This window comes from Thalia democratica, chromosome 5 (genome assembly GCF_965202585.1).
Source record: "Thalia democratica chromosome 5, ktThaDemo2.hap1.1, whole genome shotgun sequence".
In the NCBI taxonomy this organism is placed as follows: domain Eukaryota; kingdom Metazoa; phylum Chordata; class Thaliacea; order Salpida; family Salpidae; genus Thalia; species Thalia democratica.
The window spans coordinates 45,541,320-45,613,408 of NC_139169.1; the positions used below are offsets into that span (position 1 = coordinate 45,541,320).

A 72,089-nucleotide genomic window follows, 5' to 3' on the forward strand; every position below is an offset into this window, starting at 1 on the left:
ATACTATGAAATTAATTAATAAAATAAGAAATACTATGCAGAACTTAAACAAAACCGAAAAACAACTATTTTAAATATAACTACTTTTAACAACTACTTTTAAATTTACTTAGTACAAAAAGATTTTATAAAATTTAAAGTAATCTAAAGAAAATGAACTATTTTTTACGACAATAATTTCAAACCAAACAATTTTTAAATTTGTTTTCTTTTGATTTCTTAAAAATTATGATTGTATGTGTTCACTTAAGCAAATAAAATTTCAAAAAAAGTAATAGAATATTTTAATGAAAAACTTAAACCATTTTTTGTTAGTGTAAGTACATAAAAACAACTTTTTAATTTTTGTATTTGCTTCTCTGAGTTTAAAAACATTAAATTACTTAGATTTTGATAAGAGCAATTTTTAAAGCGACATGTTTTAATGTTGCTTTTACTTTAGTTTAAGTTAATTTATTTTTTCTTACGGCTACGATTTAACGATAAGCTCATAGTTATACATATCACGCACGCGTGTTTGAAAACAAACAACTTTCAGTATTAATTCAAATCGGAATTTTCTTGACATTATCGTCAATCATATCTAGCCAAAAGATCGAAACGAAACTTGTTATCACTTTTCAAAATCTTCTGTAGTACGGCTTGATTAGATATTTTCTTGTGCTCGCATAATCCAGCTGTTTTGCGGTTTTAACCGCCTTAATTCCTGCAAAACTCTCTTTTCCTGCCAGCACGGACCGCAAAGCTTCAATGTCACTTTTCACAGTCTTCACTCGCGCCTTATAGCTGTTTATGTATTTTACCCAGGGTGTAAAATCACACAGCTTCGTTTGTTGTATTACAACACTTGTTGCTTTTTTTACCTCGTCAAAACTTACTTTACTTGATCGATAGCTCGTTTGAAGCCCAAGTGGATCTTCCGAAGTAGCTCTTCTAATACTAAATTTTGTTTTTTCAAAACTTTTTATAAATGAGCTTTTTGGCTGTGAGATCTCAGAGTGTTCTTCAATGAGGGACTTTTCCATTTCTATGACTTCTGTCATCAGCTCGTCGAAGAAACCTGTGAAATCTGACATAAGCTGCATATCATTTTTAGTGATTCCAGTTATATTGTTCTCATTTTCCAGAATAACTTGGAGATGGTTTAGTTTTTGGTATTTTTGTGACAGTTTCTGTAGTAACGACTCTCGTTGCAAAACTACTGTTTCTATTTTTCGTTGATCAGTTAAAATCGGTTGTTCATGATTGTTAGCACTTCTTTTCTGTTATGTAGAAAATAATAAAAGAGATAATAAAAAAATTAATCATTCTCATAAATCTAAAAAACGTAGTTTATCTTTAAAAAACAGTAAACAAAATTAATTATAAAAAAAGTCATACTTAAAAGTTTAGAAACTAAGAACAAAAATTCAAATTAAGTTTTTTTTGAAACAAAAAAATTTCAACAACATTTGTATTTATTTTTAGTTACCTAAACAATTTAAAAGTTACTAAACTTAAACAATAAAAACTTATTTTTGATGAAATATATATCAACTATATACAATACTTTATTAAATACAACTTAATGTGTTCTTACTTAAGAATTTTCAACAGTAACAATTAGTATTGAATTCATATACAAGTATTTTTTAGTTGTTTTAAATAATCTAATTTGCGTAACCTTTTTTAAGTAACACTCTTCTACTTGGCACTTTTACTTCAATTGTAAAAAATGATAATCAACCAGTTAGCTACAAACTAAAAAAGCTAGATTTTTTAAAAATTTATTTCTTACCTTCCGATTAAAATATTCCCTATCAAAAACACCAGCCTCCTCTATTTCGTCTAGAATACTTTCTTCATTTTCGTCTAAATGTTGAAATTTTATCTAGAAAATTTTCAATAATTATGGTTGTATAACATTCGTTTTAAGCTTTATACATAGCTTGTAAACACGTTTGTATACTAAGTCTAATAAAGAATATTTAAATTATGGTTACAAAAAACATGTTTTTTGCTTGTTTTGCTTGTTTTGATTGAATATATTTATAAGGTGTTATTGTAAATTTCAACTTTAGATAATATTTTGTTACTGCTGTTATAATTTTAAGAATAAAATTTAAAATATCCATGTAATTTATAAGTATTAAAAGATTTTTTTATTTTAAAGCAGTTTTAGTTACTTTTTAACCTTTTTTAAGTACTTATTTTAATACTTCATAATACAAAGTAAACTTTTAGGTGCTCTTTAACTTAAAGACGAATAAAAACTTTAAGTTCAAAAAAATTTGTAAAATGTAAAAAAAAATCAGACTAAATTTGTATGACACTATACTTTTAAGATAAAGTTTTGTAATCTTATAAGGTTGGTGTTAAAAACTTTAGAAATTTCTTTTTGTTTTAGAAAACAGTTTTGGTTTTAATACTTGTAAAATTTTGAATTTGAAAAACAAATTTATATTGATAAAATACATAATTTAAATTAGCCATGGGCTCCTCATTAGGGCAAACTTTGTCAAATATATTTGTGGGCTTTATAGAAAGAAAGGTGATCTCTAAGTACAAGGTAACTTATTATAGATATGTCGACGATTGTTTTGTGCTAGGAAAAGATGAGGAAGAGATTGATGAAGTCTTTAGTGTGTTGAAAAAAACACATTCTTCAATAAAATTTACTTCAGTAAAGGAAAATAACGATCAATTGGCTTTTCTGGACGTTTTAGTTAAACGACACAAGAACCAATTTTTGACATCCGTTTATAGAAAGAAAACTTTCACTGGGAACTATTTAAACTTTCATTCTGTAGCATGAAGAGAAAGACAAATTTAGTAAGAACGCTCTGCCATCGAGCACATAAGATCTGTTCAAGAGAATTATTTAATGACGAAATAAAATAGATAAAATTGATACTAAATAAAAATGGCTATCCACAAGAATTTGTTAATAAAATTATAAATTTATATCTTAGTAGTTTAAACAAAATAAAACCAGCAGGGCCGGAGAAATGCTTGATTCCTTTAGTACTGCCTTATGTCAATAAGAACTAAGGAGTTTTAGAAAGAGATATTTGTCAATTAGTAAGCAGGACTTATCATTTGGCAAAGCCGATCGTTATTTTATATCTAAACCGATATTCAGACCTGGGGGAAAAGATCCGATAGCAGAATTTTAACAAAGTATGGTAGTTTACCAGTTTAACTGCTTCTGTGAAGCTAGTTATGTCGGGATGACCTCAAGACAACTTGGCAAAAGAATAAAGAAACATATTCCAAAAAGTATCGATGCATTTTGTAAGAGTAATAAGAAAACTAAATCTATTAGATTAATAAATGCTTCAAAAAGATCTGCTATTGCTGAACACTTAGTAAATAACCTTGAATGTGCTAGTGATCATAATTTAATAAGATTTGAAATTGTTAAAAATTGTTTTCACATTTCGGATTTAATTAAACTTTAAGCTATTTGTATTTTGTCAAGAAAACCTAAATTGTGTAAACATAAAGATTTTGATTATACTGTTTCGTTGTTTTCTTAATTTTTTTTGTAAGTTGTTGCTCTGTTTTATTATTTGTTTTAGTTGCATTATAATTAGAAGTTTTTTTGTATTGTTAATTACTCTTTGCTTTATTATTAATTACGTTGATTGCATTTTCACTTTATAAGCTAGATTTGAAACTTTATTTTTATTGCTTAGTATACAACTGACGAAAGAAGCATGAAATATATTTTGTTCTGAAATATTGAGTCTTATTTATATTGTTTAAATTAATTTAAATTAAACTCAAATACTATAATTTAAAAAGATAAATACTAGACCGTAAATTATTTTACCTAAATAAAAGTTTTCAATTTTTTACTTAAAAAACAAAAATCTAAAAAAAAAGCTTGCTATAACTTCAAGTTAATGTTTTTTTTATCATAAAAGTAATTAAATTTAAAATATCAAATATTTTTTCTATACGTAATCATATATGAACACATATAAATGTGACGTCATCTTATTGGTATAAATTAGTCGACATAGTAACATATATAACGACAAAATTTTCTTGAACATACACGTGAGATTTACTGATTTTGTTCTTATAAAACCACAAAAAGAGTGTTAAGTCATTAAAATACTTTCTGTGCAGTTTACACGATACCACAAAGTAGAAAAATATTTTACAATGAAAATTTTAAGTAGACACTATGCAATAACACTTTAAAAAATTAAAATTATAAATTAAAGCAGTTTATTTTCTATACTAGGAAATTTGAATTATTTTAACAGTGCTACCAACCATTTTTATAATGTGATCAGCTTCATTTGAATCTTCTTTTTCAAGTTGCATTTTATTTAAAAATAAGTTGTATAAATTTTCTGCATTTTTATCCATTTCCTTTATTTGCAGTTCAACCTCTTGCTTTTTTCTAGAGGTGTTATTTATACACTATTTTAGTTTATTAATGTTTTCAAATTATCCTTATTAGTAACATAAATTTCATAAGTAAAAGTTCTTTTTTAATTAAGGCATTAGAAAAACTAACAGGATACATAACCATTTAATATTGGATTAAACCTAAAAGTATAAGTTTAAAAAATCTTTTTCATTTGGGTACGTTAAGCTGGTTGAATTACCACAATTTTAAACAGTTTCAAGGGTTACATGACAATTCAAATTCCAACAATTCAAATTGTAAAAAAAGTATTTAAGAGACTATATCTCAGAAAGTAATGTATAACTTAAAAAAAAATATGTATGTTGTGTTGTTAATATCTACAAGCAATTTTTTTCTTTTTGTAAAGTTTTAAATATGTTTTAAGATTTCAAAAAGTAATAACAATTAGTATACTTTAAAACTTATTTTAGCCATATATCATAAAATATTTGATATTTGACAAAAAGGAAAAAATAGCTCGTAGATATCAATAAAACCAACATACGTATTTCTTCATTTAGAAAAGTATAAGTTACTTTCTGAGTTATAGTATCTTAAATATATTTTTAAAATTTGAATTGTCAGAATTTTAATTTTCCGAATTTGAATTGTCGTGTACCCGTTTCAAGAAAGCCTGAGACCAAAATCTAAAAACCAGATTTTTTTTTTAACTCTCAAAATTATTTGTGTTTCAGCTCCTTAAAATAATTAAATTGTACTTGCAAGTAATTTTAAGTGTTAAACTATGTTTGAAAAATAAAAACGTAGCAATTGAAAATAAAAATGATGGAAAGTTGTGAATTATTATTAATTTACGTATCCTTAAAAAAGAACGCCTATTAAATGCTAGCTGCTTCCAAGTAGTTTCAAACCAAAATCTGTTTACTAAAAATAAAAAGCTACATTTTAAAACAGCCTGAAACTAACATTTTTGTGTGCTTAACAAGGGTGCTTAATTGTTCGATTAAGTGAATGTGTTCTTTCTGCAATCTGTCCATTTTAATTATCTGTTTTTTAATCCAATCTGAGGGTGGATGACATCGACTGATCGAAAAACTTTGATTAATTTAATGTAGTCATTTTCTAATTTTACAGCGTTAAACATTTTTTAGCTTATTTATTTATTTATTAATTTTATGAATTAAATTTTTGCAGCCGCATTGTAAAAAGTTGTGAACATCACGCTACCTTAATTAAGATCGATTTTTGTTAGTGTTTTTTTCTTCGGGCTATGGAATTTGTACTAAATAATGACATACTTTGTTTTGAACTAAAAATCATTATTGGAACTATCTTAAATATATTTTTAAATTATTCTTTAATTTTATTAACGATAAATGGTAAAATTTAATTTTGGAATAGTTTAAATGTAACCATTTTCTTAAACAAATCTTTTAACCGGATCGATGAATTTTATAATAATATAAACAAATAAAAACCGTTAGAAAATATTCTAAACATGAGCAGTTACATTGAAATCTTTATTTAAAAAAAATACAAACCAAACAGATTGTTTTGGCAAAAAAGAACCATCAGCACAACACCTCATGGTGCTCTTTGATATTACTTTTCCAAAGCAGCACATGAAACTGTTTGAATCAAAAGGCTTTCTACCACAGCATTTTATTTTTGATTGAAGTGAAAGAAAATCAATTCTGTTATGATGCGAACCTTAGTAACATGTAATAACGTTTTGTTTATAAAAAGAAAACCAAATGCTTAATTTATACTGCAGAACATTTTATTGATCTACTTCGACTAAAATAGTTCTTTTTAGTTAAAACAAAATATAATTTGTATGTACTTTAAAAGCAAAGACACCATACGAAAATTTTTTTTTAATTTACTTTTGAAAAGAAAAAGTATATAGGACTAGACTTTATTATTGATAACTAAAATTTAACACAATATTCTTAGATACTTTTACTTCTATTAGTTGGGCCTATAGTTTTTGAAATTTAATAGGTCTGCTTTACTAATTAATGTTTTATGATAAAAAAATGTATACTAATTAAGTTCTATCAGTATTATATTATATATTATATAGTTTATATTATACTAGTACAACGGAAAAAAAAAAATTAGACGTAAAAAAAATTCCTAATAATAATTGATTGAACTGCTAACCTGTTTTTGTGGACGAATAAGGAGCTTTGTTTTGACAAAACAACTTTTTTACATTTTTTATACTGTCAGTACCTACAATACTGCAAACCAATACGAACACAATAAAGTTTACCATGTTGTTAACACACCATAATATGATTTACTTGAAACTTAAGCTATTTAAAGTTAGGGTAAGTCAAGTTACTTTTTTTGCATTTAAAAGTTTTATAGTAAATTGATATAAACGACTAGCATATTTATTTAGATTTCAATAAGAGGTTGTCAAAAAAAATCTTATGTAAATACAATCGTAGATAGAAAGTTAAAATGTTTATTAATTGTAACTATAAAGTAATTAAAAAAAAAAGTATATTAAATAAACAGCATTACAGAAATACATTTTTTTGTAATACAAATGTTTTAAGATTTAAAATAATCAACCAGTTTATCAGAATTTTTGTTTAATAAAACATTTTTTTATATTTTTTAAACAATAATAAAAGCTTAAGTACAACTAGATTATGATACTATAAACTAAAGTATAATAACTCTCTAAATAAACTATTAATCAAATAAAGAATAAAAATAAGTTATAGTTTTATGCTATATTAACAAATACTACTTAAGAGTAAACGATATAAGATTGCTGTAGTAAATAAAAAACTTTGACTTTTATTTTTTCTTTTTCTCTTGATTTAACTTCTATTGTCTTTTGTCTACTTATTTTTTTTTTCTTATTGAATTTTCATACTTATTATGTAATATGAAACTATTTTTAATAGCGTTTTGATGAAATCAGTTTAATGTTTTTTTAATGTTCGTAAACGATTAACGCCTTCAAATTTTATTAAAACCATAAGCAAGCCACACTATATCTTTTGAACAAAACTATCAGCTAAAGTTTAAAGATATTATTTTAAACTTTATATCAGTTTTGGATATAAACATGCTCTAAAATATTGTCAACTATATATAAAACAGTTTTAAATTAAACAACTTTGTTTGTAAAACTTATTGCTCAAAATATAGCTAAGTATAACTTTTTTTTGTAAATCAACTGTTTTAAACAAAAATATTTAATTGAAACAGTTTTCAAGCTATTGAATTTAAAACTTAAATAAATAAAAAAGAAACATATAAATTAATTGTACTTTTTTTTTTAATTAATCAAAAAAATCATATAGAATAGCACACTTCATAATGCGGTTTTTAAAGATTAGTCTCACCACAGTTTATTTTAAAATAAGCTCTCTTTTCTAAGTAACAAAGTTGTTGGGAATTTTTTTTAAATTGATTGGTTGAAATTAACACAAATTTTATTATTTTAAAAGTTGACAAAAATAAGTTTTACGACTTAAACATAGATGTTTAACTTTATAATATCACTAATTAAATTAAACAAACTCTGAATATTTTTTAGTTAAACTTGTTAATTATTAAACTTGTTTTTCACTAGTTGAAAAATATTAACTTCAACTTTAAATAAAAACAGATTTTGGGTATTCGATATTAACTGTATATGTAAGCATTTTTGTTATTCACTACTATGACCTGGCCAAGACATTAAACTGTATCGACATTGTATGACTCGATGACTGAAAGGTTTTTTTTGTACACCAAACTTTTTAAGCGCTTTTTTTTGTCGTTCAATAAACAATAATTTATAATAAAGTTTCTTTAAAACATCAAATAAAACAAATTTTCAACAAAAAATTTACACAAATTAGGAATAATAATGGCCTAAGTTTAAAAATGTTATACTTTGAATGAAAAGTGTATCAAAAAATAAAATCAAGTTAAAGTTATTGTTTTATTTCGAATCTTTAACACTTTTTTCAATGTTTATATCTATCAGTTAAGCAAACTTCAGAAGAGTGAACATTATTTTAGTGAGAATTTTTTTAGTGCATGTTGGAATAATTTATGAATAATTGATTAAACAAAGAATAAAAACTATTAAAAGCTTATTGTTTTTATACAGCAATAGTTTGGTAAGAGCTAAAAACGTTCCTTAAAATTTAAGCTTATTAATACCTATTTTGAGTTAATGGTTTAATTAAAGATCTGTTTTGTTACACAAAACAAATAACGATTTAAATGTTATCGTATTTACATACACAGTGTTAAGTTGTTTTTTCTGAAAACTTTTTCTTAAAAGTTTTTTTTACTATCATGAAATGTAAGGTCAATCTTTTAAAACTTTAAATAACTTTTGATTTTAATACTACCTTATTAAATTCTTAACTACAATAAAAACTTAACAGTAAGTAAAACAAGTGAAGCAGAATTGTATTAAACAGATTAAATTAATAATAAGTAGGAGGGTTAGCAGAAATCATTAAAGTGAAAAGTTTATTCCTAATTTTCAACATATAATTAGATAGAAATCTGCAAAGTTTTATTTTATTAACTTTTTAAAACTATAAATAAAAAATATAAAGTAAAACTACATACTTTTAGGCTGTGTGTTTGTAAAAAGAAAAGAAATTGCTGAAGGAAATAAGAGTTTTAATTTTGTTATAGTTTTCAACAGATACTGACCTCTTTTTCAAATAAATCGGTATGTACTTTGGCTTATTTATATCATATTAACAGTTCTAAAAAAGATTTACATGTATAAATACAAACTGTTATCAATTATACGTTAGATAGACTAACGTAAACTGTTCGAGTATAGTTTTATATTTGAAATTAATGATTTAAATAGTTTTATTTTTTTAATTTATTCTGGTACCAAATTTAGTTTGGAAATTTTTTTTTTTGCTAAAACATTAGCTTTGCTATTTTCAGGTATTTCAAACAAGGTCTATACTAAGTAAACTACAATTTATAAGTATTCACTAAAAATTTTTAAACGAATTAAATTACTTTGAATACATTTTACTACTAATAAAAAAATAAGCACTTGAAGGTACGGTATCTATCATAATATAAATTGAAAACAATTAAACCTAACTTTTTCATGTTTTTAGAAACAAAACAATATAATTTCATATAAGAAAAAGTTATGTTTTGTTTTGTTTAAGTAGCTTTATTTGAAGTTTGTTACGTCATTCTAATTAATGTTTAATCGTCAACAAATACTGTTATAAAAATATGATTTTACACAGGTTAATAATAGTTCTTTTTTTGTTGTTGTTCTATAATAAGTAAACCGATCAAAGAAAACATTGGCGAAAGTCTACAGAGCCTAAGCCTGACAATCGTTTACCGTGAGACAAGCTCAAGTTGAAAAGATTTGGTTATACTAGTTTGATCATCACACCACAGGCCTTCGGTAGACTGAGACCGTTTGTAGATTAACGACTGCAAGTTTTTCGGTTACGACTGACTGATAGATTTTCAATAACCACGAAATCCGAGTCTCAGTATACCGAAGACTTGTTGTCTGATGACTGAATTGGTATTATTAAACATTTTAAACTTGAGCTTAAATAAATTAAAACATACTTTAAATCTAATATATATATATTTTTTATCTAAAACTTCATGCATTTTATGCATTTTAGTTATAAGTTTTATATCTGCATAGTTTAAATGTAAGTCTACTAATATATTTTTTTTTTTTAGACTTTAAAGGAAAGCAAAATTAAGTATAAAATAAAGCTTTTTAAATTTAAATAAAACGAAGTACATAAGTATAAAATTATGTTTTTACATAAGATGCTTAACATTTAATTTTTTAATTGTATATGTCGAAATAAAACCACCATAAAATAGCTTAAAAATGTATGATTACTATGGTCCCTTTATTAAACGTAGCTGTAACATGCTTAACTGAGCCTTTTGTTACTTTCGAAGTTGTGGTTTATTTCAAAGCAAGCATGAGGTAAAATTGTGGAAAATATGTTGGGCTTGTTTTATTTGTTTGGTTTCCAAATCAAAGTCTTATCGGCTGCCAAAACATTAATAATACTAGAAACTATTTTATAAACTCAAATTTAATTTTACAGCTTAATTAAGATTATAAACAATTTATAGAAGTTGTTATCCACATTGTATCTTTTTTTTTATTGTTTTCTCATTTAATTAAAATTTGTAAAACTGGATACAATTTATATCTGGGTTTTTAATGGAAAGAAAATCTTTCCATTATTTCTTTCCATTAAAAACTCAGTTGAAGTGTGTTGATTCGTTAACACACAGAAACATATGTTGGTACAATAAAGGATAATTACTGTATAATTTGTTTTTATTTATTTATATTCCAGTGAACTTGTTTCACTAGGATCTTTTGTTAGCAAACCATTAAATCTATACTTTTAACAGTTATACAATTTATATCATTATTTTAAGCTTAAAGTTTACTCTAAAACTTGTTAAAGTTAAACCTACTTTTTATTAATACTATAATTTATATAAAACAATAACCACAACTAGGCGTAAATAAAATTCAAAATAATTCCTTCTGTTTAGTGTTTTAAACATAAGTTTAATCAAAGGTTTTTTTTTGTAGTACTTTACGTAAAAAAATAAGTATTTTAATGTTATAAAGTAATTTTAAATTTATAAAGTTTCAATAGTTTCAACATAGTTCTTGACAAAATAAGAATAGAGAACATAAAACTTAACTAAAATTTTTCTTCTGCGTTTGTTCTTATTTAATATAAACAATTTAATGTTTATTTTGAGTCGTTTCTTTGTGTTTATAAAGTATTTTTTAAAAGCTTAGGCTGTTTTTCAAAATAACTCAGCATACTCTTACGCTGAAAGTTTACACAAATATTTTTAATTAATAAAAAAAATGGTGTTGATATGATAATAATGTAAGTTGTTTTTAACGTATTACGATTTTTAAAAGGGTTAAAAGTGTTGGTTTGAATTAAGAAAAAGAAAAAAATATTTAGTTTTGTGAACTTAACTCAATTCTGTTTAGTAAATGTCATAAAGACTGTTATCACTTGTTTACAATACTATACAAAAAGTTTTTAAAGTTTTAACAAAATAATATAAGTGTTAATTATAACATTAACGAAAACCTTATGTCAAAGTTTGATGAGTATTTTACTTCTACATTAAAAATGTTCTTGTTATGGAAAAATTTTTCTGAAGCATTTTCTACTTTTAAGGTTTACTTGTTGGTTATAACTTATAATACAATTACAAAAGTCATTTTTAATTTTTTTATTTGATAAAAAACTGTAGTTTATAGAAACTTTATTTTAAATACTATGATTGATTATTTTGTCATTTTTTAGCATAAAATATAACTTAAATAAAATTAACTTTTTAAACTTTTTCGATTAAATAAACTTCTTTGTTAAATGAAGATTTGTGTTCATTTAATTCTTTAGTTTTTCAAAATAGTAACTTACACATTTGATAAGTTTGACATTTTTAATTAGTCTGGCAGCTATATTTACACGCAAATTTCGTTGAACTTTTTAATGGTTAAAAATAGTGTAAAACCACTTGATTAAAGTTTTTAAATTTCATAATCGTTTTTGATAGTGTGTATATTTTATCTTTTTTCATTATTTAATATTGTCTGTAAAATAGCCAACAAAAATACGTTTAACCTAGTAAACATTTTTATTTATTTATATTAGTAACTAAATTTAATTTTGTTGCAACTATTTGTTTAAAAAATATAAAACTAGTTGTTTGAAAAAGTTGTTTTTTTTTTGTTTTTTTTATTTCCATGAATCAAGTAGTCAAATTTTTAACGTTTAAATTTCTAAAGTTTTTAATTATAACCAAAAAAACAATAATTGTAATTATTTAGATTTTATTTACAGTTCTTTACATATTTAGTTTCTTTAACTTAAGCTGCTTAAGTTATTTTACTTTTTCAACATAATTTAGAGCCGTATAACATTGGTCATTTAAATTTTACGAAACCAAAAAAAGAAATCAGAAACTAACAAACTCGTGTTTAGTATTTTTAACGAAAATCTACATTTGTTGAAAAAAACAATACTTGATAGTCTTTAAACTTCTAATTAAATCATTATAATTAGTCGTGCAGATTTTATTAAGTAATACTTATTTAAAGATTGTTTTTTAAGATAAACAATGCTTGAAAAAGTGAATAGACTAAAACAAACTGTACATTGGAAATGTAAATATAAATAATTTAGTATGTAAATTAACGTAATCATCTAAATAACTAATTCAAGAGTTTATATTAAATTATATTTATGTCTTTGTTTATTTGTAAATGCATATTTTTTTATAGTTTCTAATTAACAAAATGTTCATAGGTTGAATCAAATAAAGTTTCATACTTTTCAAAAATTACGTAGCAGTTTAAATTTCTAAAAGTATTATTTTAAAATAATGTTTAGTTTTATTCAAAGTTTGGTTTAATCGAGCTCTTAAAAAAAAATATATATTAAAATTAAAAGAACAAGATAACCAAATATTTATTCCCATTTCAATAAATTGATATGATAAAAAAATCTATTTTTAAATTCAACATTTAAATGATACTTGTAACACATTTCTCAAGAACTGTAAGCTTAAAACTAATGTTACTGATTAACATGATTAGCATGATGTTTTCACTACTACTACATGTTTACTAAACATATTTAGCATAAAAAGTATGACTCATTTAATGAGAAAAACATTTTACTTACTTTGACAGTTATTCATTTTCCCTTTAAAACTTTATTTTAAGAATAAATTACAATCTTCATAATAATTGTACATTTTGTGTTAATTTTTAGCGGATTGATTCTTTAGTTTTTAAAATATCAAAAAACAATAGTTATGATGCTTTAATTCGTCATTTACCAAATTCTTTTTTATAGTTGCTCCCTTTGCAGAAACTTATAACAGCTCCCTTTTATTGCTCATTTATTTTATTCGAGCCTTTTTATTTGCTACCCTTGATCGCGAAAATTGCCCAAAAGGACGATCTCGCCAACTTTAGGATACCCTACCCTAAGTATTTTGGTCAAATACTGTGTAGCAAGCTAAGTCTAGTAAAGTAGAAAAGAAAAAAGTTGAAATTGCATTACTGCCAATAATTCAAAATCTCTTTGCCTTCTTCTCCCCGACTAAAATCGCCCAAAAGAAGTGATATCGGCCATTTTTGGAATACTCAATTTAAATAAAAATAAAACATTTAGAAATTTACTTAAACTGTTTTTCTTCTCTAACTGATAAAGTATTATTCATTATCAGTTTTGTTTATTAAAAGTCAAACTTTTTTAGTGTGCCGTTTTAATCAAAAAACATTTTAGACTTTTCAAGTTATTAATTTTATATCTTGTCGACAAAAGTTTGAATATAACTGTTAACTAAGTATGTTATTAAGTCTAAACGGTTAGTAATAATTTTTTTTTTTTTTTTAATTTGAAGTTTAATTACATTACACTGTTCTACAAAAGACGTTAAACTGTATCAGGTTGTTTGCGACTCGATAACCAAATTTTTTTTTGTTCATTAAGCCCTACGACCAACCGTTTTAAACGCTTTATTTTTTCGTGTAATAAACTTATTTAGTTACAAACAAACTAGATACTTTTAAATTATTACTTAATAAAGTAGGAGACGAAATGTTTTACAATAATTATGAAAACTTTGTTTGTGTGTTTGTTTTATACATTAAATTAAGGAAAAAAAGTGTTTATGAATAGAACTCAAATAACTAACATCATCAAAATGCTAATAACTAAGTTAACTCAAAACAAGACAATACTTCAAAATTTAACCAAACACATTGTCATGAAGATTCCAAGTATGTATAAAAATTAATTTACGTCAAAGCTCTAGTTTAAACATTATATTTTGCTTTTATTACTATCTAAGTAGAACTATAAGCTAAATCTACTAGTTAAAACCAGGGGCGTGTCTAGACATTTTTCAAAGGGGGTTCACATTTTTTTGTGTGCTTAATTTGCCGCTTAAGTACGCATTTATGAGGTATGCACTGCCAGTTAAGTACGCAATATCTAGCCGAAAAATTCTGTGTTTAAAATGCTCTTTACTGCTAAAAAAAAACATATAAGTAGTATTAGAAAAATATTATTTTCTTAAATTATTATACTGTATTAAATTTTGAATAATTAAAACTAAAAGAACCAGAAAAAAAAATATGAACTTACAAATTGTATATAAAAATTCAAATCCGTTATTTAAAACAAATATATAACATACAGTTTATTTTATGAACGAAAATAACGAACATTGTATTATGACTAATAAAGGTAATTAAAGACCAAAACTTGCAGGTAGTATTAGTACATTATAATTATTGGTTTAAAATTTCAAAAAAAAATCTGTTGTATAATACAAAACTCAATAAAAAACCTTTAGAAGTTGTCGAAAATAAAATTGCAAGTCAGTTAAATAAAACAATTGAGAACATAATTTTTACGAGTTTTATCATTGATTTTCATATTATGTTGGGATTGGAACATAATTAATAAAAAGCACAGCTGGAATAAAATTTTCTAAGGTAAATAAAAACTTTTGAACTTTAAACAATCTGAAATACCAGTAAAACAGAATGTAAAATCTTGATAATAAATCATTCAGAAATGTTTCCCAGAAAAAATATGCTACTTTAAAACTTTTACCTATTGTCACGTCACTATTAAAACTTTAATTGAAATCAATTTCAGCTGGGTAAAAACGAGCAATTTTTATTACGGAAACTTATTATCTTTCAGTGTTATAAATTCAACATTCATTATTCGAAGTTTATCAAATAACCAAAAGGAAGTCAATAAACAACATTTTTAGTGATATTTTAAGAATCTTTTTTTTTTTTCTTTTTTTTTTTCAGGGGGAAACAGGAAACTAGTCAAAACACGCCCTTGGTTAAAACAAAATAGAATAAAAAACATTAAATTATACCAATAAAAATAAAATATCTTGATTTTTTTTATTAACTATTCGTTGTTAACAAGTTTTTTGATCTAAAGCTTTTTTGACAAAGGTTAAAATATTTTTTTCGATTTTGAAATCAAAAGTCAGTATAATTTTCTTGCTATGAAAATATTTTAGTTGTCAAAACAAAGAAATACCTAGAAAAAGGACAGCATCATTTTCACACTAATAGTGTTTTTATCACAAGGACAATTTTGCACGAGCTGTCGCATATAAAAAGGTTCAAGCTCTTTAAACATCTATATTTTAACGTTTATAGGACTTCAAGTATAATTTCAAGTAAAAAACTGCTAAGTAAGGTTTTTAAGTAATGTTGCGTTCATATAGTTATTTATAAGATTTAGAAAGAAAGGATACTTTTGATTTAAGAAATAAAACTAAGAATATTGTGTATTACTTGAAATTACTCAAAAAAAAGTTTACATTTATCATTTAAGATAGCTTATATTAAAACATGAAGGAGGAAAAAAAAAGATATGACTTTTATAATATTATACATTTTTTTATATTAACAAATGACATTTTTTGTATGAAAATAAATACATAATAAATTACATTTATTATTAGTCTTACGTTTTATAAAAGGTATAGACTTATTAAAGTATTGTTACCCAGACTAGGAGCCTCACTGATTTCCTTCGAAATTGCCTCGGTCTCAGGCTCGACAATCTAATCAGATTCCAGGTTAGCAGTAGTCTCGGAACAACTCATTTCGGTGCACGAATGTATGCGTGGCACTTTCAAGACTAATGCCTTTTTTAGGGGTTTTAAGGACATAACTATATAATTTATATAACTAAATATAATAAAACCAAGTAATGTTGTTTTATTATGTACAAATAAACGCAATGACAGCTCACAATAAGTCTAAACACTTAAAGTTAACAATTAGAAGGAAAACGTGCTCTGGATTCCCTCCTTGTCGTGTCACTGGTCTCCGGCACTCAGTTTCTGGCACTCGACGTTGGTCCGTCTCGTTTACAGAATCTTGATGAACGTGGCTTGATCTTCTTTCGTTTCCTTTCCGTAATCGGAGCGTGGCGATAAAATACAATATAAATAGGCACGATGATATAAATATGTATAAATATTACAATACAAGTACAATAGTAAGTAGATACGATAATATAAACATGTATAAATTTTACGACAGAATTATTTAAAAGTACGAAAACAACTTGTTCGTAGAAGTGTAGCTAAGGTTGACGCCACAGTCTGTGTGGGCTTGCTCGATAAGATGAATGTTCAAGTTTGTTTCCTTGAACGCTGAGGACTCAATCGTGGAATTCAGTGTTCAAATTGATCCAAAGAAGTTGTCTGCTACAGTATGCGTAGGCTTATGAATATGGCACGTTAACAACTCAAATCGAGTTGTTCGCCCCGTCGACGTTGTTGAATAAGAAGGTTTTCTCGGGTGTCATCTAGCTTTTCCAAGATGGCGACTTATGTTCAGAGCACCAAGAAAAGGTTTTCCAAAGATTAGCTAGCTTTTCCAAGATGGCGGCTAACGCTCAAATTTGCGAGCAGCAGAGTGTCGCTTCGTGCCTGTTTCGAGGTAAATGACCTGCTTCACGCTCTGATTGGGCGTATTTATAGTTTTTCGATTCTTTTTCTAGAATTTCCGATGGACTTTGGACTGTAGATCACGCGCTCTCTCATTTGATTCTCTCATTTTCCCTTAGCCAACAAGTTATTTCCAGTTTAATCAAGAAGTCAGAAACACACTCATTATAAACTAACACTTATTTTGTTTGTGAAAAATAGTTTTTTGGGAATTAGTTTTACTATATTTATTTGTTGTTTTTTAAAGGAAAAAAATAATATCAAGTGAAAAACATTAATTTCTTTAAATTATCAAAATTTGGACACCTAAGGGAAAATAAAATTTTACATAAGTGTCCTACAAAAGTAAAACAAAAACAATTGCTTTTCTCATTAGGTATAATCCTAATTTTTATTCAATGTATGTTTAGTAAGCATGTAGTAGTTAAAACATTGGCTAATTGTGTTAATGATTAATATTATTATGAAGATTACATCCCTTTAAGAAGTGTTTTACAAGTATCAATAACTGCTGAACTTTAAAACAGTTTTTTCTCATAGTTTTTATTTTATCATTTATCATAAAAGTTTAGATTTAATCATCAATTTTTTGAATTAATAGAACTAACAAATTTGTTTAAAGGATCCATTATTAATTTATATACCAAATGAAATTTAACACTATTTTAAAACGATGCTTTTAGACAATTTTTTTAATATAAAGGTTTTTTTTCAAAATCGGTATAGGACGCATTCAAACAGTTTTGTGATAATTAAATTTTCTTCTTAATAAAATATTAATCAAAAAATTTTTGTTATAAAAGTTTCACAAAGTTTTATTTGCGAATAAAAAGTTTGTAAGTACTTTAAAGTTTTTTTATTGTTTCAATAAGCTCAAACAATTTAAAACAAAAAAGTATTTTTAACTACACTAAAACTAATAGAATAACTGCTATGATATTGATAATTTAACTCTGGTTTAATTAAGTTCTGTAAACAAAGAGATTTTTTTTAAATAACGGTTCTTTCGTAATTAAACACTGAAACTTAATTATATCACAGATAATATAAAATATTTTCGAAAACAGAGTTCAAAATCAAAGTTGTCGAATTAAAAAACTACTTTATGTAATTTATTGGTTTTGAAATTATACTATTATTAATAAAAAGGTAGCACTGACCACAAGCTCTCGCAACATTACTTTAAAGACCTTAGCACTACTACCTTTTTATCGGTAATACTTTAAAACCAATAATCTACAACTGATAGTTTCTTAATAAGATAACTATCTGTATTGTGAGTAGCATTTTTTAGTGAAGTCATACTTTTAATGTACAACTCGTAGTTTGTAATTTTTTAGTATATAGTTATGATTTATCTGGAGAAAAATAGGTTACTTGTTAAAATATTGAAAAACCCTTCATGATTGATTATAATTATTTAAGCTAACTTTAAAACTAAAGAGTAAATTATTTTTTGTCTAACTAAAATTGTTATTTTCACTGTAAAAACTTAAAACAAGTTTGTTATTATCTTCTTCTTTTTTTTCAAGTTTTGCAAAGTTTTGAATACTGTCTTTAAATAACTCTAATGTCTAAATATTTCTTAGTATTAATATTTCTCTTGGTATTTTTAATTTTAATTAAATTATCTCAACTTATAACTTAAATCACATAAGTTTTATATTATTTGTCATTTTCCCATTTTCATTTTATTACAGATCTACAATATAAAAATCCACTTTGCGGTGAAACAATGTAATTTTAACTCTTAAACAATAAAATTTTAAATTTAATGTCTATTAAAAAAGTTTTATAGTATGTACGGTAAAAACTCATACAAAATTAGTTGGAAAAGTTTAAAGCGTGGATAAATAAAATTTAAAATAAACAAATCAAAATAATATAAATTAGCTATTTTTACAAACTTAAGAACCTTATAAGGTTTGAATAGTATCAATTGGTTTTTAGAAATAAAAACACAGCTAAAATACAAAAAAAAGTTTTTTAGTTGACTTTTGTTATTTTTTATCTGACAACCAATATGAAAAAACATTATGTAAGTAATATTAAAAATTTGAATGGGTCAAATGGAACATAAATGCTTTGCACGAAGGGTTAAATAATGTTGTTTATTGAACAAAAAAAAAATGTTAAACGGTTTGGTCCAAGAACCTGGTGTACAAAAAACCTTTCGGTTGTCGAGTCATAAACCAGAACAGTTTAACGTCATGCACAGGACACTAATCACTAATAGTAACTTCTGTACAAAGACATTTTTGCACGAAGAAACTTATGTACAAAGGGTCACTTTTGCACAAAGGGTCATTTTTTCACGATAACTTTTTTTTTTAAAGGGTCAAACTTGCAATAGTGAACAATTTGCAGAGAGTAAAAAAACATCTTTATAAAATAATAATACTACTACTAGTTTCAAAAAAAAATTAAAAAAATAAATCTGACCAAGGGTTAGATTAGGGGTAACAGTGAAAGTAAAAAATAAGATAAAATAAATAAATTGATTTCAAAATTAATAATAATTACAAAATAGTGAAAAAAATCAAATAATAATAATAATAATAATAATAATAATAATAATAATAATAATAATAATAATAATAATAATAATAATAATAATAATAATAATAATAATAATAATAATAATAATAATAATAATAATAATAATAATAATAATAGTAATAATAATAATAATAATAATAATAATAATAATAATAATAATAATAATAATAATAATAATAATAATAATAATAATAATAATAATAATAATAATAATAATAATAATAATAATAATAATAATAATAATAATAATAATAATAATAATAATAATAATAATAATAATAACAATAATAATAATAATAATAATAATAATAATAATAATAATAATGTTAATAATAATAATAATAATAATAATAATAATAATAATAATAATAATAATAATAATAATAATAATAATAATAATAATAATAATAATAATAATAATAATAATAATAATAATAATAATAATAATAATAATAATAATAATAATAATAATAATAATAATAATAATAATAATAATAATAATAATAATAATAATAATAATAATAATAATAATAATAATAATAATAATAATAATAATAATAATAATAATAATAATAATAATAATAATAATAATAATAATAATAATAATAATAATAATAATAATAATAATAATAATAATAATAATAATAATAATAATAATAATAATAATAATAATAACAATAATAATAATAATAATAATAATAATAATAATAATAATAATGTTAATAATAATAATAATAATAATAATAATAATAATAATAATAATAATAATAATAATAATAACAATAACAATAATAACAATAATAATTAACGATCAAGGGTTAAGGTAAAGGTTAGAGGTAGCTGTGATAGTAAAAAATAATTAAATACAAATTAAATTTAAAAAAAACCGTGCAACAGTGTCTTCGTGCAAAAGTGACCCATAGTGCATTTTATACCTACCCATTAAAAATATACTATTTTCGCCAAGGTTTTAACTTATTCAAGAAGAATTAATCTTCTCTCTTATATGTGTACATGTTCGGAAAAGAACTTAAAATATCTTAGTTTCCACTTTCCTGACTCATTTGTTTGAATTTACAAGTTTTAATTTCGTATGTATAAGTATTTTAATTTGAATAAGAATTTCATCTTACTGTATAGAAATCAAAATCAATCTTCATTAAATTTTCAGTAGTATTAAGGTTAACAAATGATAACTTTAAACATAATAAGTTTAACATCCAGTCATGAATACTAGAAAGCAAAATTTACTTACCAATCTGCAAATTTCTACATTATTGCTCACTGAAGCATTTTAAACAGTATTACTTTTTGCATTATGTTTGGTAACTAAATCATGCTGGGAAGACCTTTTTTTACTGCCGTTAACTTATTTTGTAAAATTTCATAGAAGCGTTCAAGTATTATTATAAAAACATCACATCTAAAATAGCTCTCTGGCTCCCACGTGTTATATTCACTAATAAAAAATATAACAAAGTTATTCACCACTATTGTTAGTTAAATAGATTTACTGATGCTGTATATTAGTTATGTATTAAAAGTTATTTTGCGCTTTAAAATGAACTGTGCACTGTCAATCTATAGAAAGGTTGGACATTCTTACCATTTTGCAACCAATATGATACTGTATTTAAAATATTTTAACTGTTAAACGTTGGTTTTAACAAATATCAAGTCCTATTTATGTAATTCCGATTAGATTTTTAGTTTAGATCTAAAGGTGTTATAGCAAAGAGATCAAAGGTGTGGGGGGTGATTGGTAGAGTGATTGGTAAATATCACAATGATGAAGAGCAAAAAAGGCTCTTAGACGTATTTAAGAGTAGTTTTTTGAGAAATCGTATTTGAGTAAGCCATTGTTTTTTTTTAAATCTCTTCAAAGAGTGCCTTATGAAAAAATATTTAGGGATCACTGATATGTGGTGATATCTATACAAAACTTTACTCTAATATATTCTGCCTTGAAGTAAGTTTTTTGTACAATTTAATGCTACTTATATGTTTGTATTAATTTGATTAATAAACAGCAATTAGTAAATGATATACAGTTTTTCACTAGACATAAAAGTAATAAAATATGTTTAGATTTATTAATGTTTACATTACAAATCTGATATTTATTTTTTTCCTTTTGCACCTAAGAAAAATTTCAAAAATTCTTTTTTGTTAACAAGCAATACTCTTTTTATAAAAACAACAAAAACTGCGGATAAAAATAATTAAAACCCACTGGTCATAATCTTTCCACTTGACGAGGCAAAAAACCTTTCCTTGGCCGTCATACCTAAACCCAATATTTTTTTCTACTTCATATTCTAGTACCACTGGCTCAATTTCTACAATATTTATAGTCAAATGATAGCTTTAGACTACTGACCCAAGTTACGTGGCTTAAAAACACATGAAAAATTAAAACCTGTATCAGGTACCCTATCAGGCCGGGAAGATCTTCTATTTTTACTGCCTTAATCTTATGTTCTAAATTTTTATAGAAGTATTAAAGTATAATAAGCAAAAAATCAAAACTAAAATGTTCTTCTGGCTCCCACGTATTGTGTTCACTAGTAAAAAATATAAACAATTTATCAACAATTATTGTTAATTAAGTTAATAAGTATACACACTCTTAAGTATTAAATGTTATTTTGTACTTTAAAATGTATTGTGCGCTATTTATCTATAAAGGGTTGTAACCTTTTGCATTTCGCAAAAAAATAATCCAATAGTTTTTAGCTAATATAGACCTTTTTAAATGTTAGTCATAATAGATACATAATCCTGTTATAATTATTCCGAATATTTGTATATATATACACTTTGTTTATTATATATAGTGATATATATACTTCATTCTAGAATAATATGATTTGCTTATAAGTAAATTTTAGTTCAACTTAATCCTAATAATGTTCTAATTTTAGTTTGATAAAAATACTCAGTTAGTAAATGTTATACTATTTATCCTTAATATATAAAAGTAATGAATATATTCCTTAAGATTTTCATTTTAAATCTGATAGTTGTTATTTTAATTTTTGAAAGATTAATTTAAAAATACTTTTATTATAAAAAAAAAATTTAGTTTGTCAGCAAAAAACTATAACTTGTAACATGAATTAGTTTATTAGGACATTTAAAAGTATGAACAACTCCATTTAAACACAAGCAATTTTCTAATTTTATACTTTTATTAGATAAAAAAATGAAATCATTAAAACCATCTGGCCATAATCTTTCCACTTTACCAGGTAAAAGGCCTTTCCTTGTTAGTCATACCGAAACCCAATATTTTTTTTTCTACTTCATATTCTACAACTTCTTGTACCGCTGGTTTATTTGCTACAATAAATCAAATGATAGCTTTAGATTACTATTAAAAATTTTAAATTAAACGTAAGTTAAAAAAACATATGAAATATATTTAAACCTAAAGGGCTCAAGTTGGACTTTGTTTTGCTAGATAAGGTTTACTAAAGGTTAGAATTTAAAAGTTTCAAACTACTCTCTCTACTATATTTATATCACTTAAAATATAGTTTTCGATTAAAATTTTGAAAAAAAAAAACGAAATACATTATCGATATTGTATATAATATAATGAACATTAAGTCAACATTTCAATTGTAAATCATTACTCACTATTTATTAATTCATTCTTCACGATAACAAAATTACCTATAGCAGTGCTTCTGAAATGGGGTTCCGCGGAACCCTAGGGTTCCGCGACGCCTCTCAGGGGTTCCGCGAAGCCTTTCGAAATTTAAAAAAGAACATTTATTTAATTAAACATTTTATGTAAGATTAAAATTAGGGGTTCCGCGGAAAAGTTGAACTTTGGAAAAGGGTTCCGCTACTAGAAAAAGGTTCAGAAGCACTGACCTATAGACTTTGTATTAGAGCTATCCATGATTAATAATTTTAAGAGAAACCTGTAAGAATTTAAAAATATTTGAATTATTTAACTTACATTTTATAAAAAGTTTAAAATAGGTTAATAATTTCGTCATTAATTTAATAATTAAAATTATAGAGCTACTTATATTTTTACGTTTGTTGATTTATTATAGTTTGTATTTTCCTGTCTTACTAAAAAAAATCCTATTTTTAATTTTTTTACATTTATGTTTAAAAATGTATTGGTATATAAACAGCAGGGTTAAGCCATTAGTAACAATTACTAAATTTAAAAGACTACTAATATGCACTTAATTGCATTTGAAAATATTTGTAAAAAATTTGTTTAGTGGAAAATTATGTATAAAACATTAACTATACTCCTTGTTTGACAAAACAGCTTATATTTTTTGTTAAGGTCCTGTCGAATCAAAACTTAAAATAGTAAACAATTTTAAAGTTTACTACACTTTTTTATGAGATATGTTCATCTGTCTGGACACTTATAACTAAATAACTATTTTAAGATTTTCAAAATTTTAAATTTAATTATTAGCTCGCTGTAAATTTTCACTAGCTTCTAAAAAACTAAAAAGTTTTTTATTTGAGTTTTACAGAAATTAACTTTAGGTTAAAAGGTAAATAGAAATTTAGTCGTCGAAATAACTTATTTCGCTTAAATTTAGTCTTGATCTATACACTTGTTGAATACAGACTACACTACTGTTTGTAACGTATACTATTTAAAATCTGTCTCACACTTACTTATAAAATCTAATCTTTTAATGTTCTTAGATATAAGTTTCAACAATATTACTGATTTATAACAGGATATTCATCTAATGAACAGTAAAAAATCATCTAATTGTTATGGAATGTCAAAACTCATTTTACAATTAGAGAAGTAATATCAAAGTAATTAGTTTATTGTTGAACATATTTTTTGCAGCTTAGAAACGATCAGTGTGAACTTTTGGAAATTTATAAATATTTTTAATAAGACGCATTAATATTAAATCCAAACAAAAATTAGTTTACTCCATATTAATTATAAAAAGTATATAAAGCATGTTAACTAGTTTATTTTTTTACTAATCGTTAACACTGCATATGGTCCTTTTTCATTAATGATCATTTAAAAATTTAATAACTATATGTATTTGTTTAATACTGGCTGACTTGTGCTAAAATAGCTAGCTACTCTACACCCTATTACACAGTATCTTATCTAAATATTATCAAATATAAAAACTTTTTTTTTTGTTCTTAACTCATTTATGTGATTTTTATTTTATACTTACTTCATAAAAGGGGTGCTAAAAAATCTAAACTGGTACATATTTAGTTTATTCTTTATAACTTTAAAGTATAAAATCGAACTAAAGCAACTAGTAATCTACCAAATTCACCAAAATCTTATACGTCCGGATCCGAATCCAGTTAGTTTAAAGAATTTAAACTTTAAAAGTTTTTAACTAAACTTTGATCTTATTTTTTTGTAATTTAAAATGTTTTCGTTATTAAAAGGTTTATATTTTTTTCTAGTCGATTCGCAAAATTTACAAGAACAGTATTTTTAGGAAAATTTTGTGGTGATGTTTTTAAGTTTTTAATGGCTAAATTGTATTGACATAATAATTTTTAAGTACTACGGTTAATAAAAAATGAAATTTGTAGCAAGTTTAAAAACCATATTTATTATTAAAAATTTAATGCTAGTAATTTTAAACAAAAAAAATCGAGCTTAAAAGTAATTTATAGGCCTGAGGTATAATTAGCGAGTCAGATCAAGCCTACAGACCACACTATGTCCACCCCTTACCTATGATAAGCTAAACATCAAATTGAGTTGGATACACAATATATTTTTTTCCTTCAGTTTACCACTTGCTTAAGTAAGAAGGAAGCTATTATCTAAACTGAGAAAAAATACTGCTAGAATGATAATCCGTCTTTTTCACATTTCTAGGCCTAAGCAGTAAAATTAATTGCTGGTTTTAAAATGTTATACCGAGACCTAAAACGAAATTAATTAAATAAATCAAATTCCCGAAAAAAACAACTTCGGATATAGTTTTGTTTAGCTGGCCACATTTACATGCTCTCAAGCCGTATTCACTTCAAAAAAAAAACGTGCTTGTTGGCCGCAATTCGCCGACTCCTGATCTAAAACATACTTTTATTTTTAATTCAAATAGTAGCTGTTTTATCTTTAATTAAATAAATAGTTACTGCAAAACGCAGAAAACGATTAAGGTTAAGGCGTCTATTTAATGAACGAAACCTCCCTTCATATAACGATCCGACCAATTCAACATCGTCTGCGGGCTGCAATATTATATACTTTACTATCAAATAGACACTTTATGACGCTTAGTCTTAAAACTAATTGTAAGTTTAATAAAGCATTGAAGATCTGCGAGATATTACAAAAATATAGATATTGTACTGCATTAGGCGAAACTTATGATGGACAGCTGTATAATAGAGCACTAGCTTGCCTATATCATAAATTATAAGTAGTTAACTTTATAAATTATATTGTAGAAACATAGAGCTAGCTTATAATTTTCTTTCGACTTAATGAAAACTAGAAAGCTTGCTCTCGATGTTTCCTGAGAGTCCTTTATTTTCAAATTTTTTCTACAACTTAAATACAAACAATAAAATTTTGGTTTAGAAACCAATAAAAATGGCTGTCTAAATTCTTAAAACAAAGTACTTAGAAAGATATGTTTTTTTCATCAAAATATTTTAAATTCTTTTTTAAAAACACTTATAAAAAACATATAATGTTATTTTGTTTTAAACATGTTTAACAATGAATTCACATTTAAATTTGATTCAAGTAAAAATATTATTCTAAAATGTTAATAAATATCATAACATACTTTAATTCAAAACTTTTTCTTATAGAGAAAGGAAAAAATAGCATAATCACTTTATTAATAGTTTTTGAATATAAAATTTATTGTTTAAATTTTCCTAAGCTAGCGGATCCTTTTCTAAAAAGGGGCAGACTACCATTTTACTTTTAACCCTAATTATATAAAAAGCCACATGAAATCCCAATTATAGTTTTGTCTTGAATTTAAGACCTCGTAGAACTATTTAATTTAAATGAACAAATAAATGTCCTTAGTCAAATAAATTATTTTAAACTGAAAATAGTTAATCAGTTTTTAGTAAAACGTTTAAACGTTTCTGAGTAGTTTGATATTAACTTTTTTATCTAGGTTTTTAAGAAGAACCAAAACACTTTTAGTTCAATACTAAGTGTTTTAACAAGCGATTGGTTTTTTTCGGCTAATTGGTTCTAAGTAGTTGACGAGTTAAACGATAAAACGACCAACAGAATAGACAAAACTTTTTTCTTTTAACGAAATCATAGATGAAGTCGTAAGTGTAAATCAGATATTAAAAATAAGTAGAAATAGAATATAATAACTATTAGTAGAAATAATATTTTCAAAAGTGGAAGAGAAACAAAAAAGTAGTTTTTTAGTTTTTCTTTAACAAGTTTCCAATAACTCTTAATCATAATTATATCATTTTAATTAAAATTGAGTTTAGATTAGTAAAACAAGTAGAACTGGTCAATAGGACTTTGCTTTTTAAGCTCGATTAAATAACTTTATAACCTATCTATATCACACAACCAAAGGAACTCAGTATACTATTAAGTAGTTTAATATGTAAACATGTTTAAACAACCAACTTAAAATTTTTATAGCAAGTTTTGCAAAATTAATTTAAATAATTATTGGTCATTTTAAAAAGCTAAGTTTGAAAATTTTTAAGAATAAACATAGAAGGCACTACTTACACGCTAATAAGTACAATAATTATAAAATGATAACTAAAGATATTTAATCAGTTTTTGTCTTGTCCAATGTGTTCTTTAAAAGTGCACAGAAACTTTAATGAGTTGTGAAGTTATTTTTTTAAACATTTTTCTTTTAAGGTTTATTTTTGAAAGAAACTTGATTTTCTATAGTTTTAAAAAGTTTTTGCACTTTTAGTGAAGACAAATAAAATTCCTAAATTTAAAACACATTACTATTTTTATGAACATTAATTGTCACTCTTTTTTTTGTGAGTTTTTCTTAAATTTGGAAATTTTATGTTTTTTTTTTGTTCAAGTTAGATTTTTGTGTTAAGATTTTCTGTTTGTATTTTTATATGATAAACTGTATAAGCGCTAATAAACCTAAATTGTAGTACTATCTTTCCAGCCGGGAATTTATTCTTCTTTAAAGTGAATTTTGTTTCTGTCTATCGAAACTACACTATAACTTATGAAATATTTGTGTTAAAACGTATTCACATATAAATTACATTTCTGGTTTGAACAGGTTTTGTGTTGGATTTATAACCTACTGGCTTAAGAATATATAATGCTTACAGAACAATTAAAAAAAAAACATTTTTAAAATAACTGTTTAAATTTTGTAACTACTTAAAACTTAACCGAATAAATTTAAATATTTACAGATAACTTAAAGATATTAGATTTTATTTTAATATTATTTTGGTTATAACTAAGGAGTCCTACAGAGCAAAATTTGTTTTGTAAAAGAATTCTTTGAAACATTAAATTTGTATTTTTTTCTTTAAATCATAATCAGCTTTCTTATTGTTGATTCTAAAAACAATCCAAAAGAATTCAGTTTCTATTGTTTTAATATTGCAAACTTAAATAAGTTTTTGGTGTATAACAGTATCTTTTTATTAATTACTACAGTAGTAATCTTCAACTGCGCTCCGCGAAAGACTTTTTCCTACATAGTTTAACCTGCGAGCAACTTTTTGTAGGAAAATTGGCATGTCACTTATTAAAGGCTGCCAACCTCTGAACGAGAAAAATTTATATTTGCAATCGTTTAAAAGTTTGTGCAAATTACACGTAAAAATTATTTCTACAAAAAACTCCGATAAAATTTTCATTATAATTACAACATTACTTTTCTAAGAAACAAAACATCGTATTTTGTGCTTTGGAGCAATTACTTTATCATTTGATAAGGTTCCGGCCGTAACAAAGAGCAAAACTTGCCTAAAGCACCACTAGCACTAAGTAATGGAGGATTTTACAATTTGAAAATGAAAAGATCAAAATTTTTTGAAACACCATGCTGGGATAACGAACCCGAACTTTCACCGTGAGATGAGCTGGGTGGAACTTATTTAAGAAGTTAACCCGTAAAAGCCATTAAAGAAGATAAACATCTGCAACGATCTGATCTCATGCTTGATAGCAGAAGTTTAAAAACTTAAAAAATGTTTCGTTTAATTTGTAGTAAAGATTTAGCTGCAGGTCTCGGTAATAAGTTAAAAGAATACAAGTTAGCTGGTCTAATCGTTTGCAGTGTTTTGATGAATTATTTGAATACGGGATTTTTTTTTACAATTTTTTACTTTTTTAGAGTTTATTGTCATGTGGAATTAGTTATTTTGTTGGTAAAAATATTACTACTTTGAAAACTTTGTTTATCAATCAAAATTTTATTATTTTTTAGATTTATTAAAACTAAATTTATTTATTTATAGTTTTTTGTAAACAGTTATTTGCTGAATGAGCTTATAAGTAAATATAAATCTGAAATAGAAACTTAACAATATATTATTAACAGACTTCAATTATAGGTTTAGAAAAAAAAAACTAATCAGCTTGCATACTTATGGTTCAAGCGTTTTAGTAAAATTGGTTAGCTTTGAAAAAAAAAACAAGTTTTAGACATTTATTTTAAACAACATGCAGTTACTTGAATTTTTACTTACATTTTATCAATAACTTATATAAAAACTTTAATTTTGTTTTACTACACCATTAAAAAATAAGTAAAACTATATATACAAACAGCAAAAGACAAAACAAAATAATAATAAATCTTTATGCTGCCTAATTTATCTTTTTGTTAATCTTAGCTGCTATAACGTGTTATTTTTGTTTTTTAATTTTACTTTAAATTTTTCAAAAGTAAAGAACCAAAAGAAAATACTTTATAAAGAACTTGCTTCCAAACTAATACATGTTTCATCGACAGTGTTTAGATTGTTATTGTAAAAAAATTAAGATGTAAATTTTAGAGTTGATCAAAACAAAACTGTTTTATTTTTCTACGAATTACTTAATGTGCTGTTTTAAAACATACAATTTTTATGAATTTAATTGTTATGCTGGCAATTGTTTAAAAATACGGAATACATAAGTACAATCCGTTTTAAGATGTTTAAGTTTTGCATATAAACCAAGTCAGATGTTCTTTTTATTAGTTTATCGATTTTAGAGTAAGGTAAGTTGCTTTTATAATACTACTAAAAGCAAAAGAAAAGTCTGAAAAAAATAGATAATTGCTCTTTAGTGATACAATAAACGTTTGTATAACATTATAGTTTTTATTAAGTTTATTTAAGCAGAAAGTATGTCCTCAAGTAGTATTATAACGGTTATTTGCTAACGGGAACAAAACAAATATCTCAAAGATTTACTTTATAAATACCGTGGAGATAAAAAAAACTGAAGTTATACTAAAAAGTTGTTTAATGAATTTCTTTAACTTTCTGAAAAAGTCTCAAATATTTATATATTTTTAAAGAATGAAGTTATAAAAACTTTTATTAAAGTCACAAAATAAAAATAGAACAATTTTAAATAAACATTAAAATTATAAAAATACATTTCTTTCAGAAGCTGGAGTAAAATATTTAATGCAGAAAATAAGTTTTATACAAAACTAATAAAAATACTTGTTAATTCTATAAACACTAAATAGTCAAAAGTTTAAAAAACTTTGTTTGATTTTAAAAACTTACTTTTTTATTTTACGAAAATGCTTCTAACTTAGTTATAAATATACTAGTTTCATGTTGTACTATAAATGTTTTAAGGTTTAAAACCTTTAAATGGCATTTGTATGTTATAACCTTCAAAATTCTTACAAAAATACTATTTTATTAGTTTTTTGAATGTTGCTATCAATTTTAAGACTAAAGAAAGCAACATATTTTTAAATATATATTTAAAACTATACTTTAATAAAAACTTATATAAAATGTTGTTCTTGATAGTAATAAAGTGGTCATAGATTCCAAAAAAAAAAACTTCTTAATAAGTTAAAATTTTCTGTTTAGTTCTGAAAAAAGTAGTTTTTTTACAGAATAACAATACTTTTTAAAACCTCTAACAACATCTACTTAATTTCATGTAGTGTTGACATTATAGATTTAGTTTAGTTGAATAATCATCTTCTAGTTCCGTAGTTTACAATACCTCAAAACGATTTTTGGAAGCACCAATAAACTAGTAATAAGCTCAAAACTGTTGTTGGCTGTACGTTATAAAAGTAAACTTTTGATTATTTATTTGAAGAGTAAAATAAAATAACATTTTTATCACTAGAAAATTTTAAGGAAGTGGTAATAAATATTAATTACATCATGCGACAAACTAACACTTTATTACTACACTTCATTATAACTTTTCAGAATTATCTGTTGAAATCAAAACAGTTTTGAGATTTTATACAACATTTATAGTAAAACCAATTCATCAAAATTGGTAACTTAAGAAACTTATACAACCATTAAAACTTGATAGTATGTTAACTTAGAGTTTTATAAGCTTTAAATTAGTTTTTAATTTATAATACTGCAATTAGATTAAAACGTAATTTTTAAAAATATGCTAATAACTATTTTTTCATATAAGATGATAATAATTAATTTTATTTTATTTAAAAACTATAAATTTAATATATATTTATATGCAATACATTAGGATATAACTTAGAGACAAATAGAACTTACAGCCGGTTAAATCAATTACAAAAACTAAAAATTGGTTTAATAACAGGGTTGCCACTCTTTGAGTCAAAAAACCTTCCCTGAGTAACCTTAAACTTGCCTGAGTTTCCTTAAGTTATTTTCAAATCCTTAACATTTTTATTATTTACAAAAAAATTACAATGTTAATTCTAAGAATATTAAAGAACTTGCCGCAAGGCTAGACAATTTCTAAATAAGCACTTAAAAATAAATAAAAAATAACTTTTTTAAATAAAATATTGAAACTGGATTAACTAAATCTCATTCTAAACCTCGATAAAAATTTCCCTGAGATTTTTTTAAAAATCTTAAAATTTCCCTAAAATTTTAGAAAAAACCAAAACTGCACTGAGTTTCCCTGAGTTAAAAAAAAGAATCAAAATTCCATAAGTTTCCCTGAGATTTTCTTTAACTTGAAAATTCCCTGAGTTTCCCTGAATTCCCTGAGTGTGTGGCAATCATGTTAATAAAATGTTTATGAAATGCTTTTAATTAATTATAAAAACATTTTTGTTAAATTCAAACAAACGGTTTTTAAAATAAATTAATCCACAATGCATATAAAATAACCATCAAAATTACAAACATTTAAAAAATTTAGATTAAATGACCAATAATTAAGAAAAAATTACGTTCAAACTTTTAATCTATCAATCAAACTTAGCATAAGAAAATTTATATGATCATCAGAAAAGTAAAAACAAAGTTTATTTAAAAAACTAAATTTTTAATTCAAAACATAATAGATTAAAAATTGACAACAAAAAAATTAAGTAAAAAATTGAAAATTAGAACTATACTCATTTCTTTACAATAAAAAACTTATAACAGAAATAATACTGTACACTGCAACATAATTACAACAAAACTAGATTTAAATGCTACTGGGACAAAAAATAGTTTTAAAAACGGTTTAAGATTACATGACACTACTGCTTGCAAATCTCAAAGCTTAATTGCCACAAAAAAATCTACAACACATATAAGTAACTTAAAAAAGTAAGCAGGTATAAAACAAGAACAGCAAGTTTTAAAATGAAATTTTAGTTTATAAAAAACAAGTAGTACATACTGAAAAATTAATAAAGTATTATTTTTGATAAAAAACGATTTCTAAACTAATAGAATAATAGAACACAATTTAAAACTACTAAAAAAGCTCATTTTTATATTTAATAACGTTTGTTTTAATAATATTTGGTTATTATATAATACAATAATATGAATATTTTTTTTTTCTAGAAAACTTATTTAAAAACTTTTATTTTTAAAATAAACTTTTAATTAATGCTACTACTTATCGGCTTATTGCTTAAAAATTTTTACATCTAAAAGTACAATTTAAGTAGGCAGTTTGACGCCTAATTATCAGTTATGGCGTCACAAAAACAATAAGAGCGTACCAAGCTATACAAAATTAAAGATTTTGAAGAATTTATAGGTTTTTTTCTTTTCTTTTATTCAGTTGATTACACCCTGTATAAAGCAATAAACAACGTTTTTACAAGTCAAATTGTAAATAAACTTATAAACTTATTATAATGTATATAAATGTTCAAAAAATGTCCTTTTTAAAAAATGTTTTGCTTATACTAATACATTAGCTGTAAAAAAAGTGAAGTCATATTTTATGAATAATTTTGACTACTAAAACAACGTTACAATCTTATTTGGTTAAAATGTAAGCTGTAATAAAATAAATAAACTTTACAAACAAACTAGAACAACCTTGTCGAGCAGATAATTTTTAAGTTCTTCAAAAAGTAAAGATTGTTCTTCTAATGGCATAGAAACAATGCTGTGATATATTTGTGCTCTTGAAGGTGACCTGCATTTGGTACAAAGTTAATTTTACAAAACTAAAGTGTACTTTTCATGAAACGGACTTGAAAACTTTATCATTAAGTGATTACAAATCAGTGTATCAGGAAAGTAACACGTTAAACAAGACAAAGCTGAGTTTATGTTTGCATTAACTGTATTTTTATGAAAGACTTTATTGAATTATCCTACTTTGAAGCTGTGCTAAAATATTTTCAACAAAAAAGTTGTAGTTTGTTTTACATACAAAATTATTTTTTATTTAGTAAACATTAACTTTAAATTAATTAAAGTTTTTAATTCTCTAAATATTAGCTGAAAAAATTACAAACTACTTTTTATTTATTCACGTTTAATTTTTTTTAAAGAAAATTTTAAAAAGTAAAACGCTTAACTTTGAAAGAAAATAGAATATTTAATACAATTACAATAAAAACTGTTAAAAAGATTTTAAAAACATCTTCTAATCTGTTTTTTTACCATTATACTATTTAACTACAATGTAACAAACGTCTATAAATAGGTATTTTTAATTAACTAAAATATAACGTAAGTAAATTCAATACGGCATAATCTTAAAAAAGACTAAAGCTAATAAATATAAGTGTTTAGGTAAAGAGAATATAACTCACCTTATAAATGTGGAAAGGTACACATTGACAAAGATTGCCATGACACACTGACAGTCAAACCTGTCCACAAAACCACCATGACCTGGAATCAAGTCCCCGAAATCTTTCACTTTAAATGCTCGCTTGAAACCGGAAGCGAAGAAGCCACCGAAAGGTGCCACCAATGAGGCAAAAACGGAAAAGGCAAGCGAATGAAGTTGAAAAGGAATTATTTCAACTTGGTCCACCTGTAGTTTTTATTATATGAGTAAAACACTAGTCATTTACAAACAAGAAACTATTGAATCTAAAACAAAGGGTTTATTTAATATTCTAGCATTTTAATATTTTATAATTAAGTTATAATTTAGTTGAACAATTTGAAACCTTTGTACCAGGTGTTTGAATCAAAGACAATAAAAATTATAACAACAAGTTTAACATTGCAAACTTATCTGTAACTATGTACAGTGCTTTTGAATTTGCTTTAAGATCTTGTTTTGATGAGGTTATTAGTTTTGCTTTTCGTGTTTTGTACATAGCCAACAATAGTAGTCTCATTTTTATGTAGTAATAATCTAACTAGTTTTATATTAATATAGTATATATTAAACAAAATGAGAGCAGCTCCGTTATAACTAACAATCTTTAGTCCAAAAATTTCTGGAACGTCATACATCTTTGGTTTAAATATTTCCATGGGTTCACACTTAAGATTGACATTGAAATTTGAAGACACTTGACTAGGGCAGGTCAAGTAAGAAAACTGGCTCATGTATCCAGAAAACTATTAAAAAAATTAAATTATATATTTTTTTTAAGTTGAAAATAATGTAGCAAAAAAGATTGTTGAACAAGATTAAAACTTAAGTAAGAATATTTTCTTTAGTAACTTAAAATTATTTTTCTTTAAAAACAATTACATTAATTAAAATGAATTGAAATTGGTACTACTTATAACTTTAACCAAAGCTAATATAGAGTTTTAGATAAAAAAGTTTACTTAATGCAATAGCCTAGTCTAGATGAAATAGATTAAGAAAAGAAGTCTAAAGTTATATTTATAGATGATACTTTTTAAAGCTTTATACTTTAGTTTACATTTGACATTGTTAATTTCTATATTTTTTATTATTATAATATCACATTATAAACAAACCAGCCATCCAAATATAATAGTACAAATTCCGCCTCCAATAAATCCTTCCCACGTCTTTTTAGGTGAAAGCTAGTTGTTTTTTATTTTTATTTAGTAAAATGATTAATTAATGAAAAAAGGGAACCTTTTTGAATAGAAGAAAATTATTAAAAAATTTATTATAAATTTATCTACTGTATTATTTGTTATTTTCTTGAAACAAAGTAATTAAACAATTTAAAATTAAATCAAACTCTAAATTTTTCTTAATTTAATTTTAAGAAACACATAAATATAGACCAACTAGTAGTAAAACTACAGTTTATGGAAATATTTGAGTGAAGTGCTTATCTTTAAATCTTTTATTTTCCAAAAACTTAATCCATAATACTATCATGATAAGTAAGAATATTTTCCATACTAACAATTTTATACCATCAACTAAAAATAATCTAACTTTTATCAGGGGAGTTTTTCCGAAAAAGAACCCGCAAATATAGGCGCAACAATCATTAGCAATAACCATCATGCAAGGTATGACGAGCCATATCAAACCCTCCAACAAGTTTTGTATTAATAGTTGAGACTGAGTGACTAAAAGTAACAAGATGACATGAGTCCATCCAAACTATCAAAAATATTAAACTTAACTTAGCATTGACAATAAATTAAACTCTTCGATAACACATGTAAAATATTATACTTCTTTTTTTAAAGTAAAAAATAATTACAAACATATATTTAATTTGAATAAGAATAAAACAATTTGAAAATATATATATACTAATCAAACTAAACATGGTTAGAACTTTCACAGATATAAATGTTTATGTATTCATAAAGATTAACAAAAATTGTGAAAAGCTAAACTATTTTCAGGATTTTTTTTAACTTATATTGTAAGAATAGATTAAACATAATTTTTTTTTTATGCTTCTACTGCATTTATTTTAAAATATTCTTTGTTGTATGTCTAGCAAACTTGAACACTGATGAGAAGTATAATAAACTTGTATTTAAGCTTTAGTTTGAATAACAATTGAAAATGAGTCATACATAGCAGCTTAGGCAATAAAAAAATATTAAAGTTAAAAAAATATATATAAATTTATTAACTAAAAAACTCTTCATTAACATTGCAGCTTATATTTTCTACGTATAATTAATTTCAATTAAGAAAAAGTGTAATTCTTTACTAAGGTTTCTAAGAATAAAACAGTGTTGAAACAATAAGAATTTTATGTAATATAAGTCTGTTTAGCATTTTTCGTCGCAATTTATTAAAATTTTTTCTAAAATAAGTTACGGAAAAGCAAATAAAATAAGACTTAACAACTTTAGACCAACTTTTTTTAACTTTAGAAAAATATTATACATTTTGATAACTTTAACTTTTTGTTTAAAACTACACTGCATTTGGAGTTATTAGACATAAAAAACTAAAAACATTTATAATAACATACTTTTATAAACTATATTTTTAATATGATAATTGAAAAGTAACTAAAAATAACAATTCGAAATATTTAAACAATAAGTTTTTTACTTTTCATTATCAACTTATAGTTTTATCAGAATTGAACTATGCAAACAATAAGTAGGAACAAACAAACATTAAGTAAATAACTAAACAAAAGTTATCATAACTTTTTTTTGAAATTTTAACTAACTATAAAGCAGAATTCAGTTTTATAAACAGTTTATAGATAAACTAAGTTTTTGAAAGTTTAAGAATTTTTTTTAAAGGATGTTGTAAATATCGATTTTTTTTGGAAAAAAATTTCGCATGTAGTTTGTGTTTTCTATAAGAGAAAACAACTCTCTAGTAGAGGTTAGTATGGTGATCTTTGAACTGTTTAATACTTTTAGAAAAATAATAACAACTAAACATAATTTCAAAAACATACTAACTTATTCAAATTTTAATAATTTACGTAAAATTATGCGTCATGCTTAAGTATATTTATAGAAAATTTTAATCATGATTTTAAAAAATGAATCAACAAAATTTTTAATGGAACTAACGTACATAATTAAAAATGTCAAGTGTAATTTAAGTTCTAAATACTGATTTAAATATATTAAGTTAAAAACTTTCTAATCTTTATTTTTAATTCAGTAAGCACTTATAAAAATTATGTTATCAACAAAACATTAAAAAATATACAACTATGTATATAAGTACAGTTAAGAAACTGAATTGTTTAATATTGCAACAGTAAGTTTTTTATAATACGATGTTAAAATATATAAAATTTCAGTTGAACTTTGTAACTAGGAAAACAGCTTATACCTTAAATACATGACTAAAGTTCAAGTTAAAAACTGTTTACTATATATTAATTAAGTTTAGTATTACTATACTTACAAAATAAGTGAAGTACTATTTTAATCCTAATTTTTTAGATACAACAAAAAAAGAAGCAATTAAACATCAATAAATTAAATTTTAAAAAACCATGTAGAACTGTATTCTGTATCTTCCTTTGACAAGACTAAGAACAAACAAAATAAATCCAATTAAGTATCCAATGAGCGAAATGAATCGATGATACTTAGCAAGAATCATGAAGTGTTCCTGTATAAAAATAAAGATACTAGCATCATAAACTAAAACTTATTTGCTATATGTATAAGAGAACAAGTCAAAATAAAAAATGTATTACAAATACTGGCTGGCTAACACTTAAATTGTTTATATATAAACAATTCTATTTAATTTAAAACTAAGGTTTTAGAAAGGATTAGACATTCATTCCATAGATTTTTATGTAAATAGTATAATAGTAGTAGTATTATTTAAGACAAAATTCAATTTTACAAAATACTGCATTTAATATTTATTACTTAATTCATTGAAGTAAACATAATCAGTCTTTAACAGCTTTTCTATTTAAACTTTATGTAACTTAAACTCTCTTTGCGTATACTAACTAGTTTTTTATTATTCTAACAGGTAAAATTGGAGTATATGATTGCATGTTAGTAAAGTTAATAAAAGAATATCAACTTTTAACTTGTGGAAGACAGTTTATTGAACTGTTTTTAATAGTTCTTTCAGAACTTTGTTCTGATTATAATCTATCATTTTTAAAATATTAATTGTAGAGAAACGAGCTAAAATACAATATAAAATTTACAGCTATTTCAAAAACAGATTAGTCAAAAAATACATTATATTCAGTAACAGAAACTCATCAAACTTAGCATACATAATTTTTTTTTAAGTTGAATAAAATACTGCTATGATCTCCACTTTATACTGTTTTTGCACTCTAACTAAGGCCTAATAAAAAAAAACATCAGTCATTTCAAAATTATGAACTATGAATTAGAGATCCTTCAATGATTTCTAGCAATCAAGTCTACAATATTTTCAAAAATTTAAACTCTTTAAGTATATACAAAAATGTTACCTCACTGTGTATGAGCAGTGCAAACCTTTCTGAAACCATTTCACCATACAAAAAGTAGTTTGAACAAACCAGAAAGTACCAAGACAAACTTCTAAACCAAGGGAGATCAAATGATCTGTACACCTATAATTTGATAAAAAGTATATATACATCTAAAATGTTACAAGTAAAATTAATATATTGTCTAATTAGTTTATATGTATAATATAAAAAATTTAGTGTTTATTTTATTCTTTCAATTATTTTATTTTTCTCTTTGGTAAGAAAACCAAAAAAAAGGTTTTTTTTTATTACAAAATTTAAACTTGTAACTTGCTTTTAGTTGAATTAGAAGTAATTTTAGTAAATATACAAAATATTTAATAAAGAATAGTTTTTAGTCAAAATAAGTTTCATTACATTACAAAGTTAAGTACACTAGGCTAATATGTACCTAGAAACAATAAATGTAAAGTTATCTAACTCATCGCATCAGTTTGTTTAATTTTAACAGACTGTTCATTAATAAAAACTAATTAAACTTGATAAATCAAATAGGGAGTCATTCTTAAACAATATAATAAATTTATTTATCTTTAATGAATTACATAAAACAGTTACTAAACAGTAAATAAAACAGTAAAGATGCTGCTTGTAACCTGATGAGCAATCGAAATAATTTCATGGTAACACTTTATTTGAAGAACTATGACCTGTTATTTGATTAATTATTATTATATTGACAATATTTTTTTAATTAGGTTATAAACTTCTAACCGTTATCATGAATGCAAAAGGTCCCATGTAAATAACAATTGCAAATAGAGCCAACATGACAACACTAAATAAAATTCGAACCCACCAATTCTTCCATCTGGGTGGTAAATCCTGTTGTGGTCAAAGCATAGAACAATTTATTTAATTCATAACAATTATATAGTTTGATTTTGTTATACTATTTTACATTTAGTTATTTTTTTAATTGCTTAAAATACATAACAAGTGAATGAAGTATGTATACAATGACATTATAGTTTTCACATCTTAATATGCTTTTAATAAATTTAATGAGTAATTTTTTTGATAAATTATTCAATAGCTTTAAAAAATCATTGATTTAGTCTGCATGTTTGTTTATTTAAATAGAAAAATAAACTAGCTTTATTAAAAAAAAGTATATATAAGTTTATTTTTCTAACTTTAAGTGTTTCTTTCATAAATTCAGGAGTATCATCTTTTGGTTTAGGCAAAGGTTTATTAATTTCCTCTTCTTTGAATGGATCAGCATCCTGTTAGAAGTATGATCAAATATTTTTTACAACATTTTGAACTCTTAACACTACAAATTAATGACAAAAAGTTGATCTCACAATACATTTACAAAATTCATACATTCAAACTGAAGAGTCAATTGCAAAATAAAATATTTTTCTAATAAATATAGTTTGTTAATTTAAAAAACAGTCCAATACCTTAAGATTTAATTTAAACACTTTAACTTATGAGTAGTAAGACAGCCACCCTTAGATTGTTTAATTTCCTAACTTATAAATTTATTTTAAAGTACATTAAAAGTAAAAAAAAAACAGGTAGAGTTATTATAACAATTGTAAATGTAAGCCATAATGTAGGATTAGTTTATATGTACCATGTAGCTGAATATAAATAAGTAGGATAGATATTTTCAAAAAATATTAAATCACTTAAATCTTATTAGATAATTTCAGTATAGAAAGAAAAGTTAGCAAAACAACTCTAACTTCAAATATTTAAGTTCGGAAACTTTAGTTAAAACAGATTTTTTTTTATTCAGGTTAAAAAAAGAGTTTCTTTTTATTCAGAAATTTATAGGCATTTGTGCCTACAATGCTAATATTTTGCAAATATTTCCTTAGATTTACTAAACTTACTTATTACTACAAAAACCAACATTATATTTAGAAGTAAGTTCTCAATTTAACATGAGCTCAAAAAAATTAAATTTTAAATTTCCTAGCTGCAATGTTTTATAAACTATATTGCATTTTTATAAACATTCACATTTCCATAAAACTAAAACTATAATGTCTAAAAAAACTTCAAATTATTATTTATTGAAATAGAGAACCAAAACTTAATGAAAACACAAAAAGTTGTAGAACTTATTCCAATTCTTTAAGTTTACATACTTTATATATATATATTAAGGTGATTATTCAAACTTGATCACCTTCTACAGAGCCCACTTGAAGGGCTTAAAATAATTTATTGGAAAAATACAATTTTAAAAACACTAGTACATATGTTTCATAAAGCTAGGCGCTTTAATCATCAGCTAGTTCAATTTAAAATAAAAAGCACTTTACTAAATATAGATGCAAAAGTTATACTTAAACAAAAACAGTATGACGTAATATTGTCCATTACAAAAATTCTTTACAAAAATTGATCTTCCATCTAACTCAATGGTCGTCAAGCTAATCAAATTATGTGTACACCAAGTTGCAAAAAATAAAATTGATGCACCCCAAGATCTAATTTTAATAAGCGCCGCTAGTGGTGGGACTACGTAAGCACTTTAGTTAGTGCATTTCTCCTTAAAAGTCATAACTCAGTTTGTATTTACATGCAAACCATTTAACAACTGAAGCTGAAACTTTTTATTTGATCCTCTTTTTAATTGACCTCTTTATTTGTTTTACCTTATTTTCACAATGATATTTTAGTTATATGGCTTTGTCTTACATACTTATTAATTGAACACTTCTCTGCAATTACTACAAAATCCCCAGTCCAGTATTCTTTAAATACTTTATTATATATTAACTACATACTTAATCTAACTCTATGTATTTTTTTAATCTCAAAATTTTGTGCACCCCTAAATGAGTTTCATGTACCCTAAAAATTTTGTGCACCCAAAAAAAGTTTTGTGTACACTAGTGTGCATCAGTGTACACCTTGACGACCACTGATCTAACTAATCAAAAAGCTAAAATTCACAAAACCACAGTTAAGTGACTATAAAATACTTATACTTAAGATTTTTGTATTGTAATTTTGTAATGCACAATATTACATCATACTGTTTTTTTTTTTTTGTATAACTTTTGCATCTATGTTTAGTAAAGTGCTTTTTATTGTAAATTGAACTAGCTGATGTTTAAAGCGTTTAGCTTTATTAAACATATGTACTAGTATTTTTAAAATTGTATTTTTCTAATAAATTATATAAATATATATATAGTTACAAAAAACAAGAGCTCAATAATAATTTGTCCTAGGACCTGGTGCATGAAAAATGTTATCAAGTGGCACACCAAGAATACCTTTTAACACCTTTCCCAGGACAAATAGTTACATAATACAACTTTTGAGTAGTTACTTAACAAGTTTGTTTATCTTTTATTGAGTGTGTGAGAAACATTTTTATTGAAAACTTATAATTTAAAAATTCTACAAAAAAAACCCTAACAACTTAACTATAAATTAAGGCCATAGGGGGGGGGGGGGGGTAGAAGCCATTTTTTGACCAAAAATAACATATAAACTTATATTATAGTAAATTTCATAATCTTTCAGATGCTTTTTTTAGATTTTAAAAATATTAAGTAACTTTTTTTTTATGACCGGTTATATAAAGGGTTGTATTTATAAAGGGTATATAAAGGGTAACTTTAAAGCTGTTTTTCTCAAGTTTTTAAAAACGGGCTTTAAAATCTATCTTCTTCTTCATTTTTCAAGCAATCTTCTTCAAATTTTCAGGAAATGTTCCTTACATTATGAGAAAAAAACGTTATTTGTGAATTTTAATAGTTTTAAAAAATAAAAATTTTATGACAAAAAAAAAAAAAGTGATTTTTTATCAAAAAAAAATTTTTTTTTTCAAAAAAAAAGTATTTTTACTTGAAATTTTTTTAAGTCACAAATAACATTTTTTTTTTGTATAAAGAATAGACTGTGAAAGTTTGAAGAAGATTGCTTAAAAAATGAAGGAGGAGATAGATTTTGAATGCATTAGTCTTTTTTTGCTGTTTTAGTTTTTTCCTTCCCCATAAGGAACCTGTTATGCGGTTCGACTTTGACCGGTCATATCTCAAAAACTAATTCGAATTTTTAAAAACGGTAAAAAGCAACTTGAAGCTAAGTAAAAACTCTATAAAATAAGATCAACTTGTAAAAAACATGGCCTACCCCCCCCCCCCCTATGGCCTTAATTTAATTTAAACTTTTTTAATTTTAAGAAACATATAACCTATTTATATTTAAATATTTAATTCCTTACTTCATCTTCAGGAAATCTTTTTCTCAAGATGGTTTCTCCGGAATCCATTTTTCAATTATTAGAATTAAAGTCAACTATGTACACATAAAACTTTAATTCTTACAGAATACTTGTAGTTTTCAAAGTGCCTTTATTTTTATCAAAAAAATATTCTATTCTAAGTAAAAATTATAATAAAACTAATAAAAAATGTTAAACAATAGTGAAACAGCTTAGAATAAAAGAAAACAAAAATCCTAGAGTAACTTTAGACATGATATGATAATGAAGTAAACAGCATAACAACATTGATCAAGCTAATGAGGCAAATTATAAAAAAATAAAATAATCAATCAGATTTGTTGACCAATGGTTTGGATCTTTCAACCTTTATTTAAAGTTTTTAAAGTGTACATTAGGACCCCTAAGCTATCAGGAAACTTATTATAAAAATCTATCATAAAGTATATCATAAAAATGGCCTTATTTCAACTCACAATTATTCTAACACAAAATATGCAAAATTCACTTTAAGTATTTTTCTACTTTATTTTTGTTTTTTGGATATATGTGTAGGCTGAAAAAATCTCACTAAAATGCCAGTTCCCAATTGGTTTTAGAGGACTGCTAGAGTGAAGTCTGAATAAGGACCTTTTTTGGTTAAGTTACTGCACAAGAGTTTTATTTTTTGGTACTATTGGACAAAACTATTTTTTAATTTAAGTCAATTTTTTGAGTAACAATTAAGCCACAACAATAAATTGTGTATAAGAGTAAAAATAAAACTAAAAGCTAGTTTTTGTTGTGAAGTTATAATAACTGTGTGTATCAGTTTAAAATTGTAAAATAGTATTAAAAGGTGATTAGTATTACTTTTATAAATTCAATTATTGTATATGCAGTAATTTGGACAAAAAGTTATTCGGAATTTCACTCTAATTGTCCTCTGAAACAGATGTTAGTATAATTTTAAATTTAAACATTATATTTTCTATGGTACACTTAATTGGGTACAAAAAAATTGTTGTTGGTTAATTTTCGTTTAAAAAGCATATTGAAATTTGAAAGTTTAAGTAATTTCATTTGATTACAAGTTTGTATCTGAAATGTTAGTAATTGAGTTCAAATTGTTCTGTAACTTAATTTTATACAATCAATGTAGATTTTTCAATGGTTCAGTAAACACAGAAACAAATAAACTTTTTCGTTCTAGTAGGTGGTTGAAACAAAAAATGTATCAAAAACTTTACTTTCTTTAAGACTTTAACTACATATTGTATTTTAAAAAATAGCAAAACAATTACTTCCAACAACATCGTATTATAAACTACTAAAAATTGTTATAAAAATTTGAACTTTGTAGTTTTTTTGTCATAATTTATTAATATATTTTGGTTCTTTTTTGGTATGTTATATATATTTTTAATATTTTAGTTCGTAACTCTTAATAAAAAGTCTTCAGCGTCTATAATTCAAATTAAAATATATGATAACTTATACAAAATGTCAGTCAATTTTAAAAGCTTATAAAGTTTATTTACAATACTTTGTTTCGCTTTCTGACAAAGAAAGTTTTATCTTATCATATTAAAAAAAAGTTTTAGTAGATATATTTTTGTTATATAGTTGTTTTATCTTAACATTAATTCTTTTATTTACAAAAAATTGTTTGATGTAAACTGAAAAATTTATATATTTTGTTACTTTTGTGTAATACTATCTATACTTCAATAAGATACTTTTATTGTGAAAAATTATCCTTAAGTAATTAATGAAATGAAATTACTGCAGTTCGCCTTACTTGCTGTTTTTGCACTAGTTTGTTTTGCTAATTCCGTAACAGAATGGTACAAAATTGTTTTTTGTGCTTTTTTATGTAAAAGTTTAATAATACTTTTATCATTAGGAGACGTCGCCGGAATGAATACAAGTCGAAACTTTCCTCGATAGTGATTTGTTTAAAATTCTATTAAAATGAGTTAATAACATTTAGGATAATCCACAAAATAGCAATTTATTAATATTTATAGTTAAAATTTTTATTTTATACTAATAAACATTTTTTTACTTACTAAAATTTAATTATAAAATTAACTAAAATACTATATTATTACTTACAGTAACCTCTCACATCTTTACGCACTCGTGACGTTACGCACTCTCGTTTAGTTACGCATTTTAGAATTCTAAAAAATTCAAAAACCACAATTTTTCGTTTTTTTTTATTGCACAAATTTGGTTTGTTGTATATTTTTAATCTAAAATATGTTTTTAAATGCTAACTCACCTCTCTATATCTTTATATTTTGTAAACTTATGTTCGTTGACTAATTGATAAACATTTAGTTATACCTGAGTATATCAGATTAAAGCACCAAATGCATATTTTTGTAAAAAGCTATAGAAATAAATTTTAATATAACACCACACCATTTCTTAATTGTAAACAAATGCTTAATAATAAATTGAATTTGCTAAATAGAATAGAATATAAATATTAGTACCAAATAAGTCACATACAATTAAAGATAAAGATAAAATCTACTTATTATTAAAATTAGTAAAGTTTTTATATTTATTATTATTTTATACAGATTTAAATATTTTATATTTTAATACATGTATAGTTTTATCTTTTATTTTTATATTCATAAATATATTAAACAAATTGTTAAAAATGAGAAAGTCTCCAGTCTGCTTTTAACTAGAAGCAATATCAAAAAACATCCATTATAGCAAGTATATTTGGTACCTCTCGTATCTTTACGATCTCTCATATCTTTACGCACTTTTTCTGTGGACACAATGTGCGTAAATAAGCGAGAGGTTACTGTATTTGTATTTAAACTTAGTAAAAGTGAAACCTGCAGTAGCTGTTTACCCGGCTTCTACAAGGCCGGTTGGTTACATTAGAAAGAACTTATGCTTAGAAAACGCTTGTTTTTTATTCTCTAGTCTAAACTCATTTTAGTGACATACTCATAATCTTATAGTATAAGGGTACTGGACAACTTAAATAATAGTATAATTAAACAATGAACTTAAATAATACTAACATTAAATACTACGGAAAATAAATTCTTACCTTAGTAGGTTTCAGGCTAGGTAGATCCCTTGTTTATATAACTTTAAAACTGACATCAAATTTCTAAAATTCATATTCAAATTATTTCTATACTAGAGCCTAAAATTAAAAAAAAAACTTACAATAATATAGTTTATCGAACGACAATAGCATTTGGTCCTACGACCTGGTGTAGTATACGAAGAACCTTACGGTTATTGAGTTTTACACCACGGATACCTTTTATGATATATAAGTATCATTATATAACTTTAATTATTATATATTAAAATAATATGTAAAAGAAATATACAACTTTTATTTATCATAGTAATTATTAAATTGCATATTTTTTTATGATCTATTGCAGTTTAATTACTTTAATATAACTAACTAACTACAAGTTTAATTAAATATATTAAAACGTTTTAAGTTTTTAATCTGTGAAATATTAGCATACAACGAAAATGGTGAAGAAAACGCTCAATGCGATTGCGGTTGGTTGAAGTGCAGTGTTGTTGACTGTGCAGGAGGCGCGCAAAAAAGCAAAATTTTTGAAGAGCGATGGAGGTTACGATTGCGATCCCCCGAAACAAATGCCTTGCAATTTACAATCTTGTTAATAAATCTATTTAAAACTTAAGTATGATTTTTGTTGTATAAATGATTTGTATGGAAAAGTAAGCGTTCTCATTAAAATAAAAATCTAAAGAACAATTTACTCAGAATATTGATAAAAACTAAGAGCTATTATACTTAATTTTTAGTTGAATATTTTTTTGGTCTCATTAATTTTCTATGCACAAAATTGTTAATAAAGGTTTTCATTTAACCTTCATTAAAAATAAAATAAAATAAATATACTGTTTGATTTTTTTGCTTTTATTACATTGTTCTTATACTTTTAAAACATTATTTTTACAGTAAAAAATAAAAAAGGCTTCTGTTAGTAAAATTTATAATTGAACTGATAGTTAAATATCTTAAGATTTCTAATAAAATTCTGTCCAATGTTTTTAAATCACAAATAAAACACCTTGTTCACATTAAGGTTTAGTCCTTTAAAAAGTAAGTTATGTTTAAACAAAATAAAAATTTAAAGCATAAATATCTCAAAGGTTAAAAAAGTTCATTTATTTTGGATTTTAGAAGTTTCCCTATTTTTCATTTTAAAAATATTTAAAAACGACAACAACATTTTCCAAAATCATGTTTCACATTTACTTTTCTTTGTCACAAGCAAAACTATAGAACTAAGGTTTAAAGATTATCCATTGAATGTGTATTTAAGTCTGTATACTTTCCAATATATAAGAAATTGTTTGTTAATTACACCTGATATTCTATTCTTAATGTTTTTCGAACATGGTAATAAAAACAGAACAATTTTTTTACAGACAAGTAATATTCTAAGTTTTTAAGATTCGAACTCTAATTAAAACAACAATTTTCATAGTTTTAGTTTTGCTAAACAAAATTGTAAGTATAAATAAATAAAGCTATTCAAAGTATAAATTAAGTGTTTGTTAACAAAAGGTCCTAGCGAAACAATTTCACTGGAATATATAATAATAACAAATTATACAGTGTCCTTCTTTTATTACACTGACATATGTTTCTGTGTGTTAAACGAGTCAACACACTTCAACTGAGCTCTGTAAAAAAAAAATATTGTAAGGGAAGAATAGAAGCTAAAGTAGGTAAATACATGTGTCCATTAAAAATAAAAAGCTAGTTGCTATGCTATAGACTTTTATAGGTTAATGGTTAATAATAGATAAAAAACTTAATGTTAAATCAAACTGTTATTAAACTATATTATATTTGTAATTATTAAAACTAGATTAAATGAATTAAAATAAAAATACAAAATATTATAAAAAATCATAACATAAACTACTTACATGATAATGAAGGAAGTTACAATTCTAAATACTTACTGGTTACTAATCATCGAAAAAAATATATCCAATAATTACGTCACGATACATATGAACATTAGGGCTAGCTAGTTAATTTATACTACAAAATTAGATAATTTATTTTTTATGTTTAGAAAAAGTATAGAGCGCTCTAATAAAAAAAGTAATATGTAATCTATTTTGAATACAAAGTATAACAACAAACATTAGTTATAAATCAAACAATAGTAAAGGCAATAAAAGCCACAGAAACTTGGTATAATAAGTATTTTATTTATTGAATGTTTATAATGGTTAAATCTAAATTCTAACAAAAATAAAGTTAGATACAATTAGAAAGCAGATTGAATTTAAGTTTAAAATTAAAAGAATTCAAAAGAAAGCACAAAAAATCAAACTTGTTACTAAACTTTCAAAGTCCTGACGAATAATTAAATTACAGCACCATATATAAAACCACAAAGACTTAAACTACATATATAATAATAAATATAAATGATTATTTTATTATTTTTCTAGAAAGAAGCAGTCGGGTATTTAAATTAAAGATCTTATACAGATATTTTAAATATTTGATAATTAAGCTATGTCATAAATTACGGGTTTGTGTTTAATATATTTTTTTAATTAAAGCGCTCTATACTTTTTTCAAACATAAAGAATAAATAATCTAATTTTGTAGTATAAATTAACTAGCTAGCCCTAATGTTCATATATATCACGTAACTATTGGATATATTTTTTTCGATGATTAGTAACCAGTAAGTATTTAAAATTAATACTTCCTTCATTTTCATGTAAGTAGTTTATAATATGATTTGTTATAATATTTTGTATTTTTACTATAAATTATTTAATTCATTTAATTTAGACTTAATAATTACAAATATAATATAGTTTTATAACAGTTTGATTTAACATTAAGTTTTTTATCTATTATTAACCATTAACCTATAAAAGTCAACTATTTTTTAATTTTTAATGGACACATGTATTTACCTACTTTAGCTTCTATTCTTCCCTTACAATATTTATTTTTTACAGAGCTCAGTTGAAGTGTGTTGACTCGTACTTAAAACATATGTTAGTGTAATAAAAGAAGGATACTGTATAATTTGTTATTATTATATAAATAAAGACAATCATTTACTCTAAGTATATTTAGAAAATGTTTTGTAGTAATTTAAATGTTGTCTCATGATTTTGTTCGTCGTAAAACAAGCCTTGTAAAAACTAAAACAACTTGGAAATTAAAATAAATAAAATAAACGCTCTACTTTTTTTTAATTGATCAAAAACAATGTTAGTTGACTAGTATAGTATTTTTGTGCAGTATAAAAATAAAAATCTACAATTTTTTATACTAAAGTACAACATATTTATAATTAAAATTCAATTAGTTTTTTTTAATTAATGAAAACAATTTTAGCATCTTAGCAGATAGTTTAGTTGAGAATTTAATAAAAAAGTCATTTACAAGATTACAAAATAAAAGACTTATATAAAAAAAGATTTGTTAATAAGTTGAGTTTGGTCTGAGACTTAATTTTTGTTAATAAGATTGATAATGATTTATACTTAAAGAAGTCTGTACTATAAAAAAAACAATGCTATTCTTAAACCATACTCTAGATTTATATTCTTAGTAGTTTAAAATTATTTCTTACTTCAGGCAAGTTATTTAAGATACTTTTTCTATACTTTTTGTAATTCTAAACGTGTATTGTTATATAGATACATGTTAACACAGACTGTTGCATACTTTTGTATTTAATGTACGCTAATCTTTACAGACTTCGTAAAGCTTTTCATGTTTAATGGGCAGAGAAATACCGTTATTTAAATAAATTTTACTTGCTTTCTTGATATATTTATATATTTTTATTGATAAACTGTTACATGTCGAGTCAAAGTATTTTCAAATATATATTATTTTTTTTTTATAAATGAAATACACATCGCATTACTAACTGCATAACTCAAAGGTGTTTGCGCCAAAGTAAACCGCTACAGCACACCTACAGCTTATAACAAAACTGTTTTCTCAAAGTTTGGATGAATTTTCCCAACATTTTTTTTTTGAAATTAATTAAATCATAAATTCTATTTGAATTGTTGCGTCATTTCATAAACATATTTTTGAACTTAATTTTTTATTTTTGATAGAAATCAAAGTCATGAAACTACAGAAAAAGAGCGAAATTTTTATTTACACAAACAAAACGAGCAACGTCGGAGCTCAAAGAGTTTGCGACTCAGAAAAAAGAAGCAAGCTTTTGATGGTGAACTCCTCAAGTTCTCTTGAAAGAATAAGTGCGGAAATAAAAGAGAAGTTTCAAAACATTGTAAACGAAACTTTGTTCAGAGTTCAGACTTTGCACCCGCACAACGACGACCTATACTGGAATAAAGAAAACTTGTACCTCCAATCAGAACACGGGAAACTGTTCGAGCCAGAGTTTCATCCGCTAGCTGGCAGATGCAACGACCTCGTTTTTAACAGCGCGACCAACCTGCTGAAAGCTTTTGACTGCTCCGAAAACAGAAAGCACTATTTTGCGTGTGGCGCTGGAGATGTGATTGCAAGTGGAAGAGCGGGATTCTTCGACATTTTCACGGAGAAGCCGGTGCACGAGGGCCACACGCACCTGTGGCACGGCATGTACTGGCTGTACTTCGTGTTCGGATTGTTCACCGTGGTCACGTGCATGTCGGCCGTCATGCTCGGCTGCGTCATTCATCAGGGGAGGAGAGCGCAGATCGTGCTGACGGAGCACAATGTGGAGGATACCACCACCGACGAAGATTGATTGTTTGCGAAAATAAAATCTTTATTTTTCGTACCTCGCTGAAGTTAAAACTTGATGTTGTTTTTACATTTTACAGTCAAAACACAGTTTTGTGATATTTCCAGTGTAAAAACCAAATAAACCCAATTATATCAAACGCTAAAGATGTTTAACTTATATTTTCTAAATCAAAGTGGTACCAAAATTATTATAGTTGAAGTTGTATAAAAATTCTGTTATTAAAGGGTTGGCAAACTGCAGTACGCGGGTAATTCATTTTTCATAAATAAGCTATCAAAACTTATCTAAAATGTTTGACCAAAACAGTTAAAACATTGTTCTTAAAGCAAAAAAGCGTTGCAGTTGTGAAAATAATACCAAACAATAGTTTTATTAAAAAACAATGTCGTTTTTAATTACTTTAGTTAAATTGAGCTAAAATGTTTTAACTTTTCTTAAACTTCATCGTATGATGAAAATTATCTTACATAAAATTGAAATAGTTTAACAAAGTTTAAACACAACAAAGTTTCAGTTCAAACTAACAAATTGACACTTGTAAAAAAAAAACGTTTTACTATTTATACAATAATTGAAGATAGACTTTTTTTTAAGTTTTATTAAAACTTTTTTTAGTTTTTTACTAATTTTTATGTATATTAGAAAATTATATGATTTGTTTATTGGAACGAGTTCAAAAGAATTTTTATAAGTATACTGACAAAAAATATTTGTTTTCTGTTAATAAAAATAAGCATCTCAAGGTTAATGATTCACACCTTACGTCTTTTGATATTCTAAGCTTATTGATAGTGTTTATTTAAATAAGGTTATTTAGTCTTGTATTGAAAAACTATAAAACTTAGAAACCCCAGCTCTAAATAAGGATACTTTTATTTAAGTAATGAAATTAGCGATCGAAGAGGTTCAATTTAGCTTTCAATGATGTAATGCAGCGTCAAGTTCACGTAATATCAATAAAGTATCCACTAAGAACTAATCTAGCCAATGTTTTCTAGTTCTTTTTGAATATAAGATACTTTCAGATTTTAAATCAAGTTGCAAATACTTCGGGTATGTGAGTGATTGCTTAAATGTCACAAATATAGAACAATACAGCTCTTTATTATTTAAGTAATTAATTAAGTTTATAATGCAGTAAAATGTACCAAAAACTAAGTTAAACAATCGAATTCTTTTATTGGATGTAATGATCAAAACAAAAAATAATAAATTTATCACTTCAGTCTTCTGAGTGCCAAATTTTAAAAGCATTATTAAATTTTTAATCTTTATAGATGCAAACGAAGAGAGGTCCGCCATATAAGTAAAATATATTAACACTAAAATAGAATTAACAAGATAAAGCTCTTCTGAAGAATTTCGTTTAATGTAGTAGATATTTTCGAAAATTAATATCCCAATTTTACAATATTAAACATTTATAAGACAATAATAAAAAAACATTGAAAAATAAGATATGTTTCGCTTCGCAAAAGTGCCCACTGGGTACTGTCCAGTTTTTTTTTATATTACCAGTAAATCAACATCAATTAAATTAAATGTTTTAGCAGATGATAAAAAAAGTTTATTGTGCTGCTAAATTAAATTATTTTTTATCTGAATCAGATCTTACTTCAAAAAGTAGCTACCAAATAATTGTAAAGTATAATGTTAGCGGTGTATACTTTTTTAGATGCTCTATCGCAAACCAATGTATACCTCAATGCATCTTTGAACTAAAAAAGGACTTATTCTGAAATTTAAAAAGATCATTTATCAATAATCCATCAAAAACTGTAGGAATTTTAACAATCAATTTAATTAAAAGGGCTTCTATTGTTAATCAATAGCCAGTCAACAATACGAGATGTACAAAAGATTGTAATATTTCTAAATTTAGTATCCTAAGAAAGTGTAGATACGTTTTTGAATTTATTAAGGCTAAAGCAACTTGTATTAAAAGTTATAATCATAAGCTTTGTAAAAAAAACTGTTATTAAATATATTCGTTTTTTATAAGGTCATTTTGTAGTAGTTTTTATTTAGTTTCACAGATAAGAATTGCATAAACATTTCTGTCGAAAAAATAAATTTGTTGAGGTTTGTAGCAATAAAGTTTTAAAAGTAGACTAAATGTTCAATTACTTTTCATATCATACTTGTGTTAAGTTAAAGAAGCTGATCAGAACTATGTGAAGTTTCAATAACATCACTCACTTAATTCAAAGTAACAAATTAATTTTCTAAGTTGATAAACTTAATTAGTATCTGTAATTGATCCATAGTCAAAGTCACTCTTAAATAGATTTATTTGATTCGTTTGAAACGCATTTATAAGTAAAGTTTATAGTTTAAACAAGTATGTTTTTAAAACCTTAATACTTTTTAGACAAAAAATTAAGTTTTAAAATAAGTCTTTTACATGTTTTGTAAGATATTTTAACGTCCAGCTCTGCTTACACTTATTATTAACACAACATTTAAAAAGCTATAAATAAAGTTTAAAATTAACACATGACTTTCAATAGAAACTTTTATAATATCACGATGTACGTATGAGAGCTATGATGCAATGTAAATTGTTTGACATAATATTTGATCATAATAAATCTAGTTTTATTAGTAGTACTAAAATTTTAAAATTAAGTGTAAAAAATATTTCTAAATTTTATAGAAATAGAATATATCATTTTAACAAACTGATAAATATGTGTAAGCAACTTTTGTATAGTCATAATAAAATAGCTAAAATTAGTACGTTTCATGATAAGTATATTTATATACTTTCAATATTGTGTACGCAACTATTTAAGTTGTTTTTTTAATAGTAAAGCTTAGAATAAAAGTAACACTAAACTTTTTAAACCAAATTGAAACGTATCCGTTCCGTACTTTTTACAAATACACCACAAAGGCTAAAACTATTAGTAAAGTTAAATTTAAAGCAACATTGCTAATTATTTATAAGTTTACAGTATAACGTTAACGTATAAATAACATTTCAACAAACAATATTGTCATCATAAAACGCATGAGTTGTAGTAACTTTGTTTTATAGAAAACTATAGCTTACTCATTTCTTTTGCTATGACAGCTTAGTGTTTTTTAACTTGAATTCTTTAATTATTTTCCACTAAAATTGTTAAAGAAAATCTAAGTTTTTGGTTTTGTTTTTAAGTTTATTGTTTAAAAAATAGGCTTTTAATTTATCCAAGTTTTGTTACAGGCTATAAATTGTTTTTAATTTTTATAATTACATATCAATTAGTTTTAAAATTTTTAACTCAAGGTTTTTTAGATGATTTTAGATTTAATTTTTCTTATTTTAAATCTAAAATTTACCTAATTAAAAATTAAAATCAATTGTAATTTCTTGAAATGTTATAATCCTTTAAAAATTCGTATAAATCACGTTTATAAATCTAGTTAACTTTTATTTTACAAAACTTATAAAGTCGTATAAATCAGAGATAACAACAAGTTTAAAAATCTCTTTAATTAAATAATTCAGTTGAAAATAGTTAAGTATTAAATGATAGCGAGTTAGAAGTTAATTTCTCCTACCAAACACAAACGTATTTATGTATGAACATCTTTTTATTTAACATCCAAGATCTGTACTTTGTATTGTTATATATTAGTTTATGGTTACACAAAACTAAATAGAACAAAATTTGTGCATAAGTAAAAAAGTTTAATTTTCAAAAAAAATATAACATATAAAGCAATTAAAGTTATAAAATTTTTAAAATGTTTTTAAATATAAAGCAAACTAAATGCCTTAAAACTTAGCATAACTGCCTCTAGGAGAAAATTTTTCACAGTTTTGGTTATTTTGTTTATTATTATTATTAATTATTTTATTAATTTATAGACAATATGTACCAGCTATTTTAAAAATGATAAATAATTTTACTTTTTGGGTATAAGCAAAACGCCTTTTTTATAGTTGGATTTCAAATACAGAATATTTACTAGATATGTTTATTTAACAATACTACCTTTTTAGAGCTTTTTAGATTACTTTACTTCTTTTTAACGTTTAGCGTTGTATTTGATTGGTTGATATTTTAATGCTAGTAGTTAGTTTTGATTTGTAACGTAGCAATAAAATTGTTAAAGCTTAATGTTTAGTTTAATAAGTATAGTTAAAAGTTGGTCAGTTTAAAACACCTACTCGTACGTTTTGAATCTAAAACTAAACTGCTTACTAAAAAATTTTAAAACAAAATCGTGAAACTTTAAGGTTACCTACCGGTCACTACAAAATAAAGTGAAAGTAATCTAAACCAAGTCTTTCTTTTTTAATAAACCATTTTAAACATAAATTGCAAAACAGCATGATCTTAATTTGTTAAATTAAAGAAACCTGACAACTAATGGACTCACCAGTTCGAAGGCTGAAACTGCGCGAGAAGAATGCCTCACCGGGGAAACACCGGTTTACAGCAACAAGCTACTTCAACGCAGACATGCTGGGCAGGATGCGGATTGAAAAAACGCTGAGTTACAAGTTCGAAGAATATCAAGATATTGCTGGTTGCTTGGATTGGTCGCACGATGGAAGGTTTGACTTTTAAAATTTAACTAACATTATTTGATCAGCTTAAATATCGAAGTTTTACTTATGATTTAGTTTTACTAACTTCTACTTTATATGTAATTTTAATTTTTAATTATTGTCTTTTTCTTAATCTGTTTTGCAATGAGTAAAACATAATAACTAAAAACAACTTATCTAATTTGTATTTAAACTTACTATCGTGTATTCTTAATAGAATTTTTGTTTGAAATTCAGCTAGATGAGTGAAATATTAAAAAAAAAGTTTCAAAGTTTTAAAACTAATTTTGTGTTTTAAAACTAACTTTTTTTCAAAGTAAAGTGAAACATAAAAGCTTTAACCTTTAATTAGTTCTAACTCTAAAATGAAAAATAGTTTAATGTATATTACTACATCTAACAAAAAGTCACAATGATAATGCTTTTAAACGGTTATTTTATTTTCCGCAGGCTTGTTTGCAATTACTTCATTATTATAACTTCATGTTAAACTTTTCTAACCTCTATTAGTTTCTTTTTGAAATTTTTATAAGCATTTGTGTAATTAAAATTAATATTTTTATAATAACTCCCTTTATAACTTTAAAGTTTTATCAGTTAAAAAACCCAGTAGAGTAAACAGCTTTCATTTTACATGCGGAAGTATGTTACTTTAAAACTTCTAGTTTTTTCTCATAACTACTGACTATAGAATTTTAGCATGTGGTCGAAAAGGTCGAATTGTCGACATTTTCACTCCGTTTGATGGTGCTAAAAAGAAGAAAATCAAAAAAACGTTGATGTGCGACGAGGGGCAGGAAGTTGTCGCCACGCAATTCTTTCCTCAGAGCAACAACACGCTTGGTGTCGCAACAACACAGGACTTTCCCACAACAGCAACAACGGACGACAGCGAGCACTTGTGTTTGTATGACGTGACGAAAGGAGAAAAGGTGAGAAGCTACAGATCGGCGGGTTCCGCGCGCAGACTTCTCACAAGTCCCAACAACTCTTACAAGATGACGTTCGTATCAGATATTTCGAGGCGCCATCTGGCGGAAATTGATGAAAGATCTCCGAGCTTGCAGGAGTTCTGCTGTAGTGTCGCGGGCGCCGATCAGAGCAGCAGAGACCGTCATTATGACGTCAGCACGATTGACGAACATCTTATAGGGTGCGGCGTGCAGGGAAAAGTGGCTCTGTTTGACAGGAGAATGGTTTCGATGAAGGGAAGTTTACCTTTCAAGGAATTCGAGTGCAAGAAGCTGTCAAACGGGGAGAAGTTGAATGTGAGCGAAGTTAAGTTCGACCCTACAGGAAAGCGCTTCATCGTCCCTATGAACAGGAACAAGTACTCGAATGTCATTTGCATTCACGAAACTGTTGAATATGACGTCATAAACTTCATGTGGACGCACGACTCGAACATGAACCTAGAGAGGCTGGAGAGCGCCCGACTGCGCAACTTTAACTTTCTGGGTGAGGAGGGGAGGTACGCGATGTGTGACGTTGATCCGTCGGTGAACTCGATCGTTTTTGACCTCACAGAAGGGAAATACCTGGGGGTTTTGAGGGCACAGGACCAGATAAACAGACCTTTTTCGAAGCCGCATCCCCGCCACTGCCTAATTGCGAGCACTGAGCTGTCGTCTGTGAACTTGTTCGCGCCGATTGGAAAGGGAAAGAACTGATGTTAATACTTGAACTTTGAAGTTGACCACCTGACGTTTTTTACTATGAGAAAATAACAATTATTTGAATTTTTTACAATGAATTTTTTATATCTAACTACCAGTGCAATCATTTTGATATAAAAATGAAATTAGGGCAAGAAGTATGCTTGCAAATATCACGTAGTCTTTTTTTTTTTAATTTAAAAAAATGTACACAAAGGAATATATATGCTCAAAAACTATTAGTGTGGTTAACTGGTTTTTACTTAATATGAAAACTGAGATAGCATTTTGGCTAAATACTTATACTAAGAACTAATTTTGCTCAAGTTTTTAAGTACTTATCATTTACTCTTTACGTAAAACAAAACATTTTCCTAAAAAACTATTTTTAAGTGCATTAGATCAAAGAACTGTTATAATTTTTTTAATTTTTTAAAGTAACTATTAGTAAATTTGTAAAAAATTTTTAAATTATTATCATAAAGTATGACTTATTTTTTCAATACACCAAAGGCTTTTTATTTTTTTCTAAATATTTACAGCTGTACTATTGTCATTTATAGGGTATGTATACCTGATTTGTATGAAATAAATAAAAACATTTTTCTTCACTTGTATTTACATAAACATTTTTATTTAGATATTTTATACAACTGAAGAAAACTTTTCATGTACGATAAAATGTTTTATTGCAATACTTTAGCTACTATAAGAAACATGTTAAAAGAACTTTTAATTTGCTACAACTGAATAACTTGTTATATAAATCTTAATAATTCAAAGAAAAAAAACATTACATCTTTAGGTAATAATAACTTAAACTTTCAAAAAACTGTTTATATTTTGAAAAACATATTTTTGATTCGGTGAAAATTGAAACTTTTTTGTATTCATTGGCCATGAAAAATTTAGTATAAGTTAGTTTTTTTTTAATTTATTGTTAACTTAAGTAATTGTGATACATTCAAGTTTTATCTAGCACTAAATTTCAAACTTTAACATAATTTTGTAGTTATATTCTTAACCTACACCTAAGATTGTTTTTTTTTAGGATAACTAACAAAAGAGAAATTTTGGTCAAATTAGAAGTTGCCGTGTTCTAGAAAAATAAATCAAGTTTTTACTAATTATTAAGTTAGGGATGGGCAACGTAAATAATTGACGGGCAGGATCCAAAAAAAAAAAAGCCTCAGCGGGCCGGAGCATTTAGAGTAAGTGATCTACCGGATTTAGCTTGATCTTTTTATAGATCCGGATTCTTATTTAAAAATATTATCCGGATCCGGCAAAATACTAATTTTAGACAAGGTTACGGATCCGAATGGAATCTAGTTTAAAAAAAGATTTGGTTTCTGCTTGATGCTAATTGATCGGGTAATTTAAAATTCTGAATCAATTTATAAATTACCAAGGTTCTCAAGTATGAAATTTTATGTTACTTTTTATTAATTCTATATTGATTATAACTCTTGTCTGAACTAATACTACTTAATCTTATAAAAACAATAACTTATATACTAAAAGTTACTCGAGCCTAACATTTAAAGGTGAAACATTAAAAAATTGTTAACTATTAGAAATTATCTAATCTTGATAATCCTTTGCTGGAGTTTACATTAACAATATTTTTCAGAAGTTTACTAACATTACGGTGTTAAAATACTTCCTTTTAATTTAAATAAACTTAAAAAGATTCATTACATATTTTTGCACGTATAAAAGAATCGAAACAACAAATAATTCTGATATAATAAACAGTTTTACCATATAATGCGAAAAAAAATTAAAATATGCAAATGAAAACTTAAGGTTGATAATAAATTAGAGTTGTTTAAAAGTTGCATGACGGTTTGGAAAAATCTGCAAGTGCACTGGAATACTAATTAGGTTTGAAATTATCTATTTCAGACTAGCCAGAGTTATTTTATTGTCTCAGTGTGGGGTAACCTTTCTCAAAATATGAAAAACTATTTCAAAAGTAAAGTTTATAGATAAGAAACTTTCTTGTATTTTGCTTTTAGAATTTAACAACCATTATTAAAAATGTTATTAGATTGTGAAATGTTACTACAAGATACACAAATAAATTCTCAAACAAACCATACTTGAAATAAATGAGATATATATTTTTTTAATTTTGACATCAATTGGTTATCACTAAACTTGACCATTTAATTAATACAAAAGTTCTAAATTAAAGATCAGTAGCAGAAAAGTGTACAAACTGTTGTCTCAACTTGGAATATTTTACTAAAATGTTAAATTGAGCGGTTTAACTTAAAATAATTGTCAATGTTTAAATGAAAAAAAAACTTTTCTTAACACTTATAAAATCAACTCACTACACATCTGGGTAAGATAGGTCCATTTTTTATAAAAGTGAATATAATAGGTTAGATCATCAAGTAAGTTATTTCAGCATACAAATGTTTTTGGGGTAGTTTGAGAAAGGATTGTTTCAACTGACCTAAGCCAAAACAACATAATATAACAAAATGGTGTTTTTTTACCACAAATATAAAAAGCCATTTTTAAAAACGTTTTCAGGGTCAAAGTCTTACAGTTTTGTGAAAACAATTCAAAAGAGGTTTTGTACAAATTTTGTAATATTTACATTGGCTGGTCGGATTTTATATAAATTTTTGAAATGCTTAGCGGGCCGGATCAATTTTGTTTGTGGGCCGGACTCCATTTAAATGTGATTTGGGGGGCGGTTGTTTTAATTCCGCGGGCCGTACGTTGCCCACCCCTATATTAAATGGTCTTTTGCTAGTTTTTAAAGAAAAAAGTTTTAAGTTTAACATTGTACAATTTAAAAAGGCTTTTAAATATACTAGTTATACTAATTTAAGTTAAAAACAAGCAATAAAAAGTGGTATTAACTTAAGTTTTATTGTGAATACTCTTGGCTCTTTTTCTTTAATGTTTTAGCACGCTGAAGGAAAAGGTAGCCTTTTCTTTTTTGCAATTGACTATACCATAGAAAGCGAATTAACTAACATAATAATTTAAAAAGGACTAAGGACACTTTCAGTACAAGCAATAAATTCTTACTCATAATTATCACCGCCTTGATAAAAAAAATTTACGATATATTAATAATTAATCTCTTTTAGTTTTATCATTAATATTGTTATTTTATTTATTGAAGAAAAGTCAAATTATAAATCATGATGAAAACTCTATTAGATAAATTTATTTCAAAACAAATTATATACAGATTCAAGACAAAATATTTCAAAATAAGTTGAACAAACATTTGTTGAAACCTGTGACAAAACATTCCTAACTTTTTGCTTACGACGATCCTACAAGAAATTAGAAAATTATCTTAAACAAAATATACTTAGAAATATATAAACTAAAGTAGGAAACTTTATTAATGTAACCTTTTTTTATTTTAATATTAACAGGACACCGGCTTGTTAATTTTCATATTAATATAATTTTAATTAAAACTTAGCATAATACAGAAAACATTAAAAAAAAATTTGCTTAGTATAAATTAATTTAAGTTCTTAAATAGAATAACAGTACAAAAATAACAGATTTTTTTTTGAAATGTCTATGTTTTGAAATCTTTAGTTACGTACAATGTACATATGGTTTAACAAATTGTAAACACACTTCAGCAAAATTAGTTCCTTAACCACATATGATAATATTTAGTAACTCATCACACTTTTTTTTTTTATTGAATTGAAAAGTATTGATTATTAATGACAGAAACTTAAATTGTGAGTTAGTTACTTTGCTGGGAATGTACTTCTGAAAAATATAATAAATTTTTAACACCTAAAGCTTAAACAAATCAAGCTGTTTATTTAATAAAAATCATTGGTTGTGTATTATTCTACTCAGTTGTTGTTCACATGTTTAATAGACAAGGACAGAACTTTTAAAATGTTGAAATCGCTAGTAAAAAATAAAAGCTTTTTTTTTTTGTTTCAAGCTTAGTGCTTTGGTACACGGTTTTTTTTAATGTAGAAAAAATCTAGGAAAAATTAAATCAGGCAAAATGTAATACAATCTTCGCTTTTTTTAAGCAACATACTTTAACAAATTTAATATAATTAAATAAATCAAATTTAATTTAGTTTTCAATGGTGATAACAATTACACGATGATTGCAATAACAAATATAGCACAAACTGTTCGAAAGTAGTAATAAATGGAGGAAGGACAAATTTTTAATAATAATTCTTAAATTTATAACTACTAGGTTAAGTCAGAAAAATACAATTTCAAATTATTTAATTAAAATAATAATTTTTCTCGTTAAAAATGAAAAACAACTAATATAATTATGAAACACAATCAGTATTTTTTGCATCTCACAACGGATCAACTAGTGTTATTCTGATCTTTTATAATAGGCAAAGGCAACATTTCAGGTCCTATTGCTACGTCACAAAGGTCACAAGTGGCGTCAGAGTCGTTTGAAAGCAGTGCGTACATGCAGGAATAGCAGTAAACACAATTGTTGCAGTTTGTACTTGTGTGGGGCATAACTGGTGTTTTACTGCATACTGCGCATGAATGCAGGTTTTGAATGCTGTCTGTGCATAACATATATGTTCAAATAAATTTTAATACTTCAGTTAAATAGCTTTTTCTATACATAATTAAAATCATGCATTTTTAGGATAATTATCAGAGATAAATAGATCTTATTTATTACATTTGTAGTTTAAACTAAACATATAAGTTTATCAAACTCTTACATAAATCATAAAACCTTCCAGTTTATATGTCAGATTTTTTTCAATATAAAAAAAATTGTTTATTAATACCAGCAAAAATTAAAATTATAAGATTAAGTAATTAAGAAAAAAAAATGAATTTTTTAATAATGCCCACTATAAGTACATTTTGTTTAAAAATTTATATCAAAATTGAATATCTGTTTTAACCAACTATGTATAGATAAACATGTACTAAAAATGTATATAATCTAATCTTCTTATATATTAAATTATTAACAGTTACTGTAAATTTAAGCATGAATTTTAATAAACTGCTTTTAATAAACTGCTACTACAATCAGTTTTTATACTATTTTTTATTTTGTACTAAACTCAACACAATCTTATAGGTCCTAAGACAGAGGTTGGCAGTCTTTTACAAAGGACATGCCCGACTTTTAAAGAATTAAGTCTCCACAAGCCATCGTATACTTGATCATTTTAATTAATTTTTCTTTAAATAACAACTTTAAATGGAAATATAAGTGAATGAAACCAATTATTTTTTAAACTGTAAAATTAGTCTTTGTTGTGTATTAAGTTAAGACATAACCGACACAATCTTTTTACGACAAGTTTCTTGCGTCAACTATCTACTCTATCATTGATTTTGATATGTTTTTATATACTATTATATTTTTAAATATTATTAGCTAGAATTGTGTACCACTCTTAAAAATCTGTAATTATGGACACTGGACAGTGTAAAAGAAACCATTTTTTCAACTAAAATAAAAAAAATAACGAGCATTAACAGAACCTTAGTCATAACTTTTGGTAGTGTCATAAAATAGACTTGGTCTTTTGACAAGAAACTCAAAACCTTTTCTAATTAACACAGTCCTTTTTTCAGAATTTTGCACTTATATATTTTTACACTAAGCCAGTAGCTCTTTAAAATTTTCAAAAAATGTCACTAAACAGTAATTCACTGAAAAGTTAATTATGTTTCAAAATATTTACGAATCTGCAAAAAAAAATTTAAAGAATAACGTGTGATGACGTCATAACAGGAATAGAGTAGTTTTAACTACCTTTAATTTTATAAGAAAGTGTGTAATTTTGTTAAAAGTTTAAAAAAATTGAATGTTGAAGTATAATGAATAACTGAATACATGGCAATTTGTACTGCTCTTGACCCCCTATAATTCTTTATGTGTTGAAACTTTTATGAATTTATAAAACCTTTCACTTAAAATAAAAATACTAATTAAGAATTTAACTTTAATAGTATTACTGATAGGCTTAAAATATATAACTTTGAAAACAGTTTCCCCAGTTCAGATATCATTTGCAAAAATTGTTGCTTTTATTAGATAAAAATCATAAATTTTAGGAGTTGAATAAAAAACAGAAGAGATATAAAATAAAAAACTTCACAACAATAGATAAAATTCAGATGTACAATTACTTTATTTTGTCAAAAACAATTCATATAATAATGAAGAGTACACGTCTTTGTAAATGTTATTACTAGCTTTGGTAGCATAAAGATTTGAGCTGTAAAAAAGAATAAAACATTTTATTACTTTAAAAAAAATTGTTGAATAAAACAACTTAGTTAAAAGACCACAAACTTTGAATACTAAACATCATTTTTTTTCAGATACAATGTAAAACATATAAATAAATTCAAACATAACGATTTTAAACACAAAATGTATTAAAATTTTTTTTACACTTGTTATCAATTAATAATACAATTATACATTTGTTACAATAAATAGTATTAACTTATTCTTTTTTCTTTATTAAAAAAGTTATATAAAACTTATTTTAAAAGAACAGATACAATACATATTCTTGATACGTTTAAAGAAAAGATAAAATACAAATATATTTATATTGTAAACAACAATGCTTGTAGAAAAAAAAATTTACATTAATCTTTAAAAATAAGTTGAAACAAACTTTATATTTTACATAGTTGTCTGAAAACATCATTCAAAGAGCTTTTTCTTGAAATACTTATCTGGAACTTTTTGTAACAAACTGAACTTCAGATTGATTGACTTTGTTAATAGCTTTGAGTTTCAATGGTACCAAGTGGGTGGTTTTACTTTCAAATTATATTTGCATAATTTTAACCTTAGAAAACTTAACTTTTAAACTTAGTTTTAAAAATCTGTAAAACAACTAAATTTGTTAAAATCCACACATAGTGTACCAAGTTTAAAGTATTACTACAAATAAAACTCAAAAACTATTTTTCAAAATGTAAAGCTAAGTAGAATATACAAATGTACTAATTTAATTTTTTGTAATTTTGTAAACTACTTTAAACTTGTTTTTATAAAGATGAAAAAAACAGAGCCTTTTAAAGTTAGGAATAAAACCAAAAACTCTGAAAAAGTCTTTATATAATAAAACACTATGCATAGAAAACAAACTCATTGTAAACAAATTCTATAAAAATACAAGTACATAAAATAGGTAGTTACAACAGCTCTACCCTATGACCAACACCAATTCCATGTTTTTTTAGTTGAATTTTTCTTAAATAAAAACTAGCACTTAGCTCAGAAGAATAAAAATAAATAAAATAATAATAAAAAATTACAAGAAAGTATTTTTTCCTTTGTAAAAAAAGTTCATTTTCCTATTTTTTTGCCTAATAAAATGTACAAAAACTTTTTCCTGAAAACTTTCCTTTCTTGCTAATACCTTTTCATTAACCATAGACTTTTCCATAGTAAGTACTCCTAATGCATTTAACCTCGTATTGCTAATCCTGCTTCTTAATCTGTTTTTTATCCTTTTCATACAAGAAAATTTCCTCTCAGCATCAGAAGTTGACATAGGGGTTGTAAGAATAATCTCTCCTAAACTCATTATTTCACTAAAAATAGTATCTAGACTTTTTTCCTTGAACTTTTTCAATAATTTTTCCAATGATTCTTCACACCAGCTATCCCTTTGGTAATAAATTTTGAATTGTGGCTTAAGTTAATTAATATTAATTGAAGGATAAATTTCAGAAATATTACTAAAAAGCTCACCTAACTGCACTTCAGAACAACTATAAAAATATTTTCTAAATATTTGATGTGCCAATGAATGACCTGTCTCAACATTTTCAAATCTTTTCTCCAACTCAACTAAAATCTTACTAATAACATCACTAGCTGTTTCCTGAATTTCGAAAGGAATTTCTGTTACTTTAAAATCTTCAATATACTCTCTAAATTCTCTGAAGCTGTTGTTCACGGAACTTGCTGTAGATCTAACACTTTAAAACTTAAGAAAAATCAACTCTAACTGAGAAAAATAGGTTGAAAAAAACTTAACAAATTAAAAAAAAGTCACTATTAAAAAGAGTCTGAAACTTCTTAGCTTTAAAAACAGTTTTTTTACTTTACTTTTGGTAGATACTTCCTGAAAACAAGCTTTGTACTGATTGTAGTAGGTAACTAACCTCTTCAAAGTTCTACTAAAATAATTCCACCTGGTATCAGATCCTTTTGGTAAACTTCCTCCTGTTAATTTATTTTCAATTTTTTTACTTTCAACTGTTTTAATAAAAAAAGATGAAATTTTCCTAATGTTTTTAAAAAACTCAATATTTTCCTCATTTTGCTGACATGCTTCCTTAATGACCAACTGCATTTGGTGGCAATGACAATGTGTGTAGTGGGCCCTCTTATAAACATTCTTAATTCTAGCCTGAACTCCTTTTCCTTTCCTTCAATTACCTTTGCTCCATCAAATGTCTGAGCTATAAGTTTTTCCTGATTATCCTCTAGCACAATCTTAAGCTGCTCCAAAATGCATTTAGAAATACCTTCTGAATTTACTGATTCTGGACAGAAATAACCCCAAAAACGCTCAACAACCATACCTGATAACTTAATATACATAAAAACAATAACTAACTGTGTTTGTACACTAATATCAGTGCTTTCATCTGCTATCACTGCTAAATATTTAGCCTGTTTTATTTCAAAAATAACTTTCCTCCTATATACCTAAAGCACACTATCTAAAACTTCATTTTGGAAGTCTGGGGAAGTTAACTTACAATTTGAACCTAAGCTACTACTTAAATGGGCTTTAAGTATAGGGCTATCATCTGCCAAGAGATTTAACATGTCTAAGAATACCCCCTTGTTTACTGAAAAATTCCCTTCGTTATCTCCCCTAAATGGCAACTCATGAGAACCTAAAAAAACTATAACCTTTATTACATACCTTAAAACTTCTAAGTTTTCCTTAAGTTTTCATTATAATCAGAAATGGACTTATTCTGAGCAAATCCTAAACTTTCCTCAATACCTGATTTGGATAAAAGCTTAAGACTAACTAAACTATCTATATGGCCCTCAGTACTCTCATGCTCCCTCATCTTTACAGCAATACAACCAATATTAGTAATACCTGACCTAACAAAATTACTTCTAGCACATTTATTAAATAATAAACATGGAAACAATACAAAGAATTATCCACCCTACTTGAACAAAGCCAATCTTTCTCCTGAAAATATTTTTCCTTGAAACTGTTTATATATTTTTTCCCATTACTAGAAAAAGGTTTACTTAACTCAATCATTGGTGTTTGCCTCCCTCGTAACTTGACATTCAATTTTTCCTGCTTACTTAACCTGTCAAAATTAAGTGCCTTTAATTCTTCAACTTTCATTGGTTCAGTAAAACTAAAATCACCCATTTTTCTACAATACAATCTGTCTAAAATATGAAAAAAATAATTTATTTAATATTTCATTATGATGTTGTTTGAAACTTGACTATCAAACGTGATACTGTAAAATTAGCTCTTAAGGTTAAGATATATCTAAACATACAATGCTACCATGTCAATTAAAAAAAAACTGTCCCTAGTGACCTTTAACTGTTTGAAAATTACAAATTTTTTTCTATATCATTAAAAAAAAGACTAACTTTTCAAATTTATCAATGTTTTTTTTTTACAAAATTGGTTATTTAAATAGATTTATTAAAACTAGCCACTAAAATCTCATACAAATCTAGAAAAACATATGTTATGACATTATTAACAAACCTAAAAATTTCCTAAGGTATTCATAGATAAAATAAAACTATACTGAATCAGCCTGAGTTCAAAAATAAAACTTTAAATATCCTAGAGTTTTCCAGGATACTTTGAGTGTGTGGCAACAATGTACAATTTAAATCTTTCAACTTTGCTAAAAATGAAATAAAAACTTTAACTAAGGTGAGCATTTATAAAATCTTTAAAACAAGTTTTAATTAAAAAATAAAGTTCTAAAATACAATAAAAACACTATAATTTGTTTATATTAATCTTGAAAAAATAAAAACCTTAACTAACCTAAGCATTTAAAAAATCTTTAAAACAAGTTTTAATTAAAAAATAAAGTTCTTAAATATAAAAATAAACTATAATTTGTTTATATTATTCTTTAACAAATATTATATTATTAAGTTTTCCAGTTTCTCTTTTTTTTGCAAGCTATTTGTCTTATTGTGTTATTTTTTCTGATTTAATAGATTCTAATCTTCTTGATAAAACTTCAGGAAATGATATTGTCATTACTGATTCAAAAGTTTTTCATTTTTGTATATTTGTCAACCACGAAGATTTAATCTTAAAACATTCAAATCAGAGAGTCAATTTGATTTAAAACAAAAGTTAATTCTTCATGTTAGTTTATTTTGAGATTCATCTACTTTAAAACTCATCTTGTTATATATCTTCTATCTGTATTTGCTCTTTTGTACTACAAAAACATATAAATTTCAAAAAATTTCAAGTTCTTTTTGACTCACCAGAAACATTTCAATAGTACAAGATCCTCTCTCACACTTATTTTTTTTATTTTCTCACATCATTTAAACCAAATCTATAGCTTCCAAATTGATTTTTTACAATACTTTGCTATTTGATAATAAATTTTTACACCAAGCTATTTGTATACAATTTAGATGTATTCAATTTGTTCAATAAGTGCTAGTGAGTCCGTAAATGTGTAGAAATTTTCTCTCAGGAGTGCAAAACTAAGTATAAACGAATAATTAAAGCTATATAAACAAGGACTTAAAAGCTGAATAATCGGAAGAAAAGCAAGTTTTTTCGCACAAATGTTTACGTTTCTGTAGATTCGCAGAAACCTACCAAGCTACGTGCCTGGTACACTATGTAATTTATATTGTTTAGAAACACCAAAAGTACAGCAATTTTTTAATTTGAAATGGAAAAAACATTTACTTATCAAAAGATTTTTTAACATTTCATACAACCTTGAGTGCACCTTAGTAATTAGTTATATTTAAAGATTCCACCTTGAGATAAATAGTATCTAACAACACATTCATTCTAAGGGGTAAAATTGGCTACCTACAAACGAACGTTTGAGTAACTTAATGACAGAGATCCAAACTTGATTACTTTGTAGGATCTTTAACACTGGTTGAAGAATGCATGACAAATAAAAAATTGCAAATTGAGATGTTGGTAAAAATTCAGGATAAGATTGCCTGACGAGGCATACTGATCAGGCAGTGATCCTGGCAAGAAAGACTTTTCCTCGAGACAAAATTCAGTCATCATCTTAGCTCATGGAACTATAAGTTGTGAAAGTTTAGTAAACATTTATAATACTATACATGTCACTTTTTTGGCATAATGGTAGCAATTCTACATACAATCTAAATAAAGCATTTCTTTAAAATTTAGAATTTAAACATTTGCATTTATTATAATAAAAACAACAAATAACAACTAACGTTGTTTTGTAGGTTTGTGTTCGAAGCGTCTCTGTATTTTTTTGATAATTCTTTTTATTTTGTCAACGTTTATAACAGATAATAAGAAACTAGCGATTTCAAATAATGATGAAAACACAAGATCTCTGGTGATAAATTCAGTATAAATTCCCCTCTGTTGAGGATTGGAGTCTGTATGAACAACTTGTAAACCTGTTGAAATAAAACTTATTAACTAACAAAACAGCTTTACAAACTTGTATAACTTAAAGTGTTAAAAATAAGGCTTCAATAAATAGGCAATTGTACTGAATAAAATTGTACTCAGTAGGTCAGTATAATGTGCAGTGCATAAGTGGGTTTTTTTTTGACTTATTTTAAGTCTTAGCTAACTTGTTGATTTTTTTTTCATGAGGCAAAGTACAAAAATTTAGTAAACTTTGTTGAAGTGAAATCTACTAAAACATTATAACTTTTTATACAAAGAATTTAAACAGTAAGCAAAACTTTACTAAAATAAAAAAAATTCAGCTAATTGGAATTCGAAATGCTTTAGAAAAGTACTTTATTATCGTATTCTTTTTGGCATATAAAGGGTTGCCACAGATTAATCTGAAAAAAAATCTGACTTTATAAATCAAATTCTTAGTTAAAACCGATTCAAAAATACATAACCAAAGACTTGAAAGATTTTAATTTATTCCAAAATTCAGTTAGACCCTTAATAAATATGAATTAAGAAAGCAAAATATTAAAGAAAACAACATTAGCAAAATGCCTTTTTTAATGATGATGACCTTCTTATTAAGAGCATGTTTATATCAAATATCCTGACTTTTCCTAACATTTTTTCAAAAATCTCAATTTTATCCTTACTTAGTCTTTTTTTTCGTTTTTCCTGGCATTGTGGCGACCTTGTGTAGAGAAGGTATATTCAATTTCAAAACATATTACTTATAGCCAACCTATAAATGACTAACCAAGTAATCTGAGAAGTAAGCTTTGATATTTTCCTCTGTATAGAAAAACAAAAAAGTTAAGTATGCTTGCAGTTTTAACAAGCACTTCCAAAAAACGGAAAAGGCTTTTGACGTCACCGTTTAAAGTTGGTAATAAATGAGGGGATTCTTGCAGAGATTGACCAACAAACAACGCTACTAAACATCCATGTAGTATTTTAACTTTTTTTCTGGACAAAGGTTCTAATTCAGTTCCCTGTCCATACCTAAAGAATACATGATTATACATTTACGTATTACCAAAATCATAAACGTATTAAAAAACTACTTTAAGATAAAAAATGGAACAAGACTCATATATTATTAAGTAAACTTTGTTTAAATAATACTTTACTGTAACAAACATATACTCTTAAGACTTTGATTAATGGATTTAAGATATGATACAACTAAATGTCTAGATAAAAGATATTTAACAAAGTAGTTTAATGCATTAAAAAATTATTTTATGATTTTCTAGTAAGTAAAACGAAGTTTACTCAGAAAGTTATTTTAACTTTAATTACACCTAAAAAATTAGTATTTTAGTCTATCATCATAATGTAAAATAATAAAAATTACAATTTTAAAAAACCTTAGCTTAAAAATTTGCTGGCCCACAGACTGTCCCGACTTGACTAGAGTGACGTAAGTGACTGCACCGTACAAACAAGATTTGGCAAGCAGGTTTGTGCGACTGCCAGGCTGTAGGATTTGTGTGTATTTGAAACAATCGTTGAAAGTTTCAAATATGGTTTTTGTAAAACTCGCATCTAAATCTTCCACGTCAAGCTGACTGACTCTCAATGCCTTCCGTGGCTCAGGTGTCATTTTTATATATAAAATATATACTGACTGCTTAAAACATTCAAACATTTAAAATTTTAGATAACTTCAAGTCATGTAGTTTATACCAGAAACTAACACACAAAAAGTGGTCGGGTATATATAAGATAGATGCATAAGCCTGCTTGAATTATGTTATTGCATTAAAGTTGATAAATATGGTGAAAAAATAACAAAAAATTATGCAATTTATTTATTGACTGTACAACTTTTTTAAATAGCATCAAAATACATACGACAAAAAAAATCCTTCATTTTTTACAAATTTGAAAGCGCTTTAAAAATATAACTCTAAATTATGAAACGAGACTCTTAAAACTTAAAAAAAAGTTTAAGTCAAATAGTTCAAAACATTATTAGTCTATTAAATCATCTTTTTTCTGCTCGAACTTTTGGTGGCTTAAAGTCTTTCATTTTCTTGTCTGCTTTACGCTTTTTAGGCTTTTTGCCGCCTTTTTGAAAACTCTGCCAACTACTCACCCTACCTTCACGACTTTCCTAAAAAAATGTTAAAAAAATGGATTATTTAAGGATTTTTTCAGGAAAAAAAAAGGTTATTTGAAAACCGTGTTAGTAAATGGTTATTAGGACAATTGGGAAGAATATTTAGTTTCTAAAATTTAATCTTATTTTTACATAAATTACTAAGCAATTATTATTACCAGTTATTTTTTACAGTTTAAAAAACTCAAAGTAACTTGCGATCAAAGATATAGAATTATTAAACTACTACTAATTTTTTGTTTAATAAAACTCACAATTTTAAAATTATAGGTTATAAAAAACTAACTTCAAAATTTTTATCCCACACTTTTTTCGCTTCAGCCTTTTCTTTTTCCTCGATTTCTTGCTGCCTCTGTCTCTTCTGCTCGTTCATCCTTCGAGTTGCCATTTCTTCCCTTACAACAGCCAGATCAGCAAAAAGTTTGCAAGTTTCTTTGTGCAGCTCTTTTTCAAACTGAAAAAAAAATTGTGATAGGAAATTGATTTAGAAAGTAAATGAGACAAAACTGCTTCAGATATTTTATTACCCTTGAGTACAAAACATATTTTACTTAAAAAGTGAAAGCAAATAGAACAAATACTTTAATTAATTTTGTATTCCAAAATTTGCAAAAATACTTTGTATTATAAAAATCATTATATCAAAGTACTAAATACAAAATAATAAAACTTAATACATTGCTATTAAAAGAAGTGATAGATTACTAGCTAATTGTGGCTAATGGTCAACAAAACTTCAATACTTTTGGTGCATTATACTCTATTGATTTGAAATACTTTTGAGTAACAACCATTTAACAGACTTACTTTGTAATGAAAGAGTTTTACAAAAATAACTTAAATGTGTTATTCTTGAATTATATTTAAAAAATGTTAAGTTTTTATGTCAGCTAAAATTTATTTTAAAAAATTTGTATAAAAAACCACAATTATGATTTTATCATAATTGATGAATATAAATTAGTTGTTGATTTGTACTTAAATAGCAATATTTTTTTGGAATATTGGAAAAATTTATTCAGGTTAACAATAAAAAAAATGCAAAAATTCTAATTTTATTTTATTTTTGCAATAAAAAAACGAAAAATAAAAAAAAACTCAGAATTTTAATAAAAAAAATTTGAAAATAGCTTTTAAAAAGTAATAAAAATATGTAAAAAATCTTATATTTAAGTATTTTTAAATTGTTTTTCTTTCAGGATTGATTTTATAATTTTTTAGTTAAACAAACAGGGTTGCCACTTGTTTTTTCAAAAAATTTCAGACTTTCCAAATTTTTTCTAGATTTATAAAAGTACACATTTTTGGATCTATTTTTAGTTTAAAGCTATCTTTAAGGTAAGAAATTGTGTTAAATAGTATAAAAACATTGAATGGATACTGTAATGCTACTTTAAATATGTTTTTAAATAAAAAAAAATTGATGATGACAAATTTTTTTTATTTATATGATAGATTTTTGAGTCAAATCAAAATTTTACTACTGAACATGTGAAAATTGTTAAATTCCAGGTTTTTCTAGGTTTTATTTTGCCTAAATTGTCAAATTCCCGGTTTTTCCAGGTAAAGTGGCAACCCTGAACAAAATAAAACTAAGTTAAATTTATTATCAATAAACAATTTGTTATATTCTTATTAAAAATATTGTTATATAATGATAATAAATGGCTTAAATTTCTAAAAATATAATAATTAAGCAGAACAAAAATATGAAAAAAAATTAAACAAAGAAAATTAGCTTACATAGTTGGATTAATTTAAAAGCTTAAATTTAAATAGTTGGATAAATAATCTTAACTTACATAGTAAGGGTCATCTTCCGGAATTGCAGTTGGTTTTCCTTCTTTCTTGAGTTTCTTTCTCTTTTGTTTCAGCTTTTCTTCAAGCCTTGC

General features: G+C 25.0%; 5 protein-coding genes across 7 annotated transcripts in view; 1 reads left to right on the forward strand and 4 right to left on the reverse strand.

Moving 5' to 3' along the window:
• Positions 1–246: 246 nt before the first annotated feature.
• On the reverse strand, positions 247–6,679 carry LOC145836076 (uncharacterized). The gene is made up of 6 exons (XM_082943874.1): positions 6,533–6,679; positions 5,908–6,076; positions 5,333–5,449; positions 4,267–4,396; positions 1,778–1,870; positions 247–1,262 (listed from the first exon to the last, which is right to left on the reverse strand). The coding sequence occupies exons 1-6, from the start codon at positions 6,645–6,647 to the stop codon at positions 621–623; spliced, it is 1,266 nt and encodes a 421-aa protein (XP_082800000.1). The 5' UTR covers positions 6,648–6,679; the 3' UTR covers positions 247–620.
• A 24,480-nt stretch (positions 6,680–31,159) lies between these two features.
• On the reverse strand, positions 31,160–42,564 carry LOC145837075 (phosphatidate cytidylyltransferase 2-like). 2 transcript variants are annotated; one of them, XM_082944841.1, is made up of 12 exons: positions 42,428–42,564; positions 39,363–39,452; positions 38,941–39,051; positions 38,823–38,876; positions 38,185–38,307; positions 37,227–37,346; positions 35,226–35,396; positions 34,790–34,858; positions 34,274–34,417; positions 33,652–33,878; positions 32,927–33,026; positions 31,160–32,674 (listed from the first exon to the last, which is right to left on the reverse strand). In XM_082944841.1, the coding sequence occupies exons 1-12, from the start codon at positions 42,473–42,475 to the stop codon at positions 32,660–32,662; spliced, it is 1,272 nt and encodes a 423-aa protein (XP_082800967.1). In that variant the 5' UTR covers positions 42,476–42,564; the 3' UTR covers positions 31,160–32,659. The 2 variants fall into 2 exon arrangements, with proteins under 2 accessions (XP_082800967.1, XP_082800968.1); XM_082944842.1 differs by having other exon boundaries at positions 33,652–33,883; positions 34,267–34,417.
• Positions 42,565–54,563: 11,999 nt separating this feature from the next.
• LOC145836591 (uncharacterized) lies at positions 54,564–56,808 on the forward strand. Its single transcript, XM_082944383.1, has 2 exons — positions 54,564–54,751; positions 55,437–56,808. The coding sequence occupies exons 1-2, from the start codon at positions 54,564–54,566 to the stop codon at positions 56,413–56,415; spliced, it is 1,167 nt and encodes a 388-aa protein (XP_082800509.1). The 3' UTR covers positions 56,416–56,808.
• A 3,410-nt stretch (positions 56,809–60,218) lies between these two features.
• On the reverse strand, positions 60,219–69,723 carry LOC145835401 (peroxisome biogenesis factor 2-like). Of its 2 annotated transcripts, none has more exons than XM_082942974.1 (4): positions 69,443–69,723; positions 68,830–69,074; positions 67,871–68,062; positions 60,219–60,955 (listed from the first exon to the last, which is right to left on the reverse strand). In XM_082942974.1, exons 1-4 carry the CDS (start codon positions 69,721–69,723, stop codon positions 60,804–60,806), a joined length of 870 nt encoding a protein of 289 aa, XP_082799100.1. In that variant the 3' UTR covers positions 60,219–60,803. The 2 variants fall into 2 exon arrangements, with proteins under 2 accessions (XP_082799100.1, XP_082799099.1); XM_082942973.1 differs by having other exon boundaries at positions 60,219–60,959.
• Positions 69,704–72,089, reverse strand: part of LOC145835402 (dnaJ homolog subfamily C member 8-like) — a 4,250-nt gene continuing 1,864 nt past the window's right edge. Inside the window, exons 4-6 of the mRNA XM_082942975.1 lie at positions 72,000–72,089; positions 70,484–70,651; positions 69,704–70,191 (exon numbers count right to left, since the gene is read on the reverse strand). The exon at positions 72,000–72,089 is cut by the window's right edge and continues 77 nt beyond it. Of these exons, the coding sequence (XP_082799101.1) occupies positions 70,063–70,191; positions 70,484–70,651; positions 72,000–72,089 (387 nt within the window). The 3' untranslated portion in view covers positions 69,704–70,062. The remainder of the gene's footprint in view (positions 70,192–70,483; positions 70,652–71,999) is intronic.

What these genes read in the sequence shown, in the direction of transcription:
- LOC145835401 (XM_082942973.1), bottom strand. Translation starts at nt 69,723, where the DNA reads ATGTTTGAATGTTTTAAGCAGTCAGTATATATTTTATATATAAAAATG. An exon ending in CAGCAAATTTTTAAGCTAAG is followed by an intron (nt 69,075 to 69,442) that starts GTTTTTTAAAAT and finishes TGTATTCTTTAG; the next exon opens with GTATGGACAGGGAACTGAAT. An exon ending in ACACAAACCTACAAAACAAC is followed by an intron (nt 60,960 to 67,870) that starts GTTAGTTGTTAT and finishes TGTTATGCACAG; the next exon opens with ACAGCATTCAAAACCTGCAT.
- LOC145836076 (XM_082943874.1), bottom strand. Translation starts at nt 6,647, where the DNA reads ATGGTAAACTTTATTGTGTTCGTATTGGTTTGCAGTATTGTAGGTACT. An exon ending in TTGCCAAAACAATCTGTTTG is followed by an intron (nt 5,450 to 5,907) that starts GTTTGTATTTTT and finishes TTTTTCGATCAG; the next exon opens with TCGATGTCATCCACCCTCAG. An exon ending in CTTGTTAAGCACACAAAAAT is followed by an intron (nt 4,397 to 5,332) that starts GTTAGTTTCAGG and finishes TAACACCTCTAG; the next exon opens with AAAAAAGCAAGAGGTTGAAC.
- LOC145837075 (XM_082944842.1), bottom strand. Translation starts at nt 42,475, where the DNA reads ATGGATTCCGGAGAAACCATCTTGAGAAAAAGATTTCCTGAAGATGAA. An exon ending in AAAGATTTCCTGAAGATGAA is followed by an intron (nt 39,453 to 42,427) that starts GTAAGGAATTAA and finishes TACTTCTAACAG; the next exon opens with GATGCTGATCCATTCAAAGA. An exon ending in ACAGAATACAGTTCTACATG is followed by an intron (nt 35,397 to 37,226) that starts GTTTTTTAAAAT and finishes TATTTTTGATAG; the next exon opens with TTTGGATGGACTCATGTCAT.
- LOC145836591 (XM_082944383.1), top strand. Translation starts at nt 54,564, where the DNA reads ATGGACTCACCAGTTCGAAGGCTGAAACTGCGCGAGAAGAATGCCTCA. An exon ending in GATTGGTCGCACGATGGAAG is followed by an intron (nt 54,752 to 55,436) that starts GTTTGACTTTTA and finishes TACTGACTATAG; the next exon opens with AATTTTAGCATGTGGTCGAA.